This window comes from Bactrocera tryoni, unplaced genomic scaffold (genome assembly GCF_016617805.1).
Source record: "Bactrocera tryoni isolate S06 unplaced genomic scaffold, CSIRO_BtryS06_freeze2 scaffold_48, whole genome shotgun sequence".
NCBI classification, from domain to species: domain Eukaryota; kingdom Metazoa; phylum Arthropoda; class Insecta; order Diptera; family Tephritidae; genus Bactrocera; species Bactrocera tryoni.
The window spans coordinates 1,348-73,436 of record NW_024396172.1 but is presented as its reverse complement, the minus strand read 5'-3'; the positions used below and the strand labels follow the sequence as shown (position 1 = coordinate 73,436).

General features: G+C 37.7%; 4 protein-coding genes, 1 non-coding gene and 1 pseudogene across 5 annotated transcripts; 3 read left to right on the top strand and 3 right to left on the bottom strand.

The window, feature by feature from the left end:
* Positions 1-13,274: 13,274 nt before the first annotated feature.
* LOC120781182 lies at positions 13,275-13,483 on the top strand. Its single transcript, XR_005706022.1, has one exon. It is a non-coding gene; the product is annotated as a small nucleolar RNA U3 (small nucleolar RNA).
* Positions 13,484-24,178: 10,695 nt separating this feature from the next.
* On the bottom strand, positions 24,179-24,614 carry LOC120781178 (the record flags this gene model as incomplete). The annotated part of the gene is made up of 2 exons (XM_040113302.1): positions 24,179-24,209; positions 24,268-24,614. Coding segments are annotated over 2 exons (378 nt in total), but the record flags the coding sequence as incomplete, so codon positions are not given.
* A 10,857-nt stretch (positions 24,615-35,471) lies between these two features.
* Positions 35,472-35,670, top strand: LOC120781181 (annotated as a pseudogene).
* An 849-nt stretch (positions 35,671-36,519) lies between these two features.
* LOC120781179 (protein ALP1-like) lies at positions 36,520-37,484 on the top strand. The gene is made up of 4 exons (XM_040113303.1): positions 36,520-36,550; positions 36,606-36,716; positions 36,885-36,979; positions 37,035-37,484. The coding sequence occupies exons 1-4, from the start codon at positions 36,520-36,522 to the stop codon at positions 37,482-37,484; spliced, it is 687 nt and encodes a 228-aa protein (XP_039969237.1).
* Positions 37,485-37,899: 415 nt separating this feature from the next.
* LOC120781180 lies at positions 37,900-39,234 on the bottom strand. The gene is made up of 3 exons (XM_040113304.1): positions 38,977-39,234; positions 38,788-38,895; positions 37,900-38,721 (listed from the first exon to the last, which is right to left on the bottom strand). The coding sequence occupies exons 1-3, from the start codon at positions 38,983-38,985 to the stop codon at positions 37,987-37,989; spliced, it is 852 nt and encodes a 283-aa protein (XP_039969238.1). The 5' UTR covers positions 38,986-39,234; the 3' UTR covers positions 37,900-37,986.
* Positions 39,235-40,018: 784 nt separating this feature from the next.
* On the bottom strand, positions 40,019-41,651 carry LOC120781177. The gene is made up of 4 exons (XM_040113301.1): positions 41,620-41,651; positions 40,394-40,612; positions 40,171-40,324; positions 40,019-40,113 (listed from the first exon to the last, which is right to left on the bottom strand). Exons 2-4 carry the CDS (start codon positions 40,460-40,462, stop codon positions 40,019-40,021), a joined length of 318 nt encoding a protein of 105 aa, XP_039969235.1. The 5' UTR covers positions 40,463-40,612; positions 41,620-41,651.
* Between the last annotated feature and the right edge of the window lie 30,438 nt (positions 41,652-72,089).

Below are 72,089 nucleotides of genomic sequence, written 5' to 3'. Positions count from 1 at the left end.
AAAAATTACGTCCAAATATGCCCCTCCCTAATGCGATCCTTTGTGCCAAATTTCACTTTAATATCTTTAATTATGGCTTAGTTATGACACTTTATAGGTTTTCGGTTTTCGCCATTTCGAACTTAACCTTCTTATGGAGCCAAGAAATACGTGTACCAAGTTTCATCATGATATCTCAATTTTTACTCAAGTTACAGTTTGCACGGGCTGACGGACGGACAGCCAGACATCCGGATTTCGACTCTACTCGTCACCCTGATCACTTTGGTATATATAACCCTATATCTGACTCCTTTAGTTTTAGGACTTACAAACAACCGTTATGTGAACAAAACTATAATACTCTCGTTAGCAACATTGTTGCGAGAGTATAAAAAGGACCTTAAACACGGCTGAAAAATTTCATGCGGAAATATCTAGAGATTGGACATATGAAGGAGGTTAAAAAGATGAGTCCAGGAAATATTTTTTGCCTCTTCAAGCTGTAATTAAGACAGAAAGTACCACAATGAAACTGCTTTTTGTCTTTGATGCATCAGCAAAAACAACAAACGGTCGCAATTTGAACAACGCAATGCTAATTGGCCCGAAATTACAAAAGGACATTGTGTATATGTCGTCGTAAAATAGCGCATGTGACATTATGTAATGAGTTCTGACATGGTTAAGATGTATCGACAAATAAAAGTTCGAGAGGAATATCAATATATTCCATGGAGAGAAAATTTATAGGAAAAAGCTAAAGGGTTTAAACTTACAAAAGTCACGTATGGGACAGCGCTAGCACCATTTTCGGCAGTCAGAGCATTGCAAGAGATTGGTAACGTACACTGCAAAAACAATAATACTTGTCATACATGACGTTATACTTGTATATAATGATTTTTATATAAACAATCCAGGATCATCCAACCAACTAGCCTATGGCAAAAATTATTGAAAGACATAAAGGATCTGACGGAATGGCGAGAACAGTAACCATTCAAACACAAGATAGTGGATGTCCTCGCACTCAGCCATATCATTGTCAGCACAATATACTCATCACCAACAAGAACAAATACAACAACAACAACATATGTTGAACTTTCAATTACAGCAACAGCAGTTGAATTATATAATATTCAGCAACTACAACATTCAGAACTTCTCCATCCTCAGATCAGTCATGTGAGATCTCAGTATTACGGGGCATACTAACAGCGAGCAATTGGATATTCTGTTCAAAAAAGACCAGCTATTGGACATGACTCCAAACTGGCCACAGTTAGCTTTACAATATCTCCTTTTCATATGGAACTAGACACGTTAATTGCAGAAAATTAATAAAATTCTTCAACATTCCATCGAAAGGCTTACAAGTATTAAGAAAAGTATGCACTGGGCACTACAAAGGAATTGAAAAGTTAACTGAATCATCTGTAAGTCAACAGAGGATGGAAAAGAATGAAGTACTTACAACCAGAGACGTTAACTGATAGGATGAAAAGGATAAGACGAAAAAGGGCTTAGTCTTAAAATCATTTCAAGGTTCTTTTTTTTAATTGTATAATCCACCAGCAAGCGTTATTCGCTAAAGGGGATTATTTGAAAAGGGCAATGAATCTATATAAATAAAAATGAATACCAACAAGTAAGGAAGGGCTAAGTTCGGGTGTCACCGAATATTTTATACTCTCGCATGATAAAGTGATAATCGAGATTTCATTATACGTCATTTACATATTTTTTCAAATACCGTATTTTTGTAAAGTTTTATTCCGCTATCATCATTGGTTCCTAATGTATATACTCGTATTATTCAGAAGAGGCATCCGATGGAATTCAAAATAGCGTTATATTGGAAGAAGGCGTGGTTGTGAACCGATTTCACCCATATTTCGTACATGTCATCAGGGTGTTAAGAAAATATTATATACCGAATTTCATTGAAATCGGTATAGTAGTTCCTGAGATATGGTTTTTGGTCCATAAGTGGGCGAGGCCACGCCCATTTTCAATTTTTAAAAAAAGCCTGGGTGCAGCTTCCTTTTGCAATTTCTTCCGTAAAATTTAGTGTTTCTGACGTTTTTTGTTAGTTCGTTAACGCACTTTTAGTGATTTTCAACATAACCTTTGTATGGGAGGTGAGCGTGGTTATTATCCGATTTCTTCCATTTTTGAACTGTATATGGAAATGAAGAAAACGCTTGTGTAGAGTTTGGTTGACATAGCTATAGTAGTTTCCGAGATATGTACAAAAAACTTAGTAGGGGGCGGGACCATGCCCACTTTTCCAAAGAAATTGCGTCCACATATGCCCCTCCCTAATGCGATCCTTTGTGCCAAATTTCACTTTAATATCTTTATTTATGGCTTAGTTATGCCACTTTATAGGTTTTCGGTTTCCGCCATTTTGTGGACGTGGCAATGGGCCGATTTTGCCCATCTTCGAACTTAACCTTCTTATGGAGCCAAGGAATACGTGTACCGAGTTTCATCAGCGATATCTCACTTTTACTCAAGTTACAGCTTGCACGGACGGACGGACAGACGGACGGCAGGGATGGACGGACAGACAGACATCCGGATTTCGACTCTACTCGTCGCCCTGATCACTTTGGTATATATAAACCGCATTCGGACTCTTTTAGTTTTGTAACTCTACAAACAACCGTTATGTGAACAAAACTCTCCTTAGCAACATTGTTGCGAGAGTATAAAAATGAATACCAAAAATGTATGTACGCGCATAACTCAATAACGCCTGGACCAATTTGGCCAATTCTTTTTCTTAAATGTTGGTTGAAGTTCAAGGATGGTTTTTACGTCGAAAAAAATTCGAATAGTTTCCGGAAAACCCCTAAAACAGCCTTTTTTCCCATACAAACGTTACAATAAATATGAATGTTTGTTCGTTAGTAACACTAAGAGAACGGTTGAACCAATCTTAATGAAATTTCTAAAGGTTGTTTGTTGTGGACTGGGAAAGGTTCAGAAACAAAATAAAATTTATACTTTTCATGAGGAGAAGTCGAAAATTGACAATCTCCAAAAAGTAACATTTTCCGCACACATTTTTTTCTAATTTTTCTTTGTTTTGTTTTCAATACTTTGATTTGTAAATTATTTGAATCGTTCAATTGCGGTCGCTTATTATTCCGGCTGGTCCAAAAGGAAAAATTATTGAAAATTATTCAGTGAAACTCTTTATGTATAAGCTTGAGACGATGTGATCAATTACAGATTGAAATTTGTTACGCAGCCACGAAGAGGTGGCGCCATTTATTGGTCGGCGTTCTTTTGCCATTAACGCATGGCAGCCCAAAGAAAGGCGCTATAATTCTCGAAAATGCGATGGACATACGTGAATTATGGATCGCGGTCAATCAGCTAGTGATCGTAACGATATCACAGCACGACTTTAAACAATAGCCGCGATGTTTGATGGTCTTTATCTTGAAGCAACCTATGGTATATGTGCGGGCGATGCTGTTAGATGCTGAATGTATTCTGTTGCGTGTTGCCGCACGCACACATTTTTCTTTGGATGCGGATGGTGATTACACCAGATCAAATTGATGAAATCATTTCAGCGGAAATTCCTTATTCAGATATATGTAGATCCAGAATTATACGAAGTGGTGAAAACCAATATGGTTCATGGACTTTGGGAACCTTACAATTCCACTTTGGTTTGTATGTCTGACAATAAATGCACGAAACACTACTCATGTGTACTGTTTGAAGCAGAATGGGAAATGATGGATATTAATCGTGTATCGGCGTCACTCACCAGACGACAATGGCAGAACATTTAGCATTTAGAGGCGTGAATATCGACGTTAACAACACATCGAAGTTGACAATACTGTTGACAATATAATTCACATTCAAACTCATGTCAATGTTGAATATTGCAGATTGGTGTAATCGATCAAATACGTTTGCAAGTACATCACCAACGAAAGCAACATAGCGGTTATAGGCCTTGAACGATATGAGATCAGCAGTATCAAATGGGTCGATATGTGAACTGCAATAAAGCGCTTTGTAGGATATTTACTTTTGCAATTTATGAAAGTTTTCCGACTGTTTTGCGTCTCGCGGTTCTACTTCATTTAAGTCATCGTCAATTCACTTCAACTGAAGATGAACTCATCACGAATGTTTATCCGAACATTGGCCAAATTATCGTAACTGCGATAGCTTGAGTGCACGAGCAATTTTAGCTGCCAAAATTACCGATGTTAGTGATTTAAACTGGAAGATTCAAAGTCAAGTTCCGGGAGGTTTGCGCTCATATAAATCGATCGATCGTCTTGACAAGGAAGACGAAACCGTAAATTATCCAGTGGAATTTCCAAATACCATACCAAGCCTGCCCCAGCATCATTTGCGTCTTAAAGTTGGATCTGTCATTATTATGTTTCACAATCTTCATGCGCCGAAACTGTGTAATGGAACCCGAATGATTATGACGTAGTTATCGAATACAAGGGACAGCCATTTCAGTTCAAACGTATTCAATTTCCAGGGAAAATTGCCCTTGCGTTGACAATCAACAGGACACAAGGAAATCGGGAAATGCACTATTATATACTGAGCCTTCAGCACCTGTTCGATTTATGGAATGAAATCTTAGCATTTTTTGAACAAAACATGTCTGCAGATAATGAGGATTTCGTTTTAGAACTAAAAAACAAAAATTTTTTGTATGATCTAGCCTTTTTGTACGACATAACAGAATTATTCAATGAATAAAATTTACAGCTTCAAGGAAAACAGAAGATAATAACACAATTAGTAACCACAGTACACCATTTCAGCCGTAAAATTCAAATTCTAATAAATGAAATAAAAATTGAAATGTTTTAAATTTGAAAAAAGTAACAGAAATCTATAGCCAATTTAAAACAATTGATAAGAACATAGAATACTGCAACATACTTATGCACAGATTATCATTTAAGATTTAAAGATTTTGAAATTATAAAGAATATAATAGATCTGCAAGAATATACCCTTATCTGCGATATTGAAAAGCAAGACCCTGAACTGCAACCAGAATTAGTTAACATGAGACAAGATTTCTCAATTCCATTGCTAACTAGCGAACAATTTTGGAGGGCAATCGACAAAAAGAAGTATCCAAAGACAAAGGATCAGATTTACAGACTGTATTCTATGTTTGGATCGACATACAACTGTGAATCTGCCTTTTCGTCGATGAAACTTATACTTAACAAAGAAAGAAATCGAATGACGGACCAGCATTTAGCAGACCTCCTCCGGATTAAGACCTACGAAGGAGAAATAGACATAGGTAGTCTTATTAAATAATAATAATAAAAATAATAATAAAGATAATAATATAATAATATAATATAATAATGATACTAATATAATAATGAGATAATAAGAATAAAAAGTAATAACAATAAATAATAGTCATGAATAGCACATTTGTACGTTAACTTCCAAGACTCAGTGTACACTCTTGTTGTGCCGAACGACATGCTCAAATTCGTGCTTTCGTTGCTTCACACACAAATAGTAATAGTATGCCTGTACAAATGTAACAATATGTGTGAGTGCCCACCTCTGATGTACACCAACCAACATACAAATATTAGTACACATGTAAATATGTGCGCATGATATTCCCACACAAATAATGCATACACAACATACATACTTATACATACGTTAACATGTAGATATGTCACTCGCAAAAACTACGAATATTGTTCAACAAAAACAACACTGGTTTTAAATCAGTGGTCGGCATGAGGGGATCTATCATTGTGTTGGTGAGCACGAAAAAAAAGTAGCCCAGTAAGAAATTGGAATTAAAATTAAGCATCTAATCTAAATAATTAATAGTATTTTGAAAATTAACAAAATGTCTTTTAAGGATATATTCCCTTTTATCTTCAAAAGACTTGGAACATAAAAGGCATTGCATGGCACCAAAGGCATTTAGAATCATAAAATATTTCTCGCAGGGCATATTTGGTTTTGCGCTATAGTCTTGCGTGATGTTGATTCGTTGCTGGCTCGACAACGACTGAACGATAGAGCGTTAGCGTACGTGTGAAGTTAGTTTGCACAATTGTGCTAGGAAATGCCGACCACTGTTTCAAATAGCATCAACAGCGTCACAAGTCAATATGGCAGCCAAGTCGATGCCCAAATTTATAGAAAAACACACAACAACAATATTTTCATTCATGAACGCAAGCGCACTTTCAACAGGCAAACTTGCTTCATTCATAAAAACAAATACCATTACATCTCCCCGAGTATGCCTTTGCCAACAAGCGTCTTTTCGCAACGTTGGCAAAAGCTAACAAGTAAAGAAGGGCAAAGTTCAGGTGTCACCGTACATTTTATACTCTCGCATGATAAAGTGATAATCGAGATTTCATTATCCGCCATTTACATAGTTTTCAAATACCGTATTTGTGTAAAGTTTTATTCCGCTATCATCATTGGTTCCTAATGTATATATTATACAGAGAAGGCAGCAGATGGAATTCAAACTCGCGTTATATTGGAAGACGCGTGGTTGTAAATCGATTTCACCCATATTTCGTACATGTAGTCAGGGTATTAAGAAAATATTATATATTGAATTTCATTGAGATCGGTCCAGTAGTCTCTGAGATATGGTTTTTGGTCCATAAGTGGGCGATGCCACGCCCATTTCCAAATTTTAAAAAAAGCCTGGCTGCAGCTTCCTTCTGCCACTTCTTCCGTAAAATTTAGTGTTTCTGACGTTTTTTGTTAGTCGGTTAACGCACTTTTAGTGATTTTCAACATAAACTTTGTATGGGAGGTGGGCGTGGTTATTATCCGATTTCTTCCAGTTTTGAACTGTATATGGAAATGCCTGAAGAAAACGACTCTATAGAGATTGGTTGACATAGCTATATTAGTTTCCGAGATATGTACAAAAAACTTAGTAGGAGGTTGGGCCACGCCCACTTTTCCAAAACAATTGCGTCCAAATATGCCCCTCCCTAATGCGATCCTTTGTGCTAAATTTCACTTTAATATCTTTATTTATGACTTAGTTATGACACTTTATAGGTTTTCGGTTTTCGCCATTTTGTGGGCGCGGCAGTGGGCCGATTTTGCCCATCTTCGAACTTAACCTTCTTACGGAGCCAGGAAATACGTGCACCAAGTTTCATCATGATACCTCAATTTTTACTCAAGTTACAGCTTGCACGGACGGACGGACGGACAGACAGACATCCGGATTTCAACTCTACTCGTCACCCTGATCACTTTGGTATATATAACCCTATATCTGACTCTTTTAGTTTTAGGACTTACAAACAACCGTTATGTGAACAAAACTATAATACTCTCGTTAGCAACATTGTTGCGAGAGTATAAAAATCATAAATTGAACAATTTCTGATATTTGTATGAGAAGGAAAAAGCGACAACCCCGCAAATATAAGTATAGAATAAAATTGACAACATAGTTTATTTGTCGATTTTCAAGTCAAGAAATGTGCCAAAGAAAATATTCAATATTCCTCTGATTTATGTGTACGGTGAAGGCACGATTCCGATTACTTTGGCGGCGGGTTAAAAAAAACGAATTTCCATATAAATGGGGTATGTGCGGATAGGGTAGCTTCTCCAGAGGAGGAATATCCAAAAATAATGTAAAAATAACTAATATTTTTTGAAATATTCACGTTTAAAAATTCAAAAATTTGCACTAAGAAAACATGTTATTTCCCAATGTTTCTCTAAATTTTTTCACATTTTCCTCTTGTTATATTTAATTATACACTTTAAAGATTGAAATAAGTTCACATTTCACTTTTATTTTGTAATATTTTACCTATATTTATTAATTTAAAAATCACTGAACACTCATCGTTGCAAGGGCTAGATTGTTTACAATTATGAGGAAAACGAGCGTTGCCACATCTCAAACACCAAATTTGCAGGATTCTTAACGTTTTTTCTTAGTTTGTTCTTTTGCGTGATTAATTTTTCTATACTAATTATAATAAGAAAATACTTTCCAACAGTTTTCAAGTTATAATATTGAGTTGTGAAAACTTGTTCCATAGACACATGTATATATACATATGTATGTATATGTATAATATGCGATTTATGTTTAACAAAAATAAAGAAGTAAAAATCAATAATATTATTGTAAAATTTATATCATATCGGGGTGACTGAAGTACTTTCGCGTAGTACTGCTTTCTGCGTTGGCGGCCTTCGGCCGCGCTTTAAAAAAATAACCCTGGTCGAGCGAATACCCGAGGTGACTGTAGTACTTTCGCGTAGTACTTCTTTTCGCGTTGGCGGCCTTCGGCCACGCTTTAAAAAAATAACCCTGGCCGAGCGAATACCTGGGGTGACTGAAGAACTATCGCGTAGTACTCTTTTCTGCGTTGGCGGCCTTCGGCCGCGCTTTAAAAAAATAACCCTGGTCGAGGGAATACCCAGGTTGACTGAAGAACTATCGCGTAGTACTCCTTTCTGTGTTGGCGGCCTTCGGCCGTGCTCTAAAAAAATAACCCTGGAGAAGCGAATACCCGGGGTGACTGAAGTACTATCGCGTAGTACTCCTTTCTGCGTTGGCGGCCTTCGGCCGCGCTTTAAAAAAATAACCCTGGCCGAGCGAATACCCGGGGTCACTGAAGTACTTTCGCATAGTACTCCTTTCTGCGTTAAAATAAAAAAAATATATTGAGTTTCGTTATAAAGTGGTTATATTTTTTGGTTATCTTGCACTGATAATGAAACAAAATTTGAAGTTTCGTTATAAAATGGTTAAATTTTGGTTATTATATCTCTCAGCGCTTTCCGTTTATTTTTGATATTACGTTTTTTTGTATATTAGGTGACAATATATATATTATTATATAATATTACTATATAATATAACTTATTTGTTTATTAAATTAAATAAAGAACATATCCATATGAATGGATAGAGGAATTTTTGGAAAAAAAGGCATTTCAGCGAATTTCCTTATTATCACATGGCAGCGCTCCATTTCGTCGTAATTTTGGCACACACATGATGTTCACTACGAGTGTAAAATGTAATTTTTAAAATAAAGATTTCTTCGGTAAAAAAAACTGTTAAAAGTGTAAAATGTGGATTTATTAAAAAGTTTATAGTTTAAATTAATTAATTTGAAGTGAAAAATGTGAGTAAAGTGTGTTTAATGCGGTAAAATAGCTTGTTGAAATGCTCGAATTTTGGGAATTTTTGAACTTTAAGGTCGAATATCTCTTAAACTAAGCGTTTGCGGTACCTATAACCTTGTATATTTTTTAATCAGGAGGACTTCCTCTTTCCAACGGTACCTTCAAATCGCGGCGCCAAAGAAATCGGAATTGTGCCACGGTGAATCCCGGTTAAGTAGTATTCCGCTTAAATGAAAATAACCCCTCTTAACTGCCCACATCTTGCTGCATCTCACGGTTGTTGTTTGATATACATGGAAATTATTGTTTTAGGTACCACTCGCTTAAGTATTCGCACCCGCTTATGTGCCATATTATATTTTTATTTTTAACAAAGCACAAAAATCTGTATCTTTGATTGTGGCATATAACCGGGATTGACTGTATTTGTCAAGGAATGTAAAAAATTTGTGTACGCGGCTTGCAAAATTCTGCGTCGATATGTATGCAAGAAACATACATATTTACGCTGGTTTGTTCGAGAAGCTGCTACAGCGGCAAGGGAAGCAGTGCCAATTGGCGATCATTCGTTTGTGTTTTCGGCACAGCTCGGATTTTCTACGAACAACTCAATGTTGTGATGCTTTGTTGTCACGTCAGCCCTTCGACACAATGAATCTTTGAAAAAACTTAAGCTTTAGCCACTAGTTGCCCGAGAAACGAAGATTTCGCATGAAGCAATAAGTGAACACATTTACATACAAAGTTGTGGGTAGACAAATTTACAAGCATTATGCGTATGGTTCTTTTTGGTTACATGGACACATAATTATGTACATACGGGAATATGTGCGACCGCTTGGTCTTTTAACATGTTACCAAAACTTTTAAAGATCTGAAATGTAAATAAATATGTATGTATGTATATATCTTATCAAACCTACATTAATTAAAGATTTACAAAGATTTTAAGGAATTCATCATGAAGTAGGTCAATTTGTACGTACATACATATGTACATGCTTGTGTGCTTTGATATAAAATATATAGAAAATATACATATGTATGTATGTATATGAATTATATGCAGTCGTTTGCATATTGTAAACATACGAAACTGTAAGCGTACATTCCTAAACATTGAAATTAACATATTTTTTCCCATTGGCTCTAACAACTACTCAGTTCTGTTATTGTCGTGCCCCTGATGTTAAGTGGTGAAATGCGCTAATAAATTTCTGTGGTGAAATGCACTCATCCAAAATTGAAATATCCCTAAATTCTCGACCTCAGTATATACAGTAATAAACCTTTTCTTTGTTTACATACATATACTCACCTCTAGAAAATCTTAGGGTGTTGTGTTACACTTTTTGCTACTTTCATGGTAATCAGGGTGTTGTGTTAGCATTTAAACTACATATAAATTTTAAATTTTGATGACCGAGACTTTAAAAGATATTAAATAATGCAAGTTTTTACGTTATTTAAGTGATTATATTGAATTACTTTGCATATCTGTTCAATTTTATTGGGATATTAGTTGTTGTTTAATGTTAAATCAGTTGTTTTTTTGTTTTTGTGGAATTTTTAAACACGCTTCAAGTATTTTCAAATTTTTTCATGCAGTAGGATACAATCCCCTGGGTGGTAATTTGTCGTTTGACATATACAAATTGACAACTCGTTAGCCGTTATAGGAAAACATCAATTGGAAATTGAGTTTGAAATGAAAGATATGTCGAAGTTTTTAATAAGAATACATATTAGTGTTAATAATAAAGTTTATATTAAAAATTGTAGAGCCTTTTTATTGCTACGAAAATTCACAACCCGACGTTTTAAAATACTTTTTATAAGAATTAGAACATATTTTTCTTTAAGAATTTTTAATAGGCAGGCAGCCAGCCCTCATTATCGGCACATCAAATTTTTGAGCATTTCACATAGGTAACTACCTCCCCCTTCTAAAATAAAATTTAATATATTTAATAGAATTGTAGGATTTTGGATGCATATATTGTGAGAGCTTAGAAATCTTTATTAATTATTACATTATTTTGTGCAATATTTTTATTAAATTTTATGTAAATTATTAATTATTTTATTTTAAGTTGAAAAGGTGAAAATAGGCCTACCGGAGAACCGAACACCTAAAAAAAAGTCTGTAACGCGCTTTATTGCAAACCTCTGGGGTGGTGTGGAAAATGCAAAACTTAAATATTCAAAAATAAATTATCAAAAATAGTATACGGATGAGAATTAGAACGATGTATTAAAAATTCAGCTTCAAATGCCTAAATATCTTCTTTCCAAATTAAAATTATTGGTAATAATATTTCAAAAACTTACGAATACAAACCGTTTTATGTTTTCTGTCTGTCAATTGAAAACAAATACATTCAGAAGAAAACTCACCACCGAGAAATCTAAGAACAGGGCTGCTTTTTATTAATACAGAACTCACTACATAAAGAATATCTGACTATCAGTAAATGATATTTTTATGGGCGAAACATGACACACTATGGCGTTTAAATCAAATATTAGTAAATATATGTCATTAATAAATAATTTCCTTTTATATTAAGCAACAATATTTATAGTTTTTGTTATTTAATAGAATAAATTTGCTAAGTATTTACTGCCTCAATATATACAGCACTGCGTTGCTACCTCTGAAAATCCAAGATGGCCGCTATTCACCCCTCAGAAAGCTACCACGAAAAGGTTATCTACTGTATATACTGTGTTCTCGACATCGTGAACATTTTCTATGATATACGTTCTCTGCAGATAGTAGATTTGAAAACAACGACAAGGCCATGGCAAGGCCTAGCTGGGTGTTGGTGCTTAATGTACTGAACACATAGAGAGCGACAGACTTTGAGCGACATATGTCGTATATTAAAATACACGCGTCCTTATGGACACAGTTATGTCCTTAAGCTTAGCACGCAGCTCTCAAGCAACGTAAAAACTTCATATAAAAAACGCTTAAGAAACGGTCAAGAAACTTTCCTGCGATAAATTTACTTGTGCTAGTACGCAGCTCTGAAGAAATCTAGTACTAATTTTTGATACTTTTTTTCAGTTAAATGTGAATATGGCAAGCCTGGTTTTGCGAAGAAACATCAAATCAACTATTGTTTCTTGAAGGAAATTCGAAGTAATCGTCAAATTCATCCTAAATTAGTTGAAATCATTATTATGAAGTATATTCCATTTTGAAATGTTGTATAAAACGTACCAATCATCAACAACATTTCTTAAATCTCAATGAAAATATTTATGTTACCATACACATACACACATACATATTGCGCAAAAAGTTTGTTTTCTTTGTTTATTCTCTCTTGCTCTTCTAATGTAGATCATTCACAATGCGTAGCCAGCTGTCAAAATTACTTGAGAAATAATGTATTTTTTTTTTTCTTGAGCAAATACTGGAGAGCTGCGTACCAACCTTTACAATTTAATTTTTTTTTTTGAAGTTATACTTCTTATACGAGTTCGGAAAAGGTTGCGATAGATTCAGGTTGCACAACCTTGCTCAATATGAATCTACGCAACCTTGCTCAATATGAATCTACGCAACCCCTTGCTCAATATGAATCTACGCAACCTTGTCTGCGAAGATGTTCGAGCAGCAAGCGAAGCGGTGACAATCGGCGATCGTTTGTTCGTTTCTTTCGGCACAGCTCGGCTTTTCTACCAAAAATACAATGTTGCCATGCTTATGCTGTTGTTGTTTTTGTAGAACAATGTTTCAATTTTTGGTTGGTGACATATTCAATTAGAAATAAATTCTGTTGGGATTCGAACCTACGTACCTACATGCTCGTCGTAACTTTTGAACCGCTTACCACCTAGACCACCATTGACTCCTGTATTGCGTTGTCCTAATTATGGTTTGGTTATGCATGAAAGAAATGTACAATGGATCGCCGATTGTTAACTCTTTCCTTGCTGCTGCTGAGCATATGTATGTTTGTATGCTTGTGCATTATTGAAGTTATACTGCTTTTTCTTTCCTTTGTCTTTAATTTCTGCGAATTCTCAACTATTTTATGTGACCTTTTGTTGAAATACCCTGCGTTGGTCTTTAAAAAATTAAGACTATACTTCACTACAGAAATGATCCTGTGAAGTACGGCCTTAATTTACACTTTTTGGAAATGGACCCACGATGACGAAGTATTTTCGTTTTATCTGACAGCGTGAGGTTAAGAAGTTCATTTCTAATTTTGTCTTGTGGCATATTAGAAATGATGTTTCTTCGAAAATCATTCGCTTACAACGGATAAAACGACTTCTGAGTAGTGATTTTAATGAATGAATTCCTTTTGGTTGAAACGCTCTGCGTTGGCCGTTGAAAAGTTAAGACTATACTTCTCAGGATCAATCATTTCTTCAAAGAAATTAATGACATTTAGAAATATGCATATTTGCATTATTTCGTTGTCATTTCCATATTCGTAGCAATCGAAGTTCTATGGCATAAGTAAAGTAATGGCCGCCGATTGTCACCCCTTGCGGCAGTAGCAGCTTCGCCTATGTGTACGCATATGTATGTTTGTATGCTTGTGCTTTATTCGGCAATGTATGCAAATATATGTACATATAAGTATATATAAATGTATGAACAAGTCAATGCACGCACATGTAATAACTATATTGATAAGTGATGAAAAATTTCTGAACGCGCACATGCATATACATACACTCATATGAGCATGTGCAGATACACAAGATACGATAGAAGATGTATGCCTTTTAACATCGTATACTATACAAATAAATATTTTTCTTACTAATAGAAATTAAATTTATCACAGCAATATTATGTATATTGCTGTGATAATATACTGACTTAAGTATGGTTTGGTTATACATGTACATAAGTGGCTAGATGAGTTAGCTCTCCCTTCTAAACACCCGACACTGAGCAACCACACGACAACACAGCACACTAACGCGATCCACATATGAAGACACCATACATGCAGACATTCCACATGAAGACACCACCCACTACTACACACGAATATACACCACACATGCGGACATCACACCACAACTCTACACTACCCAACAATCAAAACCTCCGCTCGAGAGGACGAGGCCTTTTTTTACATCGATCTCGCACCGAGCAAACGTCCGTCGCAGCATCATTTTTACTTTAATCATTTCATTTGTACTTTAATCTATTCCGCATCCGAAATATATTTCGCGGTAATAGAAACCCAACATCGAGTGTCTTTTTTATTAAACATTTGCCGGTTAGATAAAGTGTTGAGTGCCGAGGTAAGTGGTGACAGAAAGGTGCAAAATAAACATGGTCCTTCGAGCCATAGTGAAAGGCACTATGGAAAAAAAAACAAAGAAAAAGTGCTGAGTGACAAATATAATATCAGTGCATATTTTTAACATACGCCAAGTGAAAAAACTTGGAAAAACAAAAAAAAAAAACAAATTATGCTGTGACAAAAAGTGCGTTTTAACTGTGAAGAAAAAAGTGAGGCAATGACCAAATAAGAGAGCAGTGGCGACATACATATACATAAATACATACATACATAAGTGCGAAACTAGGCAAAGCATTTGGCCTCCAAAGGAAAAAGAAAAACCAAAAAAACCAAAAACGAAAGTGCAAACTACAAAAAATACATACATACATACATGCATATATAATAAAAAGAGCGTGCGCGAAATAAAGAAGTACGGGCGCGAAGCCGGATCAAAAAAAAAAATATATATATGTGCATAAATAACCACCAAAAACGGGCGCGAATTAATACAAAACCAACAAAAAAAAAAACTTAATCAACAACAACATCACCAGATCATCAAAATCAGCACATAAAAGGACTGGGAGAACGCAAACGCACACACTGGGAGGAAAGGTCTCAACTGCATTCCAGACCACATACATATGTACATACACAAATTGTTCCCAAAAAATTGTCCCCAAAACCCCTGGCGGAAATACAAGTGAGTTGGCCGCTAAAGGCTTACGGTTGTGTGAAAACACAAAATTATTTCTACAACAAAAAATCTTTCAAGTATTTACTTGCACCAATTCCAGCGGTACCCCTTATACTTAATCAAGTATAAGCAGAGGAAACATTTAAATTGAAAACCATACATACATACATATGTATAAATAAAACTTTCCATACATCATATACATACATACATATATCCGATATAATTATATTTAAATAAATTACAAAGAGTAAATTTACTCTTTTTTACATAACAGTCGTAAAAACATATACGAGGAAACGATACATATATTTCATATACATAGTTACTTATATACATAAATATCTACCCACCTTAAGTGTCCGCTAATTTTCTTTTCGCGGTTTATTCGTACGGCGAATATACATACATATGTACACGCGTACCTATGTACGAGTATACGGTCGCATTATAAATACGTACATACTACACACGCAGAAACGCATATGGTAAATTTATACCCCGGGTACAACTTGAACACAATAAAAATTTGTTTTTCAATTAAATCGTCAACAATTTAATACTGATCGCAGTATCTGTACGTTTTTAAACGGCGGAAAATTATATATATAATAATATAATTGAAAATTTGTACAATCGTGTAACGTCACATATGTAAACACGCATATTACTTCAAAGTCCACATTGGCATATATTCCGCAATACCCCTTGGTTTTTGATTAACAAAAAGAAGCAGGATTGCGTATACAATATATTCAAAGACCACATTGGCACATATCCCACAATACCCCTTGACTTTTGGTCAACAAAACAAGCAGGATTGTGTAAAACATAATAAAGCGTAATACATATGTAAGTTAACACCAGAAATGTTACAAACAAACCAATAACTGCCGACGTCAACATCCGCCATGCGCCGCAAGTCAGCAGAAACAAACAATTGGGAACAACATCCGCTATGCGCCGCATAAGCGTACGTTAAACAAAAGTGCTAACGCAAGTAGATTTAGGCAATATTAAGAATATGTAAATTGTAAATTAAGTTTTAGTTGTTATTTGGATTTTAAACAATAAAGGTCAATTTGACCACAAAAAATATTTTTTTACGACTTTGTAACTAATAAGTTGTTAATTGGCGCCCGAGCCAAAAAGCAGCTGAATTTAAATTCCTTACCCACGCTTGAGGAAGAAAGGTGAGCACTTGGAGCAAGACGGTGATCCATTAGTATCCAGAAGGAAAAAAGGACCAAATCATCATTGCCAGCCACCATGAAGCTGATCATAATGTAAGAAATAGGTTAAGATTGTGAAAAATTGTAGAAACCAAAATAAGTTAAAAGAATTCAAAAGTTTAAAAGAGTGAATATATGTGTATGTATTTCCATTTAATATCCTTCAAAACAAAAATTGTTTTAAAATTGTGAAAGTTTTTAAAAAGAATCAAGTGAATTGTTATACAAAAAGGAAATATATTTTTTTCTCTTCCTCTCACGAAAATTAGTAAAAATTAAGTTTATATTAAGCAAATTTAACAATAATACAAAACCGTTCATAATATAAACAAATCAAATAAAATAAGGCTTGTACAGCCTATAAAAAAATATTTTTAAATATAAAAATAACATTAATTATCTCTGCGATTCCGTAGCCAACTCAGGAGTTGACCGGACCCACTAGAGTATAAATAACCTGTTCCTAGAAAGGATAACATAAATTTTCTGTAACATAATCATAAAGGACCTCTCCAAAAATGGCTAACCCAAACAACCTGATTAGGCCATCATTGCTAGGGAATGCTGCTCCCACTGCTACAGCAGGACCTTCGGCTCCGGCTAACCAAATTTCGCCAGAATTGGCAAACATAATTAAAACTATGGCAGCCCAAGCCCTAGAAACGAATGGACCCAACTTAGTTCAAAGTGTTCTTAATAACGCAACAAATCCCATAGTAACCGATTAGACAATAGACGTACAATTTCAGAATAACATGAGCGAGATGGATAAAATACCAGATGTAGTACGCTCATTACGAGAATTTTCAGGAAACTCTTCAGAGTTTAGCTCCTGGAAAAAAAGCGTAGAACGCATTTTGAGGATATACGAACCCTCAAAAGGCACTCCGCGCTATTTAGGTATTTTAAATGTAATACGAAACAAAATAATCGGAAAAGCAGATATTGCACTAGAGTCCTATAACACACCATTGGACTGGACAGCAATCTCTCGCTGTTTAACTACTCATTACGCCGACAAACGGGACATAGGTACGCTAGAATACCAAATGACTTGCCTCATACAAGGTAGACTGACAGTGAACGAATTCTACCAAAAGGTATACGCACATTTATCACTCATATTAAACAAAATAGGCTGCATGGAAGTTGGAGAAGAAGCAGTACAGTTGTTGACAGAAAATTATCGTTCAAAGGCCCTCGATACTTTTGTCAGAGGACTTTCAGGCGATCTACCTAGGCTTCTCGGTATTAAAGAACCAAAGAGCTTACCTGAAGCCATACACCTATGCCTAAAGCTCGAAAACCAGAATTTTAGAGCCTACCACGCAAATAATCAATTTTTTAACGCGCCGTCAACATCTCGACAACAGGGCTTTACCCAACAAAATTCACGACAACATTTTACCCAACCAAGATATTCCCAACCACAAAACCAACAAGTTTCACAGACAAAATTCCATCCTGAACTAGCTTATCTACCGCAACCTTTGACAAATCCTAACCCATACAACTATCAACGCGCACAACAAAATTATTACCCACCTAATATTCAGAATTCTATAAACCAGAACCCAAATCAATTTAACCAGCAATATAACCAACAAACTCATACTCCACCAAGACCTCCTAAACCACCTCAACCCATGGACGTAGACGTGAGCCTGCGGACAAACGCAATTAATTATGCAAACAGGCCAAACCCTAAAATTATTGGTAAGCGACATGTAAGTGCATCCAATAAAAATGAAATTCAACCAAAAGTGCAAAGAAACTTTCACTTGAATTCAACCCCAGATCCATATAATGAACAGAATTACCAAGATAATCAGTACAATTACGACTATCAGGACAACGAATATAATCACGACTATAACTCAACACAGGACGATGGAAATGAACACTCTTTAGACTCTGACAGACGTACATTTTTTAGATTAAACAGCTCTTCGTTGCCATATTTCAGATGCAAAACGGAAGAGCGGACAAATCTTAAAAATATTGGTTGATACTGGTTCCAACAAGAACTATATTCAATCAAGTTTAGTAAAAAATCCCAAAGAAAATGATAACCCTTTTTATGCAAATTCCGTAGGTGGTAAAATAAAAATTACGCACCACGCACTTCTAAATCTTTTCAATATCAAAGGAATGCAATTTAAAATTTTTCCTACTACCAACTCTCACCACTTTTCATGCCATACTAGGAAACGATAGTTTAAAACAACTTTCAGCAATTATCCACACTAAAGATAATTTTATGGTCGTAGCAAACAAACATAAAATCCAACTCCGACAATACACAGCACAGGATGTAAACTCAATACAAATACGTGACGAACATATGAATGAATTAGAAAGAATCGAAATTATACGACTTGTACAGAAACACCGGAATTTATTTTCAGACCCGAATGAGAAATTGACGTATACAACAAAGGTAGTGGTAGCCGATATACGTACAAATTCAGATGCACCCATTTATTCCAAATCATATCCATATCCTATTAGTCTTAAACAGGAAGTAGAGAAACAAATAAATAAATTATTAGAAGACGGCATCATCAGACAATCACGATCACCATACAATTCCCCAGTATGGGTCGTCCCGAAGAAAGACGACGCATCAGGTGAAAAAAAATTCAGACTGGTAATCGACTACAGGAAACTACAGGAAACTGAATACCAGTTGCAGACAGGTACCCGATACCAGAGATAAATGAGGTACTGTCCCAACTAGGAGAAAACCGAGTATTTTCAGTAATCGATTTAAAAAGTGGCTTCCATCAAATTCCTCTTAAGGAATCTGACGTGGAAAAGACAGCTTTTTCAGTGAACAACGGAAAATATGAGTTCACCAGACTTCCCTTTGGCTTGAAGAACGACCCTGCCATTGTCCAACGGACGTTAGAAGATATTCTACGACAACACATAGGCAAAATATGTTATGTATATATAGACGACATAATAATATTTAGCAAAGACGAAGAAACACATTCCCAAAACATAGACACAATTTTCGATACTTTAAATAATGCTAACATGAAAGTACAAATCGATAAATGCGAATTTTTCAAAAAACAGGTCGAGTTCCTAGGATTTGTAGTTTCCTCGGATGGAATCTCTACAAACCCATCAAAAGTACAATCAATAGTAAATTTTCCTTACCCTCTTACTCTCAAAGACTTGCGATCTTTCCTAGGCTTATCCGGATATTATAGAAGATTTACCAGGGATTATGCCAAGCTCGCAAAGCCACTCACATCCTTACTTCGAGGCGAAGAAGGCAGGATGTCAAAAAATATCTCAAAAAAACTCACATACATCTGAATGACGAAGCTAAGGCAGCGTTTAATAAAATCAAGGCTGCTTTGACTTCAAAAGACGTCATTTTACAATACCCTGACTACAAAAAAGAATTTGAACTAACTACAGACGCTTCCAAATACGCAATAGGCGCTGTTTTGGAACAAAATGGTAAACCTATAACATTCATTTCAAGGACATTGAGCAAAACCGAGAAGAATTATGCAGTAAACGAAAGGAAATGCTTGCCATAATTTGGGCACTAAATTCCTTTAGAAATTATCTGTATGGCACGGCAAAAGTAGTAATCCATACGGATCATCAACCTCTCACGTACGCTCTGAGCAACAAAAATAACAATTCAAAGTTAAAGCGCTGGAAAGCAATACTCGAGGAATATAATTATGAAATTAAATATAAACCCGGAAAATCCAATGTGGTAGCAGATACACTATCCAGACCTTTCGAAATAAATTCCTTATCAGTTGCAACACATTCAGACGAAAGCTCATCTCACAATCTAATCAAAGCTGTAGAGGCACTTATAAATGCTTTTAAAAACCAACTTTGGATCTCAGTAGGACACGAAGAGAGTTATCAGTTCAAAATACCGTTCCAAACGTACCATAGACATATAATCACAAAACCCAATTTTTCTCGGAAAAACCTAATTTCACTTTTAAAACATTACCTAAATCCTTCAGTGATAAATGGCATATTTACCTCTGAAGAGATAATGGGAAAAATACAAGAAATATATCCACTCCATTTCTGTAATTATAAAATCCGATACACCCAAACAAAGGTAGAAGACATACCAAACGAGGACACACAAACTGAAGAGATACTGAAAGAACACAAACGAGCGCACAGAAATAGGGAAGAAAATAAAAAACAACTCATACAAAAGTTGTACTTTCCTAAGATGAGAGCAAAAATAGCAAATATAATAAAGCAATGCAAAATTTGTAAAGAGAACAAATACGACCGCCATCCTAATAAACCACAACTACACGAAACCCCAATTCCCGAATATCCTGGTGAAATAGTCCATATAGATATATTCAATACAGAAAAAAAACTGGTACTCACTGCAGTGGATAAATTCTCAAAATATGCCCAAGTTAGGATAATAGAATCAAAGGCAATAGAAGATATCAGGGAACCATTGCGACAAATACTTTTCGCTTTCGGTGTACCCAAAACAATAGTCATAGACAACGAGAAATCTCTAAATTCATCATCAATACAATTTATGGTCGAAGATCAACTTGGTATTAGAATTTTTAAAACACCCCCTTACGCGAGCAAAGTTAACGGACAGGTAGAAAGATTTCATTCTACCCTATCTGAAATTATGCGTTGTCTTCAAACTGAACATACCCATCGCTCCTTTCAGGAACTCCTTGACCGTTGCACATACGAGTATAACTACTCCATACACTCTGCTACAGGGAAACGACCAATAGAAACATTTTTTGGTAGACGCATTTCAATAGACCCAGAGCAATACGAGAAAGCAAGACAAGAAAATATCATAACTCTTCAGAAAAAACAAGCAAAAGATTTAGAATTTCACAATAAAACACGAAAGCCAACGAAAACCTACTCTCCTAGGGAAATAATATATGTTAGAATAAACAAACGATTAGGATCTAAGCTCACAGCTAGATATAAAAAAGAAGTTGTGAAAGAGGATAAATCCAGTGTAGTAATCACGGAGAAAGGACGAACGGTACACAAAAGCAACATTAAAACCTAGTTATATTACCCCTTCTTTTTTTTCCTTTGTTTTTTTTCCTCTTACAGATTTTTCGTAAATCTGGTGTACGCAGACTTCCAAATAATAGACTACACCAACTCGCAGTTAGCAACATTTAACACAGGACTAACCAAAATTCAAACAGGAACGTACAGATTAATACATAAAATCGACCTGGATGCATGCCAGAAAACATTGAATGAAATAAGCAGCATCATTAAGATAAAGATCACTGAAGAAAATCCCCTCCTTCCTATTCTCATTAACGAACTAAACTTGACACAGACTTATTTAAACAGACTTAAACCAAGGAGATTTAAAAAATCAATAGATGCACTAGTAATTCTAGAAAATCAACTTAACAATATAATAGAAAATAACAATAAACAAGTAATAATTAACAAAGTAATTTTTGACAGAATTAACAATATCACCACAATATCAAATAAAATAATAAAATCTTTACAAACGAACGAAGAAATACAACACCATTTGGCTCTTGAAATAAAATATAAATTAAAATTATTAAAGACAGGAAATAATTAATATAGAATTACGCAATGCATTGGGCAAAGGCCAAGCATCGTAAATTCATACACATTTGTCAAATGATGAACTTAGATTAATAAAATCTGTATTTGAAAATAATAATTTTACATTAAATAATATGGAAGACTCACTAGAGCTAGCGAATATAAAAGTCGCCTCAAACAATACAATGTTACTTTATATAGTCGGAATACCCGTAACAAATGAGGATATTTGCGACTCAATTTTGATAAAACCAATAAAAATAAGGAAAAATATTAATAAAATCCCCTATGAGGATATATTTACTTGTAATAATGACAAAGTTTTTGGCGTTAAGAATAAATGTAAGGAACATAATAATATAAGAATTTGTAGCCGTAGGAATTTAATAGATATTAGTAACACTACTTGCGTCCCTCGACTACTTCGAAGCGAACCAGCGGAATGCACTATAATAAACAATCAGCACATCCCATCAATAGAGAATATCTCACCTGGCATCATACTACTAAATCAGTACAATGGCACAATAGAGATCGACAACCAAAAAATAAATCTTACTGGATCGTACGCAGTACAATATCACAATTCTACAGTTAGCATTGACGAACAAAAATATACCTTTAGCGAAACGTTAAGCACCAAACCACTACCTGCAATCCTGCAACCAAATCTCCCTTCAAATAGGGAAGAAAAAATCCTAAGTTTGGAAATGTTGAAAGAACTCCACATGAACAACACCAAACACCTAAAAGCACTACATATAACCAACAGAGCAGCTTTAATCACGAATTTATCTCTTTCAATCATCAGTCTGATATTCGTAGCGGTAATAGTCATCGCATTTGTTCTAAGGGAACTTTTGAAAAGCAAACTGGTAGAACGGTCAAGTTATAACGTAAACGTAAACGTGAATGACCCTAAAGAGTTCACAACATCCGAAACACCACAGTTAACAGAGTCAATAACGCTAGTAAGAAAAATGCAGTAACCCAGTAGAACAAACGGGGACGTTTGTTTTTAGGGGTGGAGGAGTTAACACCAGAAATGTTACAAACAAACCAATAACTGCCAACGTCAACATCCGCCATGCGCCGCAAGTCAGCAGAAACAAACAAGTGGGAACAACATCCGCCATGCGCCGCAAGTCAGCAGAAACAAACAATTGGGAACAACATCCGCTATGCGCCGCATAAGCGTACGTTAAACAAAAGTGCTAACGCAAGTAGATTTAGGCAATATTAAGAATATGTTAATTGTAAATTAAGTTTTAGTTGTTATTTGGATTTTAAACAATAAAGGTCAATTTGACCACAAAAAATATTTTTTTACGACTTTGTAACTAATAAGTCGTTAATTTGTATGTACATACATGCATATGTACAAAGTGCAGTGATCTCCAAAACGAGCTCTCATTTGCACATAAAATAAAAGATACATAAATATATACACGTACATACACAATATATACAACAAAAAAATGATTTGTTTTTGCGGTTAATAACAAATAATTAAATAAAAAATCGAAATTAAAATTGAATACTAGAAAAGTACATAATTCGAAACCAAAATAAATCAACTCTTATTTACCTTAAAAGAGTTGTCGGTTACACAAAATCGCGATTATAGCCGGCTATTAAAAGCGTTCTGGTTTACTAATTTAATTAAAAACGCTTATTTACGTAAGAGAGTTCTCGTCAGAACATACATACATATGTGTATACGAAATCTGTGGTGAAATTAAATTCAATAATTTCAGTATAAAAAAAAAAAATATCTGTTTTATCGATTTTCTTTGAAACTCTTACTTACAAAAGAGTCTTCCTTTCGAAATATTACATCGACACCAGTGGCGAACGCAGGGAAAAAATTGGGGGGTGGGGGTTGCGGGTTTAGGTAAAAACACAATGTTTCATTATTTTATTCACAAATTGAAGTGTAATCTTCTTTTATTTTGGGCCATAACATTTAAAATCTCTTCCTCCGTCACGTCTATATCTCTATGGATATTCAAGAGAGCCATTCCGTTCAGGCGTGTTTCTCCAGTTTTATTTCTTAAATATGTTTTAAGCCTGCGAAGTGAGGAAAACGAGCGTTCCCTTGAAGCGACAGATATAGGGATTGTTGCTCCAATCTTTAAAAAAAGATGCACTGTTTTGAAAATTTTTGCATCGCAACAATTCAACGCGTCTAAAAAAGTTTTGGATCTCTTTCTTTGATTTAACCAGTTCCTGAAAATATATTCAAAATTTTAGTTAGAAAATATAATCTAAAGAAAAGATTTTTAACCTTTTCCACATTCTAAATTCAGCAACGAAATCATCGGGATCTTCTGCATCAGCGGACCATTGCTTTTCTAAAATACGAACAGTCTCCTGCATCTCAATAGCGTCAAGATTTATGCATTTATTTGGCAAAATGTTTTCAATTTTGGAAAGCAGCTCTCGATGTTTTAAAAATCGTTCATTGATTTGGTCCAAAAAATTATCTAAAAACGGTATATAAATTGATCTGCGGTAATATTCTTCCAGGTCGCCTTCATAATTGTCGCGATTAGTTTGCCGTTTCGCCAAACGCGGATTTTTGATTTCTAAATCTAATTCTGCGGCTATTGTTTTAACTGATTCAAAAATTAGTTTAAACCAGCGTTTGAAAAACTACGCTACTCTCGTAGCATTTCATTTTACTCCTGCTACCGCTCTCACTTTGTCGGGAGCCACAGCATAGCCTTAGTATGTGCTCTACTCTGCTCCGAGTTTTGTTAGGTAAAAAACTATAGCTGGAGCGGGAGCAAAAAATTAAATTCTGCGCTATGCTCTGGCGTAGCGGTAGCAAAAAATTGGGAGCGGTAGCACAGCAGAGCAAATGAAAATTTTCATGTGCTACAGCTCCCGAATGTGTTTGTTTTTTTTTTTTTCTTTTTTGCTATTTTCTGGCATTTACAAGTATGGTACAAGTTGGTATTATAAAAAGAAAGTCGTTTATAACTCAAGAATGGCTGAACCGATTTGGCTTAAAATTGGTGGGAGAGGTAGTTTAAAAGCAGGGTAAGGACATAAGGATACATTTTATCTCTTTATGCTAAAATTCAATACAGCATATAAATACAAAAATTATATTTCAAATCATATGCATTTGTTCAAAATTGCCTGTAAGAATCATTGGAAAATTTTAGTAATTCTAAAATAGAAAGAAATAAGTAAAAATTTTCATTTCCAAACATGCTTAGTATATGGGTTACACTGATTTTGCTTCTTAACCAGGTAGTTTTTGTTTAAGACGAGCCCGCCCGATGTATTTAATATCACAACAAAAAATGGCATTGAAATTTTCATCGTCAAGGCACTGCGGATACTTTGCTAGATTATTGGTCAAGGACGCAAATGCATTCATAAGCAACCAAACGGGATATCTAACATAAAGATATAGCGAAATAATTGGAGTGCTGATAAAAAGGTTTATTATAATTTTAGATATACAGAAATCTTTTCGATTCTTTGCAATATACATTGAAGTATGTATATGCGTGCAATTTCAAACTGATTCTTCCTAAAAAATTATAAAATTACTAAATATTGGAAATGGTAGAATAGAACTGCAAATACGCAGTGCAGTGGATTAAAACTGGTACTGGTAATCAGTAGATGAATATTAACCACGTGTATTCCAAAAGATAAAGGGGAGGTATCTAAACCTGATTTTTCCACGAAATTCGCATTTTTTTGTATAACTGACAAGAGCTACAGCGTCTAAAGTCAAAGCGATGCCATAAAATACCTCTGATCGGTAGGAATTTAAACATAAAAAACCAAGATTGTAGTGCATTTTCTATGGAAAATTTTTGACATGCCTCGGTCCAGTTCTTAATGTTAATATGTAGGGCTAAAATTTTCAGGGAATTTTTTTTGGGGTATTTCCAAGGAAATTTCGTGACGGGACCGAACAAAATTAATAATTAAAAAAAATAAAAACACCCTAATGTATATAAAAAGGGGGAAAGTATATGTAGTTAAAATTCGAAAATTCAAAGTAATTGAGTATTGTAATACATTTGGAATAGATGATGTTCTTGGTAATATAAAAATGGTAAATATTTTACATAATAAAAAAAATTTTATAATTTATTCAATTATTATCTAATTCACTTTATTAATATATTTCTTAAAATATTTGATTTTAGATTTATAAAATCACTTGACGCAACAAGTGCCAAAATGATTTGCATAATATTTTTTTGTTTGAATTATTCAATTAATTCAAATATTATGACAGAAAATAGCAAAAAAGAAAAAAAAAACAACAAACACATGCGGGAGCTGTAGCACATGAAAATTTTCATTAGCTCTGCTGTGCTACCGCTCCCAATTTTTTGCTACCGCTACGCCAGAGCATAGCGCAGAATTTAATTTTTTGCTCCCGCTCCAGCTATAGTTTTTTACCTAACAAAACTCGGAGCAGAGTAGAGCACATACTTTACAATGTTATGCTAAGGCTATAAGTGTAAACACAATGGCTACGACAGACTGCAAACTACATCTGTCAAATATTAAAATACACTCGTTCTTATGGACACTGTTATTTTGACAGCTGCACGACTACACGGCTGCAGGCCGACAGTTGTCGTTCTCGCTAACTTCAATATCCTCCTATTTTTGCCAACGACAGTACGACGACAGTAGAGTTGACAGTAGAATGGAAGATAGAAAGAGGAGGTAGAGTGGTGATGCCACTAATATGTAAAATGTAAAATTATTCACAGCTCTAACAAACTTGAGGTTATTTTACAAATAAAAAGCATAAAATAGCTATATTATAGCTCTATTATATCATTTGTAATAACAATTGATAATTTAAAGCAAAAAATATTGACCTATTTACTTATTTTTTGCATAAAAAAATTTCACTTTGAACAAAATATTAAAATTTCATTGAAGTGAAAGGTATTAGTATGGCCACAACGAAATTGTGTACATACAAAATGGACAACTCCGTTGTTTTGTGTACATGCCGGCCATTGTGTTGTTGTTGCTTCTCAAAATGTACATGTAGTAAGATGAAAAACGACGTTTTCAGTTCACTGTCGTGCCGCTGCAGTCTGTCGTAGCCATTGTGTTTACACTTTATGCTGTTGCTCCCGACAAAGTGAGAGCGGTAGCGATATCAAAGCAATAATTTTAGAAATTTTGCTGCTACGGAGTAGTAAATGAGAACCCTGGTTTAAACGATTGTTCAGGATCCTTACGCATTTCACTAATCTCAGCATACAAATTATTGGCATAAGCAACGCAGCTGCTCAAATCACAGTCTATTTGCTGCAAATATAGGCTTATGTGTTTTGATAATGCAAAAATTGGCTTTAGTATCGCCATAGCAATCACAAATTGAGGCGATTGGATTGCAGTCAACAAAGCATGTGGCTTTGATAAATCACTTCTTAAATTTTCAGTATCAAGCTCTTCCAACGCTGTACAGATCAATGGGAATAAATCGTTAAATAAAGAAAGAGATTCTAAATGTTCCACCCAACGTGTTTCGCAGAATTTAAGTAACCTCACTTGCTTTGAGTTTGGAAAGGATTCAAGAATAAGATTTTTGAGCAGTGTGCCTGCTTTAGTTGACATCCGAAAAAGATTTACGGTCTCTTTCATGGAACCAATACAATTTCTTATAGCAGGTATTTTGCAAGTCGTTGCCAAGCAAAAAAAGTATCAAAAGCACAACCGTTGTTTTAAAACACCCCAAAAACCCCCCCCTCGTTCGCCCCTGATCGACACACTTGTACATATACACAATCTGTAGTGAAATTCATCAATAATTTCAGCATACAATTTATTTATCTGTTTATCGATTTTCCTTGAAACTCTTACATACAAAAGAGTCTTCAATAGAAGACTTTTTTTTATATGAAACCTTGTTAAACATCTACAAGTTTAGTTTTCACTAAGACGTTTTGATATTCTATACATTTTTTAAATGAGCTCAGACTCAAAGGACTCTAAGCCAAGTCAGTTACTAAAAGCCCCAAAGATGATTTCTGACAACAAAAGTCCATGTACACCTGCAGAAGCTACACGCCCGAAGCAAGGTGCTACGAAACAGAAAAGGGGGAAAGACATATCATACTCTAAATTCATTTCTGAGAGTGATTGTCTAATAAAATATTGCAATCGGTTTGCTTCTTCGCCGATTCAAGAGAATTCTGAATCTGCGCTAGAAATAAAAAGCCAAACAATCGACAATTTTTGACACGTCTCCAGGCTGCATATGACGCAATTGTAGATACTGACGATTCAGATCTACCAGAAAACTTTAAATCTTCTGCTTACGCCAAATTTGAAAACTGCTTAGACCAGTATGAAGACACAAAAATTATGATCGCAGATCAGCTCAAATTAATTAAAGCAGTTGCACCTACTCCACCTCCGAGAGTAGAGCTGCCACAAATTAAAAATCAAGAGGCGAGTTCGGGTATCCACCTCAAGGTGCCCGCTTGTGACACTGAAATTTTCCATGGTGGTTGTGAACAATGGCCGTCCTTCCGGGACATGTTCACAGCTGTTTACATAAACCATCCGAAATTATCAAATGCTCAAAAGTTGTATCACCTCAGATACAAAACAAAAGGTCAAGCAGGCGTCATCGTAAAACAGTTCGCATTAAATGACGACAATTTTCATTTGGCTTGGGAAGCTCTGAGATCAAGGTATGAAAACGAACGAATACTGGTAGATAAGCAAATAACGATATTAATGAACTTGCCCAAAATTCAAAAGGGAACAAGTGAAGAATATATGAAACTTCAATCCACTGTTTCCAACTGTTTGTCGGTTTTAGCGACACAAAATATTCCCACAGACAATTGGGACCCAATTCTGATAAATATATGCACCGCCGCATTATCAGAAAAATCGTTATTGCTATGGGAACAATCTCTCTCATCAAAAAAAAACTGCCCAACGTGGCAGCAAATGCAAGATTTCCTAACTACCCAGTATGAAATCGCAGAAAGAGTTGATAAAAAGATAATTAAGCCAAAAGGTATTTCCCATGACCTTAATAGAAGCTTCCAAAGATCCCAAGCCAGTAGCAACAACAATGCAAATAAAAGCTTCTTCAAAAATCAAACGTTCACATCCGAACAATATAAACAAACGTCATGCGAATTGTGCACAGGGGGACATAAACTTAAATCTTGCGAGAAATTTAAGAAATTAAATATAATTGACCGAAACAATTTTGTAAAGTCCAAAAGACTTTGCACAAACTGCTTATCACATGCACACATGCTTAAAGATTGTGAAAGCAAATTTAATTGCGTTTATTGCCATAAACGACATCATTTGATGTTACACATTACCAATTTTTCCAGCTCACCCCCAAACAGCGCAAACATAAGCAGAGCAACAGGTTTAGTTGCAACAACAAATTCAAAAAACAGCCAAGAAGCACCATGCTGCTCAAAGGCGTTAAAAACCCAAACGCTACATAGCGAAAACAACAGTAGAGTACTACTACTTACAGCAGTCGTCTCCATCGAACACCGAGTAGAGCTGTTTAAACTCAGAGCCCTAATAGACCAAGGATCACAACGATCGTTCATAGCGTCTCGGGCACAAAACAGGCTACAGTTGCCAACAAAACTGGCCAATTTTGAAATCACGGGAATGGGCGGAAGAGTTGTTCAAAACTCAAATAAAATCTGCCCCATTACCCTCTTTTCCCCCAAAGCGCATACACGCAGAAGCTATTGTCTTACCGCAATTAACAAACATGCTTCCAAGCTATCATATAAATAGCAAGCATTGGCAAAAGGTCTCACACCTTAAGTTAGCTGACCCCAACTGCAACACTCCCGCTCAAATAGATCTTCTATTAGGCAGCGATCTCATACCACAGATAATACTCGAAGGTATTGCGAAAATTAAAAAAACACTTCTTCACTTTTCGGATGGGTCCTAAGTGGACTAGTTGCGGAACCAGTTGCCACGATGACAACTCAAGTTGAGGAAATCTCCAACGAATACCTCAATTCGCAATTAAGAAAATTTTGGGAGTTAGAAGAACTCCCCCCCGTATCAATCACAACCCTTGAAGATCGGTATTGTGAGAATTTTTACAAAACCACAACTACTCGATCGGATGTTGGCCGGTACGTCGTACGACTACCACTAAAGCCAGAATTTCCCCGCACAATCGCCTTAGGTCATTCCCGCACCTCTGCTATCCAACAGTTTTTAAGTATGGAAAAAACCTACTTAAAAAAGGCGAACTGAAACCAGAATATGATAGAGTCGTAGAAAAATACCTCCATTTAGACCATATGGAGGAAGTCAGCGCTGGCGAAAAAATCATACAAAGTAAATACTACTCGTTTTATTTGCCACATCATGCAGTAGTAAAGCCAGACAAAAAAACCACAAAGGTAAGAGTTGTCTTCAATGCGTCAAAATCCACTAGTTCAGGACATTCCCTAAATGACATTTTATTTACGGGACCCACGCTTCAGCCAGACTTAATTCTGCTTATCTTAAATTGGCGTATCTTCAAATACGTCTTCAACGGGGACGTCGAGAAAATGTATAGACAAGTAGTCGTACATAAAGACGATCAAGATTTTCAAAGAATTATTTTCAGAAAATCCCCCACTAGTCCACTACGCGACTTTAAGTTAAAAACAGTTACCTTTGGCGTCAACTGTGCCCCATACTTAGCCATTCGGACACTGCACGAATTGGCAGAAAACACCAAGTCAGAATTCCCTCTGGCAACCCAGGTGTTAAAAACGCAAACGTATGTTGACGACATTTTGTCTGGAAGTCACAGTCTTCCACAAGCATACGAATCCTTATCACAGGTTATAAATGCCCTCAATACCGCAGGGTTTCCTTTAAAAAAGATTACAGCCAATAACCCGAATATTTTAAAAAATATTCCTAAAGACCATTTGTTGGATACCAATTTCCTTATATTTGAAAAGGAAAGTACAACAAAAACACTGGGCATACAATGGAACACGATATCTGACCAGTTTTCATATACTACAGAGTCAATATCCGCATTATCCGCCATCACAAAGAGACAAATTTTATCCTCTGTGGCGAAACTTTTCGACCTCGCAGGATGGCTTTCGCCAATTATGATACAAGCTAAAATCCTGATACAAGAATTATGGCTAGATGGGACCGATTGGGACGAACAAGTAAAACCACTTCGTTTAGAAAAGTGGTCACAGTTCGCGAGCAATCTAAACGATATCTCACAGATACAAATCCCACGGTGGGTAAACTACTCCCCCGAACACAAAGTCGAATTACACGGCTTCTGTGACGCCTCTGAGAAGGCTTACTGTGCCACTTTATATGTGCGCACACAAAGCGATAACGCGACGACAAGCCACTTATTAGTAGCTAAAGCTAAGGTGGCTCCTCTAAAAACGCTAAGTCTACCTCGACTTGAGCTCTGTGGCTCCCTACTACTCGCAAAATTGGTTTCCATGGTGCAGACCCACTTAAACATGAAGAAATACAGATTGCATCTCTGGTCCGATTCTGAAATCGTTCTAGCCTGGTTGGAAAAACCACCACACGCATGGAAAACGTACATTTCTAATCGTACGTCACAAATACTTGACCTAGTGGGGTCAGCCACTTGGCGACACGTAGCCAGTGCTGATAATCACTGCCGATCTAGGTACAAGAGGGTGCAAGCCGCTGCACCTTGCCACCACCACCCTCTGGTGGAATGGCCCCCGATGGCTAACAGAATCTTCCGATTCTTGGCCAAAATCGCCCATGCGCAATATAATTGCCCCAGAAAGTCGAAAAATCGACTGCTTTCACGCAACAGTGGATGATAATGACATCCTTGAGCGATTTTCATCGTTCCCTCGTGCCCTTCGAGTTATCGCCTACATGCTAAAGTTCGTAGAGCGACTCAAAAATAAAATTAAGGGAATTCACCCAGAATCTAACCAATGCGATACGTTAACGCACCTAGAACTCCAAAAGGCAAAGGTCGCACTAATCGCATCCACTCAAATGCGCTACTTCAGCCGCGATATCTCATTATTAGGAGAATCAAAACCCATTGATAAAAGGAGTTCAATCTTGGTTCTTAACCCATTCTTGGACACGAAAGGTCTGCTTCGTGCGAATGGTAGGCTTGCTAACTCAAGCCTGACGTACAACGAACGCCACCCTCTAATTATAGCAGAGAAATCCCCACTTGCCACATTACTCCTCAATTATATCCACTTACTCATGCTTCACGCTGGACATCGCCTAATGCAGCATATAGTCGGTCAAGAGTTCTATATTCTCCGTCTTAAGCCCCAAATAAAGAAATGCATTTTCATGTGAAAGATCTGCACTATGCACAAGCAGAAATTGCGAACACAGATTATGGCAGCACTTCCACCGGAACGCTGCAACTTCGCTCTGCCTTTCACAGTTACAGGTGTCGACTTTGCTGGGCCTTTTCAGATAAAGGCGTCCATGCTAAGGTCCCCCACTCTAATGAAAGGCTATGTGGCTGTTTTTGTCTGTTTTACGACAAAAGCAGTGCACCTAGAGCTGTGTGCGAATCTGACAAAGGAGGCTTTTCTCGCGGCATTCGCTCGCTTCGTCGGACGACGCGGCTTCCCATCAAAACTGATGAGCGATAATGGTAAAACCTTCATTGGAGCCCAAAGAGCCACTGAAAAGGAGTTTGTGGATTTTATCAAACAAGTCTCACCAGAGATTGTACAAAGGTATGCTCCCCAAGGTATTAACTGGCAATTTATCCCCCCAACCGCTCCTCATATGGGTGGTTTATGGGAATCAGCAGTAAAAAGCTTTAAATCCCACTTCAAAAAATTAGCTGGAAACTACAAATTTAACTATGAACAGTTCACCACACTGTTAGTGCGAATTGAAGCCGTTCTCAATTCACGGCCACTCACAACCCTCTCGCAAGATCCCTCTGACTTCACAGCCCTAACACCAGGGCATTTTCTCAAAGGAGCACCCATTCTGGCCACACCTGAGCCAGACGTGGGGTCGCTATCTTTATTAAATCAATGGGAGAGAATAAAAATTCTCCATCACGATTTCAGCCGCCGAATATATAAAGGACCTTCATAAAAGGTACAGGTGGAAGAGTCCAGAAAAGGCGCCAAAGCTTGGAGATTGTGTCATCATCCATGATGACTGTCTACCTTCCACCGAATGGCGGCTTGGCCGCATAGAAAACCTACACTACGGTTCCGACGGTCATGTACGAGTCGTTGATCTCCGCACTCAAAACGGTATATTAACAAGACCGCTCGTGAAACTATGTTTTCTACCACACATTGACGAAACCGCAAATAACGAAAAACCGCCGATACTATCGTAACGCAAATCAAATAACCAAAAACCCGACGTAATAAACCCGCAAATAAAAAACTCGCTTAAACTATTTCGAAACCTAACGCAATGGTCGATCTACGTGACGACCCTTTCATGCCACATAACGTGGCACAATCGCCATGCACATTTTCATGACATACATTTATAACCACACTACTCCTCTCACACAGATTACAATGGATGTGGATATGCCAACTGTGCCAACGCCAACGGTAAGGTCAACCATAATGGTGCCGCGCCCTGTGGCAACTCCAACGCCTCGAACTCCAGCGGCAACCGCCAATGCTACCGCTCCTCGTAGTGGCGCGCGACCACTACCACCGTCCTCAACACAGCGCAGCCGATGTCCCCTATGTCGACGCCCACACCGGCTACAACATTGTAGCATTTTCCGCAGCATGCAGCCCATGCAACGGCAGAAGGTTGCTCAAGCTCACGGGCACTGCCTGAACTGCATCGGACCCCAAAACGGCCTGCAGCGCGACAGCTTGCCACGAACCGGTCAAGAGCAGCCCAGTCGGCACCGAAGGCTAGTTGCTCCTCCATCGTCCCGAGCAAGGCGAAATGAGGCATCCCTGCGGCGCCGCCAACATCGTACAACAAATCGCCGCTCCACTGGCCTTAGCAGCGTTGTTGCTACGCTGCAGCAACTACAGCGACTGCTAGGCTAATATTCGCCTAGGGGGGCCGGGATGGCTAGATGAGTTAGCTCTCCCTTCTGAACAACCACACCACAACACACCACACTAACGCGATCCACATATGAAGACACCACACATGCAGACATTCCACATGAAGACACCACCCACTACTACACACGAATATACACCACACATGCGGACATCACACCACAACTCTACATCGATCTCGCACCGAGCAAACGTCCGTCGCAGCATCATTTTTACTTTAATCATTTCATTTGTACTTTAATCTATTCCGCATCCGAAATATATTTCGCGGTAATAGAAACCCAACATCGAGTGTCTTTTTATTAAACATTTGCCGGTTAGATAAAGTGTTGAGTGCCGAGGTAAGTGGTGACAGAAAGGTGCAAAATAAACATACGATGGTTCTAATAATTTTGTTTAAGTATAGAAATATGCTTTTGTAGAAGATTTGCTTTCGCAAATATACAGACAAATGTGCAAACGACATAATATGTGTATGTATGATTGTTTCGCATTTTGCTTCTACGCCGGTCAAATTTCTATACAAAAATCGGCTGAAATGTGTGAGAAAATAAAAAATGGACAACTAGGGCAAATAATTTTTAAAAAACTTATTGACAATTAAATATAAATGAAAATACATGTAAATTTACTTAAATTTATTGAAATTTCGTTTCGCATTTTTCGGCACTTTCAAATTAATTAATACAAGTAATATTCACGACTTAACCCCCACACGTCTTATTCGCGCAAAATTTCCAACTTTATGAAAATTGACGCAATTATTGACACTTCAATTTTATGTAAAGTTTAAAATATTTTTGCATATGAATATATAATATATTTGATTTTGGCGCAATTATTGACATTTGTCTTAATATACAAAATTGGGCAAAAACGAAACAATGAAATACATACTTACTTTTGCATGTCAATATAGAAATGCCGACGGCAAAACGCAGAGGCATATATTGCACATATGTACATACATACATACAAGAGATTTCTTGGTTGAAAGCAAAAATTGAAATGCCGACGGCAAAACGAAATTGCTTACATTCGTATATTGCGTATGAATCATGAAAATATCATCATAATGTTTAGGTAAATATTTTATATATTTAAAATGAGTTATTATAAAATAAGATCACATATTCAATTAAAAAAAACAAATTCTGTTGGGATTCGAACCTACGTGCTCGTCGTAACTTTTCAAGCGCTTGCCTCCAACACCACCATTGACACTTGTATTGCGTTGTCCTAATTATGGTTTGGTTATGCGTGAAAGAAATATACAATAGAATACCTCTTTCCTTGCTGCTGCTGCGCATATGTATGTTTGTATGCTTGTGCATTATTGAAGTTATGCTTCTTTTTCTTTCGTTTGTCTTCCATTTCTGCGAATTCTCAACTATTTTGCGTATATTTTGGTTGAAATACTCTGCGTTGGCCGTTGAAAAATTAAGGCTTCATTTAAATTTTTTGGAAATCAACCCGCAATGACGAGGTATATCGTTTTATCTGACAGCGTGAGGTTTATGAACTTCATTTCTAATATTGTGTTGTGGCATATTAGAAATGATGTTTCTTCGAAAATCGTTCGCTTACAACGGATAAAACGACTTCTGAGTGGTGATTTTAATGAATAAATTCCAAGGTTTTACGCAAAAATAATGCGGTCAATAAGTACAGTACGCTTATGTATTTATTTTTCTTTAATTTGTCTTCCATTTTCGCGAATTCCCAACTATTTTATGTGACTTTATTTCTTTCGTCTCTCTTTTTTTTTTTGTGTGAATTCTTTGAGTTTCTGAACGCGCACATGCGTATACATACATTCATATGAGCATGTGCAGATACACAAGATAGGATAGAAAGATGTATGCCTTTTAACATCGTATACTATACTAATAAATATTTTTAAATTAAATTTATCACAGCAATATTATGTATATGTCTATTAGGTATATTGCTGTGATAAATTTAATTTCTATTAGTAAGAAAAATATTTATTAGTATAGTATTACGATGCTAAAATGCAAAAATTAAAGACTAAGTCCGTCGAGATTCGAACCTGCGTTCACATTGTGACTTTCTATGTGCTTACCACCAACACCATTATTGACACTTTCGTGGCGTTGTCTTAAGTATGGTTTGGTTATGCATGTAAGAAATATACGATGGTTCAAATAATTTTGTTTAAGTATAGAAATATGCTTTTGTAGAGCATTTGCTTTCGCAAACATACAGACAAATGTGCAAACGACATAATAATGGTACTCATTTAATTTCGCATGTATGCAATAATTGCGAACTTACAAAGTTGCCACTACGGTTAAATGAGTGCGCAATGGCAAAACATGATAGCAACACTCGTACAAGTCAGCTGTTTATTTGTTCAAAGTGAATATTTTAAAATGCCGAGAGTGAGCGAAAAACAAAAACTTCTTAAATTATTAGAAGTAGCTGCATTAAACGATTTAATGATTGTCGACAATTTTTGTGAGGACGAAGGTATATATTTAATTTGTATTTTGCTTCAAATGAGTAAAATTCTGTTTTCTGGTAGAAGAGAAGACAATAAAAGAAGATTACATATTGGAGGAACTGCTGATTGTTTTGGCCCTGGGCGAAGAATGCAGATACAGTGTGCCGTTTATTCAAAATAGTGTGCCTAAGTGTAAGGAATTCTTAAACGACGTGTTATGGGAACTTGATGAGACTAGATTCAAGAAGATTACACGCGTAAACTGGAAAACGTTCGACTTTATTTTAAATTTAATAAAGGACGATGCGTCGTTCAACTAAACACGTTCTTGCAAACAATTCCCTCTCAAAACACAATTAGCAATCGTATTATATCGCTTAGGCTCAAACGGTGAAGGCGCTACTCTGTCTAAGATTGCTGGCTTGTTTGGAGTTAGTGATGGTGGTATCATTCAGGTTAGTGTTTGTCATTGTTTTGTTAGATTAATGTTTAACTTTTTCTTTATATTAGAATTTGACTGACAGAATTTTTAAAGCACTGTTAAAGCATAAAGATCAGTATCTGTTTTGGCCAAATAGCGATGAACGTAAAAAGCTCGTGTCAGAAACCTGGGGTGAATTGCCAAACTGCGTGGGATACGTCGATGGTACTGAAATTCCTTTGGCGGAAAAACCTTCTCAAGACCCAGAAGCTTACTTTTCACGAAAGCACCAATACTCAGTTAAAGTTCAAGCCGTTTGTGACCATTCGCTTCAAATAAGACATTTAGTGTTAGGCTATCCAGGTAGCGTACATGATGCACGTATTTTTAGTAACTGCGAATTGTCGAATGACGCCGATGTGTTTTTTGGAGGAGCTGAATGGATCGCAGGTGACAGTGCCTATAAATTGTCACGAACTCTTATAACACCATTTAGAGAAAACTCTAGAGAACTAACAGGGTCAGCGGACTTTCTTTAACAAAATATTCAGTCGTTATAGGATTAGAATTGAACATTGTTATGGCATGTTGAAGGAAAGGTTTGGCAGCTTGAAAACGTTGAGACTTCAAATCAAGGATGAAAAAGGCATGAATAGAGTAAATAAATGAATTATCTGCTGCGCGTTGTTGCACAATGTTATACTCAGACTTGACGATCGTTTCGATTACGAGCTTGAGGAATCTGAGCACGATGTTTTAGAGTCATTACCTACTGCTCGAACTAATGAAGGGGAAGCGGTACGCCGAACCATCTATGAATTGTTAAGTTATGCAAACAATGAATAAAAGAATTTTTACTAACAATTAAAAACTTATTTATTGTAACAAATTCAAGTTCTATATGCACATTAGAGCATTTAAAAAAATTAAAAAATAAATATTTTGGCATTTAAACCAAACTTTTGAGCGTGGTTCCGAATAAAAACGAAAAATTTAAAGTACGCTTTCTTTTTCGGATCATAACCTTACGAATATGCCTCCTTATGTTCCGACAAGGAGCTCTTCAACAAGCATTTTCTTGTTTGACGTATCAACACTTGACAATCTTTCGTGCTCCAATCTTATTTTCTCCATTTCGATCCTTTCCTCCTTCTCCAGCTGTAGCTTCTGTAACATGAATTTGTTTTGCTCTTTTTCCTTTTCGAATTCTAGTTTTTGTGATTCTAATTCCAGCTTTTTTGATTGAATTTCAAATAATAATGCAAATGGGTTTGAGTTTTGAGGCCTTTTCAAATTTTTTTTTGGTGTAGTGGTATTTTGCGTACAAGCACTTGTTGCGATGGATAGGGCGGACGGACTTGCTACACTCTCTGATGTAGAAGGAAGCACCACAGTCGGACTGGCCAACGGACTTTCAGGTAAACTTGTTGAAAATGTTTCGCCATCATTTTCCATCAACGCATCTACTTCAAAAGTATCCAACAATGACACTGGCATGGTAGATTGATAGATAGCTGGCGGCTGCACATTTACACGATGACCAAATATTGCGTACAAGTCATCATGGAATGGACACATTTTTTTAATGTAATCTTCAACGCTTTTTACATCTCCACTTTCTAGCAATCCTGCACCTGTTTGACCCTTCCATTTCAGTGCGGACGAAAAACTTGTTTTTAGGTGCCTCATTTTTGTGCGCATAACATCCCATTTGATGCTGTTCAAAGTAGATGCATTTTTTGTAATATGCTCATAGAATTTTTGAGCAGTTGGTTTCTACAATGCATATGTAAGTTCACTAAATGTTAAATACCCTTTTATTGGAAATAGCAAACATATTACCTCGAACTGTTCCGGATTAGCTTTTACATTTTCCACGATAATGTTGAGTAAATCTTTAGTTTGTCGTTCTGTCCAACGAAAAGTTCCATTTATCCGCAAACGTTTTTTCTATAAATACATGTACACATGTGTCACAGACAATTGAAAGTTAGAGAAAAATAATAGTACATAAAAGTTAAATATACTTACTTCTTCCATTTTATAAGAACTTTGTTTGAACCGTTTTAATGATCAGCTGATATTGATATGCCACAAATTGCCATGGATGCCATTTAGAATTGGCCCGCATAGTTGCCATTGTGTTGCAAACGAAATTACATACAAAAATGAACAACTGCGGTATTGCCATTTTGCAAAGTTTGCTATAATTGCCACAAGTTTGCGACATTAAATGAGTACCACTAATATATGTATGATTGTTTCGCATTTTGCTTCTACGCCGCTCAAATTTCTATACAAAAGTCGACTGAAATGCATGAGAAAATAAAATGGACAACTATACATTAAAAAAAATTATTGATAATTAAATATAAATGAAAATACATGTAAATTTACTTAAATTAATTTAAATTTATTGAAAACTTTTTTAAATTTATTAAGAAACTTATTTAAATTTATTGAAAAAGTGCAAAGAAAAATAAAAAGGAAATTTATTTTACTTTGGCTTAGTTTTGTGCGCAATACAAATGCAACGCCAATAATGAATACAAGAAATTGACTAAACACCATGATATAAGATATACAAATTATAATATGACAACCCAATTCGAAGAGTACAAAAGAGAGATGGTTACGCTGCATATTCCTTTCCGCAACGAAGAGACAGAACTACTTTCCGAGTCAAAATTCCTTCATTTAGACTTTGCTTTATAAAATGTGCATAATGAATTTAAATGTTCTAGTTTTCTTTCAAACAAAATGATATGCATTTCTGAATATCACTAAGAAGTATAACTTCTTCCGCGCGTAGGGACTCCACGCACCTTTTTTTATTATTTTACTTTATTCAATAATAAAATCATATTTACTTAAATTAATAGTTTGCCTATTATTATTACATTTGGCCGAAAAATAATACAAGATTAAGTCTATTTCAGTATAAAAATTATTATTCTAAAAATTCATATTTGTAAAAGTAAAATTAGAAACTCCAACTTAAAACTAATTTATATAACTTAAAACTAATATATGTAAGTAATAATAAGAAAACGTAGATTAATTTAGTCTTAAGTTAATGTTTTTTTTGTTTAAAACGATTGTGGCTTAAAGCCACAAGTTTTCGGAGCTCCCCACAGATTGTGTTTTTGACCTTGTTAGGAAATATATCTAAAATGAAACGTTATAAGTTTAGGCATTCAAACACATATCAGTAAAAAAACCTACCAAAAATTAAGCCTACGCACTTTAGCTTTAATAGGGATTCCTTCTCTTTGCGCCCCTCTAAATTGTAATGGTTCATTACATCATCTAAAAACATACCACGCAGTATGCCGTCTACACTGCCCTTTGCGCCCTTTGACTTCGATATTAGCCGCATCTGTCATAAAGAAAAAAATTACAGTAAATTATATTACAATCGCATAATATTTAAATGCGAAATATTTACCATAGCATCTGTGCATTCCTTTTGTGAAAGTTTGTCTTCCACGAGGCGCACGTGCTCTTCCAATGACATGGGCAGTTTCGAAGCGAGCTCCACCTAATGCTCGACCTCCAAGTCACCGGTGATGCCACTGTAGCTACAAATTTCGATTTTTCCTTGCTCAAGAGGTTTGAAAAGGTTTTCTCATTCTTTACGATACCAATCAAATATTCACGTCGCAAACTTAAAAAAAAAATATTAAGTAGTCATTTAATTAAAAACTACCGACTAAAAATGTGAACTAATTTAAAAAATGAAATGTCAGTACTTTATGTTAATAATATTTTAAAGTTTAGTAGTTTATAGCAACAAATATTAGTTTGATGAAGATTTTTTATTTGTAAATACTTACAAATAGTATATTACAGGAGGAAAATATATTTTAGAAGTATCTTTTTAAAAGAGAATATTTACATCGTAATTTATTTTTCTAAAATGAGAAAACATTCCAAGGGAAATATTTACTGATTTACCGAATAATAGTATTTCTGTAGAACTGCGCGAGACCACTATTATTTAATTTTAATTTTTAAAATCCTGCTTCGGCGCAGAAATGCGTATACATATGTATTTTATTCATTACGAAACACTAATGTTGTTTTTATTTTAAACAATTTTAGATAATCTACATACGAACAGATATCTTGAACGAACAAATGAACATTTTTAGTTATAGAGGCGGTTCTCGAGTTTAAGAATATATATAGTTATACTCGCGGGAATATTCGAGATATTTGCGTTTAAAGATGAAAATTACCACTATTTGAAGAACGTATTTTGTCGATTTAAAATTAATTTAACACTTATATTTCGCATTTTTATGTCCACTAACACATCACTAATTCGTGTGAATTTTTTTTAATATTAAACTTATTGTTCAATTATATTTATTTAACATCAACTAAAGGATTGCAATACTGATCTGGAGAACCTCCTCTATCTGACCATACCCATTTTATTCCCGAAATCCTGGGACGGTATTCTAACGTCGACACAATTATAATTGTAATCGCATACTTCGTTTCAATTTAAATTGTAAATTTTTTACATTTACACATGTATGTTTATATATATATATATATGTATATGTAGATATAACGCACAAATTACATATATCACACTAATACGAAATCTATAACAACTATTTGAATGAAATGTACACTATTTAACTTTAATAATTTAAAACTTACTCCTTTATTTGTTTGTAATTTACAATATATTTGAATTCTCCAAATGCTCCAAATGATTTCTGTAATATTAAAATTTTTAATTATACACACAACATTCAAATCACAATGCTTACCTTTTTCTCCTTGTTAAGCTTTTTCGTTTTTTATATATAAAAGAAATTAATTATATATATCGATATATATAAAAGAAAGTGACGTTAGTTACTACGCTTACTGGAGAACGCCTGGACCGATTTCGTTGATTACCACCAATTCTCAGGTCTCCGCCCAAACAAGGAGAATACTTAAGAAAATTCTGGAAAATTTTCCGAAAAAAAATTATGAAGAAATTAAATTTTCAAATACGATTTAAAAAGGAAGTAAAAACGAACATGATTTTAAATGCTGGCGCATAACTCAAAAACGCCTGGACCAATTTTGCCAATTCTTTTTTTAAAATGTTCGTTGAGGCTCAGGGTTGGTTTTTATGGCGAAAAATAATTCGAATAATTGCCGGAAAACCCGTAAAAAGAGCCCTTTTCTTTTTCCCATCCAAACGAATGAATGCTGTTAGAAACGCTAATGCTCGAGAACAGCTGAACCAATCTTGATGAAATTTTCAGAGGTTGTTCGCTGTGGATCGAGGAAAGTTTAGAAATAAAAAAACCGTACGCTTTTCGTGAGGAAAAGTCGGAAAGTTGGACAATTCCAAAAAAATAACTTTTTTCATACAAAAATTTTTTTTTCAACTTTTTTCCTTTTGTTTTTCAATTGTCAAATTTGTCGTTTGCTGTTTTTATTCCGGTTATTCAAAAAAAAATATTGAAATTTATTCCGTGAAAACGTTATGTGTGTTTCACACAAAGTGCTCAATTACAGATTGAAATTTGTTACGATGCCACGAAGAGGTCGCGTTCGTTTTGGCATCAACATAAGTACATATGTATATTGACAGCCCATGGCACATGACCGAGTATTCCCAGGATGCGATGACATTCGAATGAAATTATGGATTGCGGGCAATCAGCAAGCGATCGTCACGATGTCAGAGGACAACTTTTCAAACAACAGTTGCGATGTTTTGTAAACTTCATCTTAAAGCAACGTATATGTGGTGCTGTTAGATGCTGGATGTACTCTGTTGAGTCGCAAAAGAGAGGTTTGTCGCACGCACATATTCTTCTTTGGATGGTGGATGGTGGTTACACCAAATCAAATTGATGAAATCATTTCTGCGGAAATTCCTGATCCAGAGATAGAAGCAGAATTATACGAAACCAATATGGTTCATGTACCTTACGGACATCACAATACCACTTCGGCTTGTATGTCTGACAATAAATGTAAGAAACACTATCCAGGTGCTTTTCTTTCGGAAACACAAACTAGAAATGATGGATGTCCAATGTCACAATGACATTGGCAGACCATTTAGCATTCAATTTAGAGGCGTGAGTATCGAAGTTAACAACACATCGAAGTCGACAACATATGGATCGTACCATATTCGGCACTGTTGTCTAATTCACATTCAAAAGTCATGTCAATGTTGCGTATTGCAGTTTGGTGTAATCGATAAAATACATGTGTAAATACGTCCCCAAAGGAAGCAACATGGCGGTTACTGATCTTGAACGATAAGGTCGATACGTGAACTGCAATAAAGCGCTTTGTATGATATTTACTTTTGCGGTTCATGAACGTTTTCCGACTGTTGTGCGTCTCGCAGTTAATTTGGAGAATGACCAAATAGTCTATTTCAACATAGAGAATACAGTACCGACAGAGAAAACACCCCCAGCAATAAAATTAACATTTACGAGTTTTTTCTCAACTTTCGGCAGTTAACTGTTTGCGAGAACTTGCTCTATACGGAAATATCTTGATATTATACATACAATTACAATTACAATTGCTGGAACATTATAATCACTGGAATGAAGTTCGCACACTTTTCGCGATGATCAGCCATCAAATTAGCGTCAATTATGGAATACGAACAAAAATGACATTGATGAAGACATTTTACATCGTATTCGCTAAGAATTGGAAATGGGTAAATTCCGGTTGATACTTCCGGTGGTTTGATATCAATTCCATCTTCCCTTTACCAATTCACCAAAGATGAACTCATCACGACATCATTCGGACATTGGACAAATTATCGTAACTACAACTCCTTAAGTGCACGCGCAATGTTAGCTGCCAAAAATACCGATGTTGTTGACTTAAACTGGAAGATTCAAAGTCAAATTCCGGGAGACTTGCGCTCATACAAATTGATCGATCGTGGAATTTCTAAATTCTTTGAATAGGCTTGGTATGCCACCGCATCATTTGCGTCTCAAAGTTGGATCTGTCGTTATTATGTTCCACAATCTTCAGGCGCCGAAACTGTGTAATGGAACCTGACTGATTGTGACGCAGCTATCGAATACAATAGGGCAGAATGCTTGATTCTACGAATTCCTCTGAGTTCTAACGATTTGCCATTTCAGTTCAAACGTATTCAGTTTCCAGTGAAAATTGCATTTGAGACACAAGGATAGTCGCATAGTGTATGGTATACATTTGGAAATGCTATGTTTTTCACTCGGCCAGATATACGTGGCCTGTTCAAGAGTTGGAAAACCATCTTTTCTATACACCGGAACAGAAACCAAAAAATTTTGTTTATCAAGCTGCAATACATTGAAAAAAAGTAAAATGATAAATTCAACTTTTTCGTTTCTAAACACATAATTTCACGCAGGACAACGACGGCGGGGTCAGCTAGTATATATATATATAATAGAAATTAATTATAAAATATCAAATTATCAAGTAACGAACTTACCTCTTTAAAATCCAAACTAAACTGCGCTTTTCGTTTTCTTCTTCTTGAAAAATTGGGTATTCGTCTTTCCTTTTCTAGCAAGTTAATATTACAATAAGAGCAAGAGAATACGCTCTTGCAAAACCCCGGTGCAAGAATTGCATAGGAAATATATGCACCGGCACAAAAACAAATACACGCAGAAAATTATTTGCAATTTCTGTAAAATATGTCACACCAAAAACCATGTATATTTGCGTGCAATGTTACGCTAAAATATAATTGGAACCCTGTTTTAGCTGTCATTTTACTTAAAGAAATATTACGTCGTTAAATTGTTCAGGAAGGTAAGTTTTAAATAGATTTTATAATTTCTATTTAAATTATAAAGATTTGTTAGAATTTTTTTTTGTTAAACATGTATGCAGAAGGTGCGCCAATTCACAATAGCCATGCATAATAGTCATTCACAATAAATTGAGCGAATCAGCCGTTCATATATCACTAGATTCTGTAATGGGTGCTCTCGTGCCCTTGTATATTTCGGTATAGAATTTTTGCAATCTGCAATCTTGCAAGAGCAAGCGAATACCCCAAATATGTTTAGAATGTCGATAGTTTTTCTCAATCTTTCTTACGTATTCTCCCATTCAAATGAAAATTCCAAAAAATGTAACAGTGTTAGTGAACAGCTGAAAATGTTTCTATATGTTTGTGCAATCTGTTACCTCCGTTTTGCAGGGAAATAGTTTAACATTTGCAAAAGTGAACAAAAACAAGTCGCTCACACGTTTGCTAAGACATACCAGTCTTACAGGGTACATTAGCAGCATGATGCTGTGACAAATTTATCATGATTAATGCACTAAGCTAATTCTATTCTCAGGTTCAAAGCAATAAATGAAATTTCTTCTGTTTTTCGACGGTCGTCGATTCGAAATTGTAGTGTAAAAAATTAAAAAGAGCTAAGTTCGAATAAAGCTCCATTTAAAAAACATATATATGCATATATATATAGCAGAACAAGTAAAGAATGTCTGGTGTAACTGAGCATTATGTTCTCGTAATTTGAGAGCACTATTTGTGCAAAGAACGAATATAAAAATTTTATACGATAAGGTCGACGGAAATTCTCTTAGCTGCATTCTCCACGCAGGTGCTTACTGCCCAATTGAGCAACCCTGTAGAATTTTTGTACAAAAGCGGGAGAATCAGTTGAGCTGAAACTGCTAGATGCGCTCTTCGAAAGGATGGATAGAGACTCGTGTACACCTATGCCAACCTTTGATGGTGTAGCTTAGTTGAACGTGCTCAAAATCTTCAAATGTCAGGACGACTCCTCTCGCCATTAGTTAAAAAATCGCTACTAAAGGTTGAAGGCCTATGGGAGCGGTCGTCCACAAGATGGTGGACCGAAGCTGCATCCCGACCATTCGGCTCCTTCAAAGACAAAATCTTTATTTGGGTGTTAAAGGTCGCCAAACCCGCAAGGAAGATGTTAGCTAAACTAGATTAGGTAAGTAAATGAGAATTGCAAGGCGACTTTGGATCTATTGTGCTCTCTTCTAAGTCACAACGTCTCAACTAGCCCCAACAAATTGATAAATTCCAATATACAGCTAGGTGCTATTTAGGCGATGTGATCACTATTTGGAAACATGGATCCAAGGGCAATTATCCTCCGCCTACGGAATTTTGTGCAGTTTATTAGCAGGAGTTCTGGTATCTCAGACACGAAGTCGCAGAACCGGTAATTCGCACAATGGCCAGTGTAGTAGGCGGCAATTAGCCTGAGTTTGGCCTTTGGGAGGTTGAGTACATATTTAACCATTTAAGGTTGTAACCACCCATTACCAACTTGGCGTGACGCTTGCCTAGGGGTTATTACCAATGCTTCTATCCACCCACTGCTTCTTCTTTGCAGTGCAGCTCCTTTATGGTGTTGGGCCCTACCGCGGAGCGGGCAAGCTCATTAACCAGTTTATTTCCGGCTATACCTTTGTGACCTGGCACACAAATAAGGTGCACGCGGTTATTAGACTATTTAGACGTTCCATACACTCCTGTCCCAATAGCGAATAGCGATTCTCGAAAGCGGAAATCGCTCTGAGTGCCCCTTGACTATCGCTTGGTATACGTTCATTGCGATACTTGTGTTAAACGTTTAACTCTACACACAGGATTATAGCAAAGACCTCTGTTTGGAATATGCTCCGAAAATTATCCATAGGTATAGAGAGTTTGTGCGTGCGACCACTGCGCCACTTCTCTCCGACGTTTTCAAGCCGTCGGTGTACCACGATATGCTGTGCCTAAACAGTAACTCGAGAGCGGGATAGTTCCATTCGGCCTTACTGCTGAGGGTAACTTTAAACTTCCTACTGAAGTTAACCCTTTTGGTAGTTCTATCCAGAAAGAGAAGAGCCATTGGTATTTCGCCACTTAGGTTCTCCATGCGATTGGAAGAGTTAACTTACCTCTGCCAATCCTTCACTTGTCATTTGGAGCAGTGTGTTTTTGGCGACTTGACCGATTACTAGGTAAAGCCATGTGAGTTCCAGCAACACTTCAGGTACCAACATCGGACATGTACGCTTGGCTCTCGACTTGCAGACGCAGGCGAGTTGTTACAGCTTTGATAATTGAAGCCCAAGCCACCGCTTTATATGTGATAATCGGGCGCACGATAAAGGTGTACATCTGACAATCCTTGGCTTGCAAGCACAGGAATCTAGCGTGAGACCAAGATGTTTGACGATATTAGACATTTCCATCTCTCTGCCCCCGAGTATTAGGTTCCTGAGGCCATGAAGAGACCTGCGACTCCTAAACGGGAGGATGGTCATCTTCAAGGGGTTCAACACTCTTGCACCATTCCTTGGCTAGACTTAGTTCTCTTTGTGTGATATCGCAGATAGTTTCTTCAAACTTTTCTATGGCTTTAATATCAGTGTCGTCCGCATATCGTTGACAGCGGATTCTACTGTTAGCTAGCAACACAAGATTTTTCCACGACGAGGCTCCACAACAGGAGCGATAGCACTCCTCCCTGTGGGCAGCCCCTTGTAGTGCCGAGATGAATACTGGTATCTCCTGCTGTGGTTTCTGCTATTCGAGTGCGCAGTAAAGCCTCTATCCATCTGCACGCCGGTGTCGCCAGATTCCTTTTCTCTAGTGCTCTTGCTACCTCCCCCTTTTACAGCCAACTCTGTATCTCGGAGGTTAATTGCTACAGAGTGGAATTGGTTGATCTGCTTGTTCTGTAAGCATGCAGGTTCGCATGCAGAGGTGACGTTTTCAACGCCTTCGAACTTACTCCGTTATCCAAGATCTTTTCCATACACTTAAATAAGAAGGAAGTTAGACCAATCGGTCTGAAGGATTTAGTCAGTGAGTAGTCCTTCATTCCCACCTTCGATATAAAGATCACCTTCGCTTTCCTCAATGGTTCAGGGATATATGCCAGTGCCAGACCATCTCTCATAATGTAGGCTTAAACTTTCTCTCCCTAATGCAAAAGAGCCGAAAAGATGCCGTCCGCCTCCCGAGGCTTGAATTTGCAGAACGAAGTCGCAGTCCATCTGACTGAGTCTACAGTAAACAGTTGTGTTGCAACTACCCAATCTAGGCGGAAAATGTACACGCAAAAATGACGTAACTCTCTTCTCCGGACTGGTCGTAAAAGTTCCATCCAAGCTAGTAATGTGTCAGTCGGCCCCTTTATCCGATCCCGAATCCGATCCGACATTGAAGGCTCTGATGACACCCTCCAATAAGAGATCAATCCGTCATGAGTTCGTTACTCAGGGTGATTATAAATTTGGCAACTGAGAAACTATTAGTTTAAGAGATATAGCATTTTGGGTGAAGCAATTAACACAAGGTTTACAAAGAATGGATCAAAAAGCATTTCGTGTGTTAATAAAGCATTGCTTTTTGAGGGAAAAATGGTATTGAAAAATAATATTGAATTTGGGCACCATAGAAACCAGCAAAAGAGTTTTGCTAAGTTGGAAAGAGGCGAAATAAGCGCCGAGGACAATGAAGGCAGTGAAAGTGGCGAAAGAGGATGCCGCGAAAGTTCATAATCTAAGAAAAACAACGAATTGTTGATTCTGAAGAGTGTTTGAGTGGTCTTTAATCGTAATAAAACCGAATTTGTGCGTCGGTGAGTGACAATAGAAACATGGCTCCATCATTTCACACTGGAATCCAATCGACTGACAGCCTAGCGGACTGCACATGGTAAACCGGTCCTCAAGCGTGGAAAGACGAAAAAGTCGGCTGGCAAGGTTATGGCATCAGTCTGCGTATTTGGTTGCAGTTCTTTTCTACCATCCCCAATATGTAGTAGCCGCATTGCCTTGACAATTTGTCAGTGCCATTTTTTGTTGTTATTATAAAAATATCTGACAGGTTGTCGTAAAAAAACTGCGTGGTTCAAAAGCTTTTGTTGTTATATGTAGCGAAAGAGCTTCTGGGTAAATATCAAGGAAGTGCACCCAAACTGATCCCTAATGCACACGACATAGAGGCACGCAATTAGAGGCGTGATGAATAGCGCTCGAAAAGTCATACCCCAAAGGGACGGTTAGGCGCACATGGTACTCTTTACAAGAAAGTACAAGATTCCGCCATGGAAATCTGAGTCTCAGCGTGGTAGAGGTAACTACTAAAAATCATACCAGGTAACTGGGAGTAATTTCGGACAATTAACTGACGTGGAACCTCAATGTATAGGAGAGCCCTTTCACCTGTTCTTATGCATTGTATTACACATTGGTAGGCAAGCCAATCTTAAATTGCGGCGCTTTGTTGTGGAGAACCGCTGCAAGTAAAATATCATACAGAAAACCGAAAACCCTTGGACCAAATACAATGGCTTGATGCTCTCTGACTAACCACTAAGAACCACTCGAACGGCTGCACTTTAAACGTTACTCAATCTGCCATCAATTGGCATCACAGTGAAAAGCTCGGCAGTTGCAAGATTGGCGGCACTCGGTGAACCCAACAAAAACAACGTCTGGCAAAAAAAAGATTTAACGGGATGAGTCATCGTAGTAATCAGCTGAAATGGAAAGTAAGCAAAGGACGCAATAAGCAGAAGCAACAGTAAATTGTAATCGGGCAACAACAAATCAGCTGGAAGCAACCACTATGCAAGTACCACCAAATAGCCGGGCAACACAGGAAAACAAACGGTAAGAATGTACCAAGCAGAAAAGGACCATCTGTTCAGGCTGGTATTGATCGCTACATGCCCTTCAATATATTTGCTTGAGAGTAGCTCAAATGCACTTTTATCCAAAATAAACAATATATAATAGTAGGCGATTGGCACAAACAGTTTTCACATTGTGCCCTTGAAAAAAGGTAACATAGATAAAACAAAAAAAAACATACACTGAAAAACTTTCATGGGTGTTATAAATTCTTATAAAATAATAACAAGAATTACTATTCCTACTAACTGAAGAGCTCTAAAGGCCTAGTATTGGTTATAAAAGGTATAGAGTTTACGGTAAACTCTAACGATGTTAAAGTAGCACTGAGAGAATATAATTTTCGTATTAAATCTGCAGTAAATATTTTTAACAGAAATAAAGTCCCACAACCAATGTTCAAAATAGAATTGGTCTCAGCTTCTAACCAGAATTTCTTCACCTCACAATTTAAAATATCTGCTCCATTGTAAAATTATCGTTGAGGAACCATATGGGCAGGTGCCACTACACAGCTAGTGGCAACATATCACTGATTTGCGCCCTCGCAGCGACGGAAGAGAAGGACGATGCGACGAAAGATGCCTTCTATGAGCGCTTAGAGCGCAACTATGAGAACTGCCCCTGCCACAATGTCAAAATCGTGCTTGACGACTTTAACGGCAGGGTGGGCAAGGAAGGTATCTTTGGCGCAACAGTCGGAAATTCAGGTTCCACGAGGAAACATCTCCGAATGGGTTAAGGCTTACCGACAGCGCCGGGACCCGAATTATGGTTATGTGTAGTTCCAGCAAAAAGACAATACATCATGCTACCTGGCTGTCTCCGGATCGAAACACCACAAATCAGATCGATAATATTGTGATCTCGACGTGCGTACGCTCCGAGATCCTAACATCGACTCGGACCACTATCTTGTCGCAGCCAAGATTCGCACCCGCCTCCGTGCGGCAAAGAATACACGTCAACAAATACAAGCAAGGTTCGACGTCGAGAAGCAGCAATCACAACAGATAGCCCAACGATTTTCAACTCGGCTTGCACTCCTGCTCTCAGAGAGCACTCGTCAACAATTCGGTATAAGGGAACTGTGGGACGGCATTTCAAACTCCTTACGTACAGCTGCAACCGAAACCATTGGTTTTCGGAAAATGCAAAAGAACAGCTGGTACGACTAGGAGTGCTGTGTCGCAGCGGAGAGAAAACAGACTGCCTACCTCGCAATGTTACGATTGCCCACAACACGTGCGGGATGGAATAGATACCGAGAGTTGAAGAGGGAAGCCAGACGCATTTGCAGACAGAAAAAGAAAGAGGCCGAAATGCGTGAGTATTAAGAACTTGACAAGCTCGCCGACAAGTGTAATGCTAGAAAATTCTACGAAAAAATGCGGCGAATAACAAAAGGTTTCAAGACCGGAGCATACTCTTGTAGAACCCAAGGAGATGATCTAGTAACCGATGCCCAGAGCATACTACAATCATGGAGGAAACACTTCTTCAGCCTGCTGAATGGCAGTGAAAGCATAACGCCAAGAAAAGGGGAACCCGATTCCACAATCGTTAACGATGGAGCAGACGTTCCTTTGTCCGACCATGAAGTAGTTCGAATAGCAATTACCCGCCTGAAGAACAACAAAGCGGCGGGGGCCGATGGATTGCCGGCCAAGCTATTCAAACACGGCGGCGAAGAACTGACAAGGAGCACGTGTCAGATTCTTTGTAGAATATGGTGGGACGAAAGTATGCCCAACGATTTGAATTTAAGTGTGGTCTGCCCAATCCGCAAAAAGGAGACCTCACAGTCCGCGTAAACTACCGTGGGTCAAGCCCTTTCTACATCGCGTATAAGGTTCTATAGAGCGTATTGTGTGAAAAATTTAAGGAGACCGTCAACAAACTGATTGGCCCTTATCAGTGTGGCTTTCTCTTCTTTTTTACTGGCGTGGATACCGCTAACCCGGATATAGCCGAGTCAACAACAGCGCGCCAGTCGTTTCTTCTTTTCGCCAGGTAGCTTCAATAGGAGATTCCAAGCGAAGCCAGGTCCGTCTCCACCTAGTCCTTCCAACGATGTGGAGGTCTTCCTCTTCCTCTGCGTGTACAGCGTATAATACTTTCAGAGCTGAAGTGTTTTTGTCCATTCGGAAGACATGATCTTCTCAATTGCCTACTTAGTTCGACGTAGCACCTGTTGGCAAGAGATATCCTGCATTGGATTTCGAGGCTGAGGTTATTGTTTATGTTGACGCAGGTTCCCCGATAGATGAAATTATCTACGACTTCGAAGTTACGACTGTTTGTTTGATGACAGGAGATATTTCGTCTTGCCCTCTCGTTCACCACCAGATCCGTTTGCTTCGCTGCCTTATCCTTTCTAGCGAAAGCAGAACTAACGGCGCGGTTGTTAAGGCCAATGATGTCAATGGTATCAGCATACGCCAGCAGCTGTACACTCTTCTAAAAGATTGTACCTGCTCGATTAAGTTCTGCAGCTCGAATTAGTTTCTCCAGCGGCAGATTGAAGAAGTCGCACGATAGGGAGTCACCTTGTCTGAAATCTCGTTTGGTATCGAACGGATCGGAGAGGTACTTCCCGATCCTGACGGAGCTTATCGTGTAGCTCAAAGTCAGTTTACACAGCCGTATTAGTTTTGCGGGAATACCAAATTCAGACATCGCTGCATAAAAGCAGCTCCTTTTCGTGCTGTCGACAGCAGCTTTGAAATCGACGAAGAGGTGCTGTGTGCCGATTCTCCTTTCACGGGTTTTTTCCAAGATTTGGCGCATGGTGAATATCTGGTCGGTTGTTGATTTGATAGATCTAAAGCCACACCGATAAGGTTCAATCAGTTTGTTGACGGTGGGCCTTAATCTTTCACTCAATACGCTCGATAGAACCTTATACGCGATGTTGAGGAGGCTTATCTCACGGTAGATGGCGTAGATTATGGGGGATCCCTTTTTATGGATTACTGTCATGCTACATGACATGCTGTCGTCCGACCATATTTTACCAAGAAGCTGATGCATGCTCCTTATCAGTTCTTCGCCACCGTGTTCGAATAGCTCGGCCGGCAATCCGTCGGCCACCGCCGCTGTTTTGTTCTTCAGGCGGGTAATTGCTATTCGAACTTCTTCATGGTCGGGCATTGTACGTTCACTGCCATTCAGCAGGCTGGAGAAGTGTTCCTTCCATAATTGTAGTATGCTCTGGGCATCGGTCCCTAAATCATCTTTGGGGGTTCTACAAGAGTATGCTCCGGTCTTGAAACCTTCTGTAAACCGCCGCATGTTATCGTAGAAATTTCGAGCATTACCTCTGTCGGTCAGCTTATCAAGCTCTTCGTATTCACGCATTTCGGGTTCTTTCTTTTTCTGTCTGCAAATGCGTCTCGCTTCTCTTTTCAACTCTCAGTATCTATCCCATCCCGCACGTGTTGTGGTCGATCGTAACATTGCGAGGTAGGAAGTCTGTTTCCTCTCCGCTGCGACACGGCACTCCTCGCCGAACCAGCTGTTCTTTTGCATTTTCCGAAAACCAATGGTTTCGGTTGCAGCTGTACGTAAGGAGTTTGAAATGCCGTCCCACAGTTCCCTTATACCGAATTGTTGACGAATGCTCTCAGAGAGCAGGAGTGCAAGCCGAGTTGAAAATCGTTCTGCTGTCTGTTGTGATTGCAGCTTCTCGACGTCGAACCTTCCTTGTGTTTGGTGGCGTGCGTTTTTTGCTGCACAGAGGTGGGTGCGAATCTTGGCTGCAACAAGTTAGTGGTCCGAGTCGATGTTAGGACCTCGGAGCGTACGCACGTTTAGAACACTGAAGACGTGTCTTCCGTCTATCACATCGTGATCGGTCTGGATCAGCCAGGTAGCTTGATGTATTTTCTTGTGCTGGAATCTAGTACTGCAGATAACCGTATTTCGGGCCCCGGCGAAGTCGATCAGCCTCAACCCATTTGGGGATATTTCGTCGTGAAGGCTGAATTTACCGACCGTAATGCCAAAGATACCTTCTTTTCCCACCCTGGCTTTTAAGGCACCAAGCACGATTTTGACATCGTGGCGGGGGCAGCTCTCATAGATGCACTCAAAGCGCTCATAGAAGGCATCTGTGGTCACATCGTCCTTTTCTTCCATCGGGGCGTGAGCGCAAGTCAGCGATATGTTGAAGAACCTCGCTTTGATGCGGATTGGGGCTAGACGTTCATTCACCGGAGTGAATGATAGTACTCGGCGACGGAGTCTCTCTCCCACCACGAATCCCACACCAAAGTTGCGCTCCTTTATGTGGCCACTGTAGTAAATGCCGCAAGGTCCTACTCGCCTCACGCCTTGTCCCGTCCATCGCATTTCTTGGACGTCGGTGATGTCAGCCTTTATTTTCATGAGGACATCAACCAACTGGGCAGCGGCACCTTCCCAACTAGTGGGCCGGACATTCCAGGTGCATGCCCTCAATTCGTAGTCCTTATTTCGTTTGCCATGGTCGTCATCAAAAGGGGGGTCACTCAGCCGAGGCTTGTTGTTCCTTTTCAACCCCAGCTCACAACCCTAATAGGGGATGTTTCGCCTTCTCACTTTAGCTCGCCTTCAAACGGATGTGCTTAGGCTACCCAGAGGATACTTGGTCAAAGACCGGAAGTCGTGAGCTGCTTGAGCCATCTGTAAAAGAATCGTTTCCGGCCACTCCCAAGTGAATGGCAATCAGAGGACTTTCCTCACTTGCGTGTACTTCTACACATGATTCTATCCTCCTGCTCTTAGTTCCCATAAAAGTAATTCCGATGAGGAGTTTTTATCGGCACCAGAACAACCAAAACATCATTGCGTCACTACAGAATATTTTAATGATTTGATTAGAGATTTAAATTTGCAAAAAAGTAAAGCAGAGCTTTTAGGCTCTCGAATCTGTAAAGTATTGCGAGTGTAACTGGCAGCTAATTGGAGGTTTCAAAATGGTGGGACTCTTTATGGGACTTCAAAGCGGATATACAAAGTATCCGTGTTATTTGTGGTTATGCGATAGTAGAGGAATGCTAAGCATTATACTCAACGGTCGTGGCCTGACAGCACAGAACTTTGTATCGGAAAAGAAAACGTAAAATTTGTGTCAATTGTGGAAGCAGAAAAAATTTTATTGCCGCTTCTGCACATTAAGTTAGGGTTGATGAAACAATTTGTTAAAAAACGGGATCAAACCTCAGAAGCTTTTGAATACTTAAAAAAATTATCCGAAGCAAAGGTTAAAGCTGGGATTTTGAGATCGGACAGATTTTCGCCGATCAAAAATTTACAGCGTTGCTGGATCGTATTCAAAAAGCTAAAAGGAACAGTTTCAAAGCGATCGTTTCTGGATTCTTAGGAAATAACAAAGCCGAAAACAACGGAAACTTAGTTGAAAATATGCTAAAAAATTTTGAGGCCATGTGCTGCAGAGTGTCATTAAAAGTACATATGCTGCATGCTCAATTAGACAAATTCAAAAACAACATGGGAGCGTATTCAGAAGAGCAAGGAGAACGTTTTCACCTGGACATTATGAGCTTCGAACAACGTTATCAAGGCCAATACAATTACAACTTGATGGGAGACTATATTTGGGGTTTATTAAGAGATAGTACCAATGAAAATAAAAGAAAAGTAAAAGTGTGCACTTTTAAATTATATTTTACATTTTTGTAAATTATTTTGAAAACTTAATAAAAATAATAAAAATGTTTCTTTAAGTGATTTGATTTTCAATTAAGAAATAAAACCACATATTTTAAAAAATATCGTTGAAACGGTTTCCTATATAAAAAAGCAAACTTTTTCATGGCATATATTCTTTTTTCGTCTAATTACGACCTAAAAAGTGGAGATTTACTGCTTTAAAGTTATAGTAAAATTTTGTGTTGACCTGTGTTATTCAGTGAAAACTTTATGTGTGTTTCATACAAAGTGATCAATTATAGATTGAAATATGTTACGATGCCACGAAGAGCTCGCCCTAATATCGGGTGGCGTTCTTTTTGCCATCAACATACATTGGCAGCCCAAAGCCATGCACGAGTACTTGCAAGATGCGATGACGTACGTGCGGAATTATGGACAGGCGGCTTTGTTACATTCATTTGCAATGCAATATGGCCACACCATAGATTACGGAATTATTGAATCGCTTTCAATCAGCAAAACCGTCACGATTTCACAGCACTTTTCAAACAACAGCTACGATGTTTGATGGACTTCGTCTTGAAGTAACGTTATTATACATATATAGTGCTATTAGATGCTGGATATACTCTGTTGAGTGGCAAAAAAAGGTTCTTCCTTGGATGGTGGATGGTAGTTACATCAGATCAAATTGAAAAAATAATTTCTACGGAAATTCCTGATCCAAATATTGATCCAGACAACAATGGTAGAACATTCAGTATTCAATTTAGAGGAGTGAATATCGAAGTGGACAATACATGGATATTACGATCCAACTCGCAACTATTGTCTAATTCATATTCAAAACTTATATCAATGTTCAGTATTGCAGTTTGGTGAAATCCATCAAATACGTTTGAAAATACGTCACCAAATGGGTCGATACGTGAACTGCGATGAAGCGTTTTCTAAGATATTTACTTTTGCAATTCATGAAGGCTTCCCGACTGTTTTGTATCTCGCAGTTCATTTGGAGAAGGCCAAAGAGTGTATTTTAACCCAGAGAATACATAAAGCCTGCGAAAACATCGCCAACAACAATATTGACATTGACGAGTTTTTCTCAACTTGCGTCAGTTATCCGTCTGCGAGAACATTGCTCTATTCGGAAATGCCTTGATAGATGGACATCCTGATGTGTTCTCAACTACAATGCTTCTACCTTCCGTTTGCTATAGATTAATGTACGCGGTTCAACTTCGATTGAGTCATTGCGTGCTGTGAATGGTACGGTGTGTGCAACTCTTTGAGAAGCATGTGAGTAATTATAATTGCTGGAACTTCGCATGCCACTGAAGTTCGCACACTTTTCGCGATGATCATTTCAACATATTAGCCGCGTCAATTATGGGGTACGAACAAAAATGACTTTGCCGAAGACAAATTACATCATTTTCGCTAAGAATTGAAAATGGGCAAATTCCGATTGTCTTGACATCGAAAAGTTTCTAACTTCTTTGAAGAGGCTTGGTATGCCGCCGCGTCATTTGCGTCTCAAAATTGGAACTGACATTATTATGTTTCGCAATCTTCATGCGACGAAACTATGTAATGGAACCCGACTGATTGTGACGCAGTGACTGTGATTCTACGAATTCCTTTGAGTTCCAACGATTTGCCATTTCAGTTGAAATCTATTCAGTTTCCAGGGAAAATTGCATTTGAGGTGACAATCAACAGTGCACTAGGATAATCGCTGGAAGTGTGTGGCATAAATCTGGAAATGCCATGTTTCCCACACGGCCAGCTATACGTGGCGTGTTCACGAATTGGAAAACCATTTTCTCTGTACATTTACGCACCGGAACAGAAAACTAAAAATGCGGTTTATCAAGCTGCGTTACATTGAAAAAATTATGTAGAAAAAACTCAAATAAATAATTTTCAACACAATATAAATTTCACTTTCTTTTCATTTCAAAACACATAATATCACGCAGGACAACGCTTGCGGGGTCAGCTAGTAAATAAATACCTTATGGGCTTTGTTCATTTTACTTTATTCTAAGTATGAATAAAAAGACATATAGGTGTATTTAAATAATTCAGTTATTGTATTAAATATACTCTTTTAAAAATATAATACCTCATACAAAAAATGTAATCATAACTATTATAACAACACATATGTAGATGAGATAAAATGCAATGGTTCTCCCTAAGTGACATGCGCAAATGTATTGTAATTTAAAACAGAGAAATTAATATACATATGTCTTTGTACTTAATTTTTCAAGAGTATAATATTAGCTTACCTTTGTTTAATTTTTCTGCAAGTTTATTGAGCATCGTTGTCATTTCTGTTAGTGCTGGTGTCATTTGGCTCAATACCCCCGTCAACAGCTCGTTTTGCTCAAATTTTTTTTTTGTAGAGTAATGGCCTGCTCCTCCCGTGTCTCGTATGTCTCCATTTTTTTTGCACTGGCATTTTCGCTGCTGTTGGTTTGGGGGCATCATAAGGGATTGTAGGAGAAATTGATAGGAAAAGGGAGGATGGGAAAAGAGAAGTCAGGAGAAGATAGGATAATAAGTAAACCCAAATGGGTTGAGGCTGATTGACTTCGCCGGGGCCCGAAATATGGTTATCTGTGGTACTAGATTCCAGCACAAGAAGATACATCAATCTACCTGGCAGTCTCCGGATCGAAAAGCCACCAACCAGATCGATCATGTTGTGATAGACGGAAGACACGTCTCCAGTGTTCTAGACGTGCGTACGCTCAGAGGTCCTAACATCGACTCGGATCACTATCTTGTTGCAGCCAAGATTCGCACCCGCCTCTGTGCAGCAAAAAACGCACGCCACCAAACACAAGGAAGGTTCGACGTCGAGAAGCTGCAATCACAACAGACAGCCGAACGATTTTCTACTCGGCTTGCACTCCTGCTTTCTGAGAGCACTCGTCAACAACTCGGCATAAGGGAACTGTGGGACGGCATTTCAAACACTTTACGTACAGCTGCAACCGAAACTATTGGTTTTCGGAAAGTGCAAAGGAACAGCTGGTACGACGAGGAGTGCCGTGTCGCAGCGGAGAGAAAGCAGACTGCCTACCCCGCAACGTTACGATCGACCACTACACGTGCGGGATGGGATAGATACCGAGAGTTGAAGAGGGAAGCGAGACGCAGACAGAAGAAGAAAGAGGCCGAAATGCGTGAATACGAAGAGCTTGATAAGCTGGCCGACAGGGGTAATGCTCGAAAATTCTACGAAAAAATGCGTCGGCTTACAGAAGGTTTCAAGACCGGAACATACTTTTGTATAACCCCCAAAGGTGATCTAGTAACCGATGCCCAGAGCATACTTAGATTATGGAGGGAACACTTCTCCAGCCTGCTGAATGGCAGTGAACGTACAATGTCCGACCATGAAGAAGTTCGAATAGCAATTACCCGCCTGAAGAACCACACAGCGGTGGGGGCCGATGGACTACTGGCCGAGCTATTCAAACACGGCGGCGAAGAACTGATAAGGAGCATGCATCAGCTTCTTTGTAAAATATGGTCGGATGAAAGCATGCCCAACGATTGGAATTTAAGTGTGCTTTGCCCAATCCATAAAAAAGGAGACCCCACAATCTGCGCCAACTACCGTGGGATTAGCCTCCTTAACATCGCATATAAGGTTCTATCGAGCGTATTCGGTGAAAGATTAAAGCCCACCGTCAACAAACTGATTGGACCTTATCAGTGTGGCTTTAGACCTGGCAAATCAACAACCGACCAGATATTCACCATGCGCCAAATCTTGGAAAAAACCCGTGAAAGGAGAATCGACACACACCACCTTTTTGTCGATTTCAAAGCTGCTTTCGACAGCACGAAAAGGAGCTGCCTTTATGCCGCGATGTCTGAATTTGGTATCCCCGCAAAACTAATACGGCTGTTTAAACTGACTTTGAACAACACGAAAAGCTCTGTCAGGATCGGGAAGTACCTCTCCGAGCCGTTCGACACAAAACGAGGTTTCAGACAAGGCGACTCCCTATCGTGTGACTTCTTCAACCTGCTTCTGGAGAAAATAGTTCGAGCTGCAGTACTAAATAGAGAAGGTGCCATCTTCTATAAGAGTGTACAGCTGCTGGCGTATGCCGATGATATTGGTATTAAAAAAATTATTTCATCTTCTCTTAACAATTAAAAATAATAAACTTACATTAATCTAATTCCAAATTTTGGCTGTAGAAAAAATTTTGTTTCTGTAGCTGAGCAGAAACTCCGTTTGCGGATTGCGCCCTTCGCGTCGGTTGGGCGGGAGGTAATTGTTGGGTATTATATTATATTGTGTGTTAAATTAAAAAATACCTGGTGATCCAATATCCCAACACCCGACAATTCATCAACCGCTGCTGCGCCAAAGGTTGCAATTACCTGCTCCTCAAATTCTGATATTGCAACTGCTGGAGAGTCTCCGCCAGTAATTTGCGCGTGGGATTTAACTTGTCGCGCTCGGCGACGAACCTGGTGTTTTCAGTGAGTTAACGACTGTGAGTGGAAAAACATATTAGTCCATATAAATAAAAATGAATCGTCAAAATGTACATATGTACGCTCATAACTCAATAACGCCTGGACGAATTTGGCCAATTCTTTTTCTTAAATGTTCGTTGAAATTCAAAGATGGTTTTTACGACGAGAAAAATTCGAATAATTTCCGGAAAACCCCTAGAAACAGCCCTTTTCTTTTCCCCATACAAACGTTACAATAAAAATTAATGTTTGTTTGTTAGTAAAACTAAGAAAACGGTTGAACCAATCTTGAAATTGAAAGGTTGTTTGTTGTGGATCGGGAAAGGTTTAGAAACAGAATACCTTATACTTTAATTGAGGAGAAGTCGGATAATTGGAAAATTCCAAAAAGTAACATTTTCCATACACATTTTTTTTCAATTTTTGTTTGTTTTGTTTTTCAATATTTTGATTTGTAAATTATTTGAATTGTTCAATTTTGATGGCTTGCTTTTTTATTCCGGCTATCCAAAGGAAAAATTATTTGAAATTATTCAGTGAAAACTTTATATGTGTTTCACACAATCTGAACAATTGCATATTGAAATTTGTTATGAAGCCACTAAGAGGTCGCGCTAATATTGGTCGGCGTTCTTTTTGCCATCAACGTATGGCAGCCCAAGAAAAGGCAAGAAGTACTCCCAAAATGCGATGACATACGTGCGGAATTATAGATCGCGGTCAATCAGCTAGCGATCGTAACGATATCACAGCTCGACTTTTTAAAAAATAACTGCGATGTTTGATGGTCTTTATCTTGAAGCAACCTATGGTATATATGGTGCTGTTAGATGCCGAATGTATTCTCTTGAGTAGCAAAAAAGAGGTTTGCCGCACGCACACATTCTTCTTTGGATGCGGATGGTGATTACACCAGATCAAATTGATGAAATCATTTCAGCGGAAATTCCTGATTCAGAGATAGATCCAGAATTATACGTAGTGGTGAAAACCAATATGGTTCATGGACCTTGCAAACCTTACAATCCCACTTTGGTTTGTATGTTTGACAATAAATGCACGAAACACTACTGATGTGCTTTCTTTCGGAAACGGAAATGGGAATGATGGATATTCACTGTATCAGCGTCGCTCACCAGACGACAATGGCAGAACATTTAGCATTTAGAGGCGTGAATATCGACGTTAACAACACATCGAAGCTGAGAACACATGGATCGTACCATATTCGCCACTTTTGTCTAATTCACATTCAAAACTCATGTCAATTTTGAATATTGAAGATTGGTGAAATCGATCAAATACGCTTGCAAGTACGTCTCCAAAGAAAGCAACATAGCTGTTATTGGCCTTGAACGATATGAGATCAGCAGTATCGAATGGGTGTGAACTGCAATAAAGCGCTTTGTAGGATATTTACTTTTGCAATTCATGAAAGTTTGTCGACTGTTGTGCGCCTCGCGGTTCAACTTCATTTAAGTCATTGCGTATTGTGAATGGTACAGTGTGTGCAACTTTTTGAGAAGCATGCCAGCAGTTGCATTTGCTGAAATATGATAATCACTGGAAACAGACGAAGGACAATGCGATAGTTACTTCGCATGCCACTGAAGTTAGCATACTTTTCGCGAAGATGATTTCGGCATATCAGCCTTCAAATTCGCGTTAATTACGGGATACGAAAAAATGACATAGCCGATGACATTTTATATTGTATTCGCTTAGAATTGGAAATGGGCAAATTTCGGTTGATACTTCCAGTGATTTGATACCAATTTCACCTCCCTTTTGTCAATTCACTTCAACTGAAGATGAATTCATCACGAATGTTTATCCGAACATTGGTCAAATTATCGTAACTGCAATTGCTTGAGTGCACACGCACTTTTAGCTGCCAAAAATACCGATGTTAATGACTTAAGCTGGAAGATTCTAAGTCAAATTCTGGGAGGTTTGCGCTCATATAAATCGATCGTTCGTCTTGACAAGGAAGACGAAACCGTAAATTATCCAGTGGAATTTCCAAATTGCGTTTCACAGTTGGATCTGTCATTATTACGTTTCACAATCTTTATGCGCCGAAACTGTGTAATGGAACCCGACTGATTATGACGCAGTTATCGAATACAAGGGACAGCCATTTCAGTTCAAACGTATTCAATTTCCAGGGAAAATTGCCTTTGTGTTGACAATCAACAGGACACAAGGAAATCGGGAAATGCTATGTTTTTCACACGGCCAGATATACGTGGCCTGTTGACGAATTGGAAACCCATCTTCTCTGTATATTTACGCACTAGAACAGAAATCAAAAAATTATGTTTATTAAGTTGTGCTACATTAAAAAAATGTAGAAAAATCGAAAATAAATCATATTCGACACAATATAATTTGAACTTTTTTTTCATTTCAAAACACATAATTTCACGCAGGACAACGGCTGCGGGGTCAGCTAGTTTTTGATAAAACACACACAAACACTTTTAAACTTACCTCCTTTCATCTGGTTGCTGATCGTGTGGCCCTCTTAATGATTTAATGGTTCTGCTAATTCCGACCACAGCATTTGCAGCTCTGGAGGGTTTGTCAACTCCGATCAAGCTTCCTTCGTTGCAACTCAGGATGCTGCAGCCGCTTCGAAACAATTGGTTCACTGCAAAATGCTTTTCACCTCATGTGGTGAGTTTTTCCGTGCTTTTTTCTTGTGAGGTTTGAGCAAGAATAACCTCACAACAAACCTCAAAAATCTGTTGAGAGGTTTTCTCAAAATAGGGCTGTTATATGTGTTGAAAAGCTAACCCGGTAAAAGTTGTTTAGACATACACATTATTTTTAGGAAATATTTTATTAAGCAACTAACAAAATAATGTAATGTTATAGACTATTAAGTTAATTAATTGTTCTTTAATAGAGTAGCAAATTAAATTACAATTATTGGTAGTTATTTATACACCGAAAAGGAGAAAATAGTTAATAAATTATATTTATACTTCTAATTAGTTCATTTAATAATTGTTCGTTGCACTTATTTCCACTGGGTATACTTACTTTTAGCCTTTGATTATGTATCCTTTATTGTTTGTGTTTAAGTGAAAGATTTATAATTTGAAAATAAAAAGGTAAAAATTCAACATCTTATATTTTATTTTTATCCGGGCACAACTTCAAAAGAGTGACACTTAAATATCTTCACAGTATTTTATATTTTTTATTAAATATAATTTTTTTTTATTTATATTCACAATTTGATATGGCTTTTCAAATATAATTTGTATATATTTACACTGCTGCTAGCGCACAACCACACACACGACCCAAAGGGTTTTTCCAGTTTTGGACCACAAATTAATTAGCAAATGTTTTGTTAATCTGCATACGTTAGTCAAAAGAAACGCGAAGAAGAAATTTCAATAAGTACCCGATGTATGCACATACATATATACTATAAGTATGTATATATGTATGTATAAATGCGCATACGTAAATATATATGTTGGTTAGTTTTAATTTTTCAATGTTTTGATATAGATATCCTCCATGTACATATACTTTGATTTCGGTTTGTTCCGTTTTTTTTTCTAAAGTTATTTGACCGCAGTAATAAATATATTTAATATATTATTACTTGTATAAAGGTCAGTATGTATTTGTAACTTTTTATTGGTACGTTGGTAAATATTTAGAGAGAGAGAAAACGTACGAGAGATAAAGGAGCGAAATAGTTGGATCGCGATATATGTACATACATAAATATCCACTGTTATGTTGTTTTTTTTTTTTCTTCTGCCTTTGCTTATATGTTAAAACGATACTGCTTGTCGCTTTGTTAGCCCAAGGGGTATTACCAGAACTTGGAAGTAAGAATACATACTTGACTTTGAAAATTTGGTTTGGTTTTTGGTTTTTTTTTTTTAATGGTGTGTTTGGAGACACGAAGTAAGCTTGAATGCAGGTAGTTTAAAACAGTGTTTTTTTTAACAATTTTTCTTAATGCAGTTGACTTATGTATGTACCACATGTTTATGTATATATGTATCAGAGAACTGCAACGAGTAATAAATTTTTGTTTATACTTAACCTTCCTATACCCGCGCACATGTCTGTGAGACCGACGAAACAGTTCTTCGGAAATATTTTTTTTCCAAGAACTTTGACAGCTCGGGCGTTCTGCTAGCTGCATGATTTGGGGGCTCGCTTTAGGTTAGTACATGGCACACAGTCGTGCGAACAGGACGTGTAGGTCTTCTACGGTCTGATTGGTCTGTGACACCGACGCGGGTATACGATCAACTTTTTACGTAAATCATATTTTTTTTTATTATGAGTAATAATGTGTTATTTATTTGATTTTATGTGTTTGTTTGAATTGCATTTTATTTGTTCACAACTACTGTAACGATTTATGATATTTTTAGTTTATAAATAATTAAAAAATGAATGATGAACGAATTCGATTGTTGTTGGGAGAGGAAAGCTCAGACTCCAATTACGACGATGAATTGATAGCGAAGTTGAAGATGGTAGTCCACCCCAAGAAGAAACACGTGATTTTGAGGATGAAATTCAGTCTTCTGACAGAGAGGATGATTCTCAATCAGAGCCAGAAAATAATGAAATTAACAGAGATTGTTACATCGGAAAAGACGGGCGTACACGGTGGAATAAAACTCCTGGATCAAGTCAGGTTAGGCGCCGTATGAGGAATCTCGTGACACAACTTCCAGGTCTTAAGGGTGAAGCTAGAAACACGAAAGAGCCGCTAGAAATATGGAGGTTATTTTTCTCGGAAAGTGTTTGTATTCGGATTGTTCGGTGCACAAATAAAGAAATAACCCGCCTAAAAGATAAGTTTTCACGAGAAAGGGACTGCGTAGAGACCGATCCAATAGAAATTGAAGCGTTTTTGGGTCTCTTACTCTTTGCAGGAGTCAGAAGAAATAGTCGAATAAATGGCAAAGATTTGTTCAAAACTGACGGGTCTTCCCCGGAAATATTTCGACTAGCTATGAGCTGGAACAGATTCTATTTATTACTACGGTGCCTCCGGTTTGATGATAAGGATACTCGTGTAGAACGCGCAGCAGTGGATAAACTTGCTCCCATCAGAGAGCTGTTTGAAGAAGTCGTAGAATCTTTCAAAAAATATTACAGCTTGTCACAGTTTGTAACAATCGACGAAAAGTTAGAAGCTTTTAGAGGTCGCTGCGTTTTTAGGCAATATATCCCATCAAAGCCAAACAAATATGGAATTAAAATCTACGCTTTGACAGACGCTAAAATGTTTTATACACAAAACATGGAAGTATACGTAGGAAAACAACTTGAAGGTCCTTATAAAATTGATAACTCAGCTTTAGAAATAGTTTTGCGTCTGTGTGAATGTATTCGAAACACTGGTCGTAACATCACGTGTGATAATTTTTTCACAAGCATTCCGCTGCTGGATAAGCTCGATCACGAATATAAGTTGAGCCTGATTGGAACTGTGCACGATGATGAAAATATTGATGAAGACACAGGCAAACCACAGATCATCATGGACTATAATGCGACTAAAGGTGGAGTCGATACGGTCGACAAAATGTGTGAGACGTATAATGTCGCTCGAGGCACAAATAGGTGGCCTATGGTAATACTTTATAGTTTGATGAACATGGCAGGAATAAATTCGTTTGTTTTATATCTTAAAAATAATGCTAACAAAAAGATTAGCCACAGAACGTTTTTGGAAACACTGTCTTACGACTTGCTAAATCCTCACCTCAGGCGACGAGCTCTCGCTCTTTCTCTGTCAAGGATATTGAGGTTAAGACTTAATGAAATATGCAAATTAGATGGCCCTGAATCTGCAGGTGCATCTAACAACAATAAAATTGGCCGATGTGGATATTGCGCATCAAAGAAAAATAGGAAAACGCGGTACAACTGCGCTGCTTGTGCAAAATATTTTTGTTTAGAGCATGCTGCTATGGTATGTTCTGACTGCTTTGAAAACTTTAATATTTAACTAAATTTATGTTACAATGGTCTCAAGATATGTGATTTTTAAGAATTAAAAGATATTTTTTGTTTGTTTTCAGAATAAAAACTTTTATGTTTGTTTTTCCTAGACTATAAGAAAAAATATGACTTTTTTAGGCAGTTTTGGAATGACTGATAGTCATTAAAGTAATACATAATTTACGCTAACAACTGATATTTTTTGTTTTTTTTTACATCATGTAGTTCCTATAAAATAAAAAAAATATAAATGGTTGTATAGAAAAATAAAAAGGTAAGAGGAGTCAAAGTCTCGGTCTGTCACACCGTGCGCGGGTACAGGTGTTAAAACATTTGGCGCGGGTATAGGAAGGTTAAACAAAAGAACTGATTCTATCAGTTACTAGTTACTAGTGTACTTTTGTTCTATTTTAAATATATGTATATGTTTGTATAAACAGTTTTTTTTTTTTTTGTTTTAACGAGGAGGAAGCATCGAAAGCCTAGTCAGTGTGGAACTTTAATCCGAACTAAACCTCCTACCATCCTGTACCGTTCCCCCCGGTACCACCGTCAAGTATAATGTCGGGAGGATGGTTGAGTGACACTCATGCGTACGTGATGGTCAAAATGCATTCAGTTACAAGTTGCATTTACTTGGCCCCACCTCTGTTGGTCTGATAACCCCCCTTGTACATTTTTCGTCGCCAACTCTCCCCGTCACGTCAAACGTTTGGGTCGTGGTTGTTCGTTACATTTAACAGCTCTCTTCCCCGCCGCTGTTCGCTAGCACGTTGGGATTTCATAACCCTGGCTGGCACATCGCAAGCAGCTTTCTACTTCTCAACTGATTCGACCATTTGGTTTACCATATTATCAGGAGTTGGGTCTATACCGAACGCATTTTTTAAGTGTTGCCTCTCAAGATTATATTTGTGGCAATAGAAGAATGTGTTTCTACATTTTCGACGGTATCGCCTCCGCAATAATCGCATATGTCGTTATTTTCGTGTCCGAGTCTTTTCAAATATGCTTTGAAGCAGCCATGTCCTGTGAGGATTTGAGTTAGGTGGAAATCTACCTCACCGTGCGGTCTGTTTAGCCATGGTTCAACGTTGGGGATCAGTCGGATTGTCCACCGTCCGTTTTCGCTTTCCTCCCAGCGTTTTTGCCAGTGATTCACCGTCTCAGCCCTTTCAATTTCTTTTATAGTATTATGCGGTAACATGCCATTTGTAAGGCATTAAATTTCTTTGGCCAAGAGGTCTAAAGGATGTAGGCCCGAAAGCACCATCTTCCGATACTGTGCGGAACGCAGAGCATACTCTCAGTGCACCAGTGCACAGTGGTTCCATTTGTATGGAGGATAGCGACAAAAATAGTTAGAATAGAGATACTGACCTGTAATATACACAGCATATTTCTGTCCATGCTAGTACGATATTCTGAAAAAATCGCAATTGTATAACGCCCACTTTTCATATTCTACATATATAATTCTAACATTAAAATACCTGAGGATGTGATAAATTTTGTTCCAATTCCCGGATTCATTATTAATAAATAGAAAGGAAAACAGATGTGCCATTTAATTTTATAAAATTGAACAATTTAGTTTTTACAGTTCAAATAAAAATTTTATTAATTTGGAAGAAAAATAAGGACGTTGTAAACCTCAATAAAAAATTCCTTTACGTAATTAGTCTTCCAACAATTCTATTGGAGATTTTAATAATGCGCTTTTCTTTTTGCATGGCAATTTTCGTTGACCTGTAATAAATGGATCTGAGCTCAACAATAACATATTAAGTAAATCCGTATTTGTTGCAATTCGAGAAGTTTTCCTCGTATGTTGAAGCCTATACCTCTTAATATCCTTGTTTTCGGCTTCCGCAGCTTCCTCTGATAGTTCTCCAATGGATATTATTTGCACTTTCGATGACTTCGGAACCATGCACTAGGACAAACCAATGCTATAACACGCACATTCGATGTATAAAATACACTTTGGAACTAAAAAGTTAGGTTAGTTTAATGAACTTTATTTAGAAACCTGCAAATACCTGCACATGAACTTAATATTATTTTAAACTATATACTTGTATCAACATTTACACACTAATCCGGTCACTGCATTCGGTTGACAAAGTTACTAAATCTCCAAATACATTTAACAAAGAACAACAAAACTGAATCAAAAAGACACTTCATTAAAATTTGTTATTCTAAAAACAACAGCACAATTTAAAAACTTGTTATTACTGAAAACTAATACTATTACCATCTACTTTAATTTCCATTTTCAGTATTTCTATTTGGACACTTTTTTAAATTAAAATTTTGCAGTTGAATGGTCACGTTGCTTTCGCTTTTATTTTTGTCAACTATTTACTTCTGTACAAGGCCGTACATATGTTGCTTTCACTCAAGAAGTTCCGTTAGAAATAATCAAAAAAAACTCAAATTACATAAATTTGATGGCATATCCAACTATTTATTTAGCTACAAGCCCAAAATATAAACATAGACTTTTTTATTTTTGTCGTATGGGAGGAACCACCGTGCAGTGGCATATATAGAAAAAAAGCCACGGCGATAAGATTTTATTTCTAGGGCTTTTCCCATATCTGGGCGCCGTACAGCGCGACTGACTTTAATACACCAGCTAATAATCGTCTTCTATTTTGCTTTGGCCAGCGGCTAATGCTCAACCGTGTCAAGGCTCTGCACACTTTTGTCGCTTTGTCGCATGTGTACGCTAAGTGTTCCTTAAAGGACATCCTTGCATCAAGAATAATTCCCAAGTATTTGATTGCAGGTTGTGTAGTGATGCTTACTCCCTTTGTACTGAACGTGGCAACTTCCCGAACTTTTCTGCCAGTAATGAGTACCGCACCGGTCTTACTCTCCGCTAGGTTCAGTCCGTTATTTTCGAGCCAATCGCTTATTAACACTATTGTCCTGTTGGTAATCGTAACTATATCGTGTATGTGCTTTGCTATAACCACAACAGCGATATCGTCTGCGAACCGAATGATGTGTACGTTTTTAGCTACCTTAAGTGGCAGTACTCCATCGTACATGATGTTCCAGAGTAGCGGCCCGAGTACAGATCCCTCGTGTACTCCACCGGTGACTTTATATTTTTTGGAGCCTTCGTTTGTCTTGTAGCTCAATGTTCTTTTCTCGAAATAGCTTACTATTATGTTGTAAAGGTATAGAGGCACGGAGAAGCTTTTTAGTGCCACGGAGAAGCTTACTATGCCAGGATGCCGAGTTAAAGGCATTCTTTACATCAAGCGTTACAACCATACAGTACTGTATTATGAATCCTTTCCATCTTTTCCCACTTATAGCTCGTTCAGCCAGGGTCTTAACTAGGGTTACCGCTGCAGTTGTGGATCTTGCCATCCTGAATCCGAATTGGTTTGGGGATAGTCCACCGGCATCTTCAATTGCCTTATTTAGCCGTTGGTATATGATCCGCTCCAGAACCTTTCCAGCGGAGTCTAACATGCAGATGAAGTCGGAAGTGGGACGGTTCTGACATTGATTTATTAGGTTTCGGCAGTAATATCAGATATTGCTTTTTCCAAATGGTGGGAAAGCGGCCTTCTTGGATGCATATATTATACATGGTTCGAAAAAGGCCTATGTTTCTGGCAATCGCCGTTTTTAGCGCCACATTCGGAATTCCATCTGGTCCCGGGGCTTTGGATGGGCTTAATCGTTTGCAAGCTTCTCGGACTTCTTCATTCGAAACAGCTGGTATATCCTGGATTTGTGGAACTCTCACGATCTCGTGATGGAGTGGGGGTCAGGTAGGGAAGAGTACCGTAACTATTCTCTCAATTATTGGGGGGAGGTTGACATTTGTCCGCCAGTGCGGAGTTTTCCCATTACCGTTTTATAAGCGAGTCCCCACGCGTTGTTTTCAACATCTTCGCACAGTTTAAGGAAACATTCCTGCTTACTTTTTTAATTGCCTGTTTTAGCAATTTTCTTTTGTCCTTGAAGTATTTTTGGAGGGTGGTGAATTCAAATGTACCACGTGACCTTTGGTACAAGCGTCTTGCTTGCTGGCATTCCTTACGCAATTTTGCGATTGTCTCGCTCCACCAATATACTGAGGGGCGGTGTTTGCATCGAGATAGCTTGGACATTGAAGCGTCGCATGCGCTCTTAACACAACTCATAATCGAGCGAGCAGCTTTGTTAGCCGACAACAGGTTGTCGGGAAGGGTAGTTGGTCGGAAGGCTTCTTCAAAGAGGTCTGGGTCGAATGTTTTGAGTCGCCAGTTCCTTTTTTTTGGAGTCGATAAACCCTGTTGTGCGTGTGTAGCATTTATCTCGAATATAATTGCGTAGTGATCGCTAAAAGTGTAATGGTCGCTGATTTTCCAGTAATATCTGCGAACCAAGCTCGAGTGAACAAATGTTAAATCAATCACAGATTGCCGACCACCTTTGTTAAATGTGCATTGATTGTCAACATTTAAAACCTCCAGATCGAGAGAAGCAAAGGCTTCTAGTAAGGTTTTTCCTCTGCTGTTGGTTCTTTTGCATCCCCATTCGATAGCCCAGGCATTAAAATCACCAGCTATTATCACTTTGGTTTTGCATCTGGCATCGACCATTAGGTTGTCGATAATACGCCTGTATTCTTCATCGCTAAGGCTAGGAGGTAAGTATATAATATTATTGATAGTTGTACGAACAAAACCATCTGAAGAGAAAGGCGATTCCAGCTGCGGAAAATTGGGATTACATTTCCATATAGCCGCTTTCTCTCGAGTGTCACTTATCCAGGACTTATCCACCTTGTCCGATTTTGTATGGTTTTCTTAGTAGAACCACATCAATTTGCTTTTCGGCAACTGACTATTTTAATAAGTCGTGTGCCGCTTGGCAATGGTTTGCGTTCAATTGTAAGAACCTGTGTGTCCGTAGTCGAGACATTTAAAGCATCGCTGAGGTTGCCTATATTCTCGTATACAGCAGCTTACCCATTAAACTTTCAGCTTTCTAGTCACTAGAAGCTGTCTAGCTGCTTCAACCGGGAGTTTAATAAGTGCTGTTTGGGTGTCTCCATAAGACTTTCTTAAGTTCTTGATTAACGAGATCGTCAGTTCAGGGTTTGCTAATTCTCTCTGTAGAGCATAAAGGACTTCTTCCTTGCTTGTGACTTCATCAAGGTCTTTGCATTCCAGTAGAGTATCCTGGGTCAGAAGTTTAACGTGGGCTTGATCCCCAAGACATTTTTTCATGGTCTCCTTAGAGTCGGTTGGAATCCCTGCTTCGCTCAATTGTAGCAACATTTCCGAATCCGCTGAGCGTTGAGTCGGACTTGATTTTCCGTAGCATCTCCCCATAGGAAAGGCCTCCATTTTTTGATATTAAAATCGCTTGGGGTTTTGCTTTTGGCAATTTTGCTGTCTTCTGGTTGCCTTTCTTAGCTACTATATTCCACAGTCCCTCCATTGGTTTTATTGTTGTTGCTTTATTAATGGACCCTTACGTTGGTTGCGTGCCTAATTGTTTTATTGCTGGCGACTTTGCAGTGGCTTCAAACATTTGCGTAGTAGAAATATCATTTGTTATTTCTGATCGTTTGAATTGACCAATTAGGCTTGCTCTTGCTTGGGTTTTTGGCGAATTGATACAAGATCGTTTGCTTTGTTGTTGAGTCTGCTCCTCCGCCATTGGTTCTTCGCTGAGTGTAATGCGGCCTCTTTTCGTCTGGGCGGTCGTGTGAATTGCCGACTCTGTAACCTCTGCTACTGCTTGTTTTTGCAATTGCGAAATTTTGTCAATTATGTTTCGCATATGCTGATTTACATGCCTTTGTTTTTGGCCATGGGTGAGCGCGATTAACTCTTCAATTAGTATGCCTAGACCAGCAAGCGCGCTCTCTTATTGCATCTTCGTTTCTAGTGCCTTGTGTTGGCAGGTCGGCTGCGCTGGCTTTATTAGTTGCCATTGTGATGTTATATGATGGAGTCACATCGTGCGAGGCCATATTTGATGGGGTCACCTCTTGTAAAGTTGGTGGGGCAAATTTAAGTGTTTGGGCGTCAGGCGATCGGGCTGTCTTGTTACTCCTTGTAAACGGGCTACAATCCTCCTTGTTGCCAGAGATGGCATCTGCTGCTTTAGGTTAGATGACATTTCTCAGCTTTTCCTATAGCAGTCCGCTAGTGTAGCTGTTGCTCGAGAATTCCTCAGCGTGAAATGCCCAGGAATTTCTCTTTGCGTGGTTTGTGGATTGTGGGATCTAAACAGGTATCAAAAGGGAGAGC

Coding starts and splice junctions, on each gene's coding strand:
- LOC120781177 (XM_040113301.1), bottom strand. CDS start 40,462: ATGTCATTGGAAGAGCACGTGCGCCTCGTGGAAGACAAACTTTCACAA. Junction 40,325..40,393: donor AGGAATGCACAGATGCTATG/GTAAATATTTCG, acceptor TCTTTATGACAG/ATGCGGCTAATATCGAAGTC. Junction 40,114..40,170: donor GTGCGTAGGCTTAATTTTTG/GTAGGTTTTTTT, acceptor GTTTCATTTTAG/ATATATTTCCTAACAAGGTC.
- LOC120781180 (XM_040113304.1), bottom strand. Junction 38,722..38,787: donor CTAATCCGGAACAGTTCGAG/GTAATATGTTTG, acceptor TATGCATTGTAG/AAACCAACTGCTCAAAAATT.
- LOC120781179 (XM_040113303.1), top strand. CDS start 36,520: ATGATTGTCGACAATTTTTGTGAGGACGAAG. Junction 36,717..36,884: donor TCAAAATAGTGTGCCTAAGT/GTAAGGAATTCT, acceptor AAACACAATTAG/CAATCGTATTATATCGCTTA. Junction 36,980..37,034: donor GTGATGGTGGTATCATTCAG/GTTAGTGTTTGT, acceptor TCTTTATATTAG/AATTTGACTGACAGAATTTT.